A 60,948-nucleotide genomic window follows, 5' to 3' on the forward strand; every position below is an offset into this window, starting at 1 on the left:
CACTTCATAATCTATAAACAAATTCGACCATCTCGTACAAAATACTGAATGGTACTGTTAAGATTAGAATTTGGACCTAACTCAACTCTAAAAATTAGCTCAAGATAGGAGAATTGTCCAATCCTATATATGCAACTTTCATAGATTTTATTCAATCAATGTGAGACAACTAATACAACCATCTCACAACTATCTCACGCTCAAGAATAAACATTTAGAACGTGGAGTTTATGAATAACTCAACTATGAGCAGAATGCGTAGACCAACAATAGACAGTCCAAAAAATATATATATATAATAGTAGAACTTGAGCTCTGATACCATGTTAAGATTGGAACTTGAACGTAACTGAACCCCAAAAACTAGCTCAAGAGGGATAATTGTCCAAGCCCATGTAGTGACCCGTTCCAGGATCACCTACTAAGCAAGAACTTAAGCATGCACTTTACTTAATAACAATAATCAGAGATAACAGCGGAAATAGTCAACAAACTATAAATATACAATCCAATCGAAGTCAGAATAACTCAACTAAAAATACAAGTACAACCATATCGAATCAAAACAATACCGATAAACTAAACCAACCAGCTACTCAACGTCCTCCTCCTGCTCCTCCTGAGCTGTCCAACCTGAGGCCTGCCCCGTGGAATGGGGTGTCCAAGAATAAACAAAACCGAGGACGTGAGCGATAAGAACGCCCAGTACAAAAGTATGAGTATACAGACCTATATGAAATGCACATGCTATGATCATGATACCGGGGTAGTCAAGAAACAGGAATCACAAAAGGATCTCAACAATGCTCAGTCTAGAGGCGCCAAGTGGATAGTGCCGCGCGGTACACCTCTGGGTCACTGCATCCACTACAAGACAGACGTGGACCTAAAATGTCCCGGACCACCGAAGCCCTCCCGACCCGTCGGCCACTGTGTACTCTCGGTGTCCATGCGTCCACAAGACAGGGCTGAGCGGTCCCAAGATATAGCTTATCTCGAAAGAGATACAGCTCAACAGCAAAGGCTATCTCGAAGAAGATACGGCTCAACGTGAAATGCAACGTGCAGTAATAAACGTGACATAATAGCATGCATCATATGACATATATCAATGCACCACATAATCATGCAACACATATATGAATGTATACTCAACCAGGATATCTCGGATAGTACTTTCGTACCTCTATCACTGCAATCCTAATCCACTGGAACAACCAGACAACAGGTCTAATCCAAGCCTATTCATCAAAAGCATACCCAATGAACAATACTACCATGCTCGGCTAACAAAACCAGTACTCCCTAGTACTACCAAAGGTTTAGGGTTTACCTTCGTCCGTCGACAGCCCTTTGATGTCGATTGCCTCGAAACTCCGGCGCTGCTATGCTACCAATCCCGGCAGCTCTTGGCTATCGCTCGAACAACAACTAGCCCTAGAATCCTTCCAAAACTCTCAAAGAGAAGACTCAAGAAATTGGCAAGTCACAAATGAGAAATCCGAGCACTATTTATAGGCCATGTTCGGATCCTCCGAACATCACTTCGGAACGTCCGAACGCTACGTGTCCATTGGCTCTTGACAGCTCATGTTCGGATCCTCCGATCATACACTTCGGACCGTCCGAACTTGCACGTGTCCAGCTGCTCTTGACACCTCATGTTCGGATCCACCGAACCTACACTTCGGAACGTCCGAACTCCCACGTGTCGATCAACTCTTGACACCTCATGATCGGATCCACCGAACTCACTTCGGACCTTCCGAACTCTTCGGTGCTTCCGAACCATCTTCAGACCTTCCGATCATGATTAATCACCATTAATCCGTTAATTACCCAATTCGGAATTCGGGCTACTACATTCTCCCCCCCTTAAAAACGATTTCGTCCTCGAAATCAGGCTTAGAGAATGAACAAAACGAAATAACAGCATTGTTATTACATCTCAATTGTTGCTAAACACAACTGATATTTGGGTTACAACTGAAAAAAACATACATACATCCATAGTACAACTACAGTACTACTCAAAAGAGCTCTGGATGCTCTGAACGCATACGATTATCTAACCGGAGGAAAACCAGGAATCTCATCTGCAGCCTGATCCTGGTTCAGCGCAAAAACCTGACCTTGGGCACGAGGTCGAAGATTCGAACTACCCACTGCCTGACCTTGCCTCCTCTGCTGAACAGTCGTCTGGGATCCGGAACCAGATCCTGCTCCACCTCGCAGCTGAGGACAATTCTTCTTAATATGCCCCATCTCTCCGCACTGAAAACAAGCTCCTGCTGCTAATCGGCATTGCTCCGATGGATGGTTCTTCCCACAATGCGCACAAGCATCCTTCTTCTCACCAAAGCGAACAACACCGCTAGACCTTGATCCAGATCCAGAAGAAGAAGAACCAGATTTCTTGAAAGACTGAGGTCGAGGACTCAAAGTACTCGGAGATCTAGAAGACAGAATAGCCCTACCACGCTGGAGACTGATCTCTGCTTGACGACACCGGTTCACCAACCCATCATAGGAAGTAGGATTGTCACAGACTGTGACACGATCAAAAATCTCCTGGTTAAGCCCCTGGAGGAAATGGTCATACTTAGCCTCAGAACTGCCACTGATATGAGGAGCGAAGGGCAACAACTCGAAAAACTTCTGCTGATACTCATCAACAGACATACTACCCTGCTTCAGATTCAGGAGCTCAATCGTCTTCGCCTGGCGAAGGGCTGGAGGAAAATACAGCTGCATGAAAGCCGCACGGAAATCGGCCCAAGTCACCCTACCCTGGGACTGGACTATCGGCGCAGAAGTCGATCGCCACCACCTGCGAGCACGGCCCTCGAGAAGAAAACTAAGGGTCTCCATCTTCTGCTCATCGGTGCACTGGAATGCACGAAAACAACTCTCCATGCGCTCTATCCAATCCTCCGCATCATCGGGAGTCTCACCGCCAACTAAAGGCTTAGGCCCCATCTGCATGAAACGATGCATATCGAAACGCCTAGGACCATCCCGACGATGACGATGCTCACGATTACGATGACGCCTACTACCGTCCTGATCGCCCCAACGACCTACACTCCCCTGACTACTCTCGTCATCAAAATGGTCAGCCATTGCTACAACATAGAATGGGAAACTAGTAAAATGGTCAACGGAAATCCCAAAATAGAAAACTATATCCCAAAATCATACGCATGCTCTGATACCATAAATGTAGTGACCCGTTCCAGGATCACCTACTAAGCAAGAACTTAAGCATGCACTTTACTTAATAACAATAATCAGAGATAACAGCGGAAATAGTCAACAAACTATAAATATACAATCCAATCGAAGTCAGAATAACTCAACTAAAAATACAAGTACAACCATATCGAATCAAAACAATACCGATAAACTAAACCAACCAGCTACTCAACGTCCTCCTCCTGCTCCTCCTGAGCTGTCCAACCTGAGGCCTGCCCCGTGGAATGGGGTGTCCAAGAATAAACAAAACCGAGGACGTGAGCGATAAGAACGCCCAGTACAAAAGTATGAGTATACAGACCTATATGAAATGCACATGCTATGATCATGATACCGGGGTAGTCAAGAAACAGGAATCACAAAAGGATCTCAACAATGCTCAGTCTAGAGGCGCCAAGTGGATAGTGCCGCGCGGTACACCTCTGGGTCACTACAGCCCATATATCCAACTCTCAGATATTTTATCCAACCGATATAAGACAACTAACAGGTACTAGGGCCGTGCCTATTAGGAGGCAAACGACTCCAATGACTCAGGCCCATCTATTTTTGGGGCCCAAAATTTTTTTTAAAAAATTATTATATATAATACTAGTTATTAGATAGCCCAAAACCAAGTATTTATTAAATAGAACTTGCTTAGCATGTTATCGATTTATTCCCCAATCTTCCCCAATATTCATCTGTAGACAAGCCTTAATCGACTCCAGTCGTTGCGTCGTCTCTAGGTTTGATTGAAAGACCCGTGAGGAGCTGTAAGTCTATTTTCTTGTATTTGCTTTTTTCGGGCTTCTAATTTTTTATTGTAGTTTTTTACTTTCTTCAGGGCTTTATTTGGCATCTATAATCTACGCTTTTTAACTGAAATTTTGGTGGATGTAATGCTTATCCGGCTTTCAAATTCTCATATTGCTTATAAAATTTTGTTGACTGTCCCGGTCATAGTAACAAGTGTAGAGCGAAGTTTCTCAAAGATAAATCTCATCAAAATTTTTCTCCGATCAACCATGTCACGAGAAAGATTGAAAGGATTGACTATATTATCGATTGAGAAAGAAATTACTGAACAACTTCATTATGAACACACATTATGATTCGGAGGCCTCTTTTTAAAAGTTAAGACTCATGCCCAAATATTGTCAGGATCGACCCTGACAGGTACTACAGGTATCAGAGATAATCCCGACCTGAAAAGCGAAAAATAGAAATCCTACTAAAACAAGGACACATCCTAAGATTTGAGTTTATTGATATTGCAATAAACACTCTTGACCGTGCAATAATACAATTAGCTCATATATTTGTTCGTAGGGCTATCCAAACTAAATGGATTGGTTGTCTTTATATAGTATGTCTGTTAGAACAGTGTGTATGGCTATAATTTTTTTAAATAAAAAAATTATTGTTTATTAAATATGTTGCCAGAGAGGCAGATGAATTGAAGTATTTGGACATTGTACAAGATCCACGAAATAAGGAGTAACATTTGCTCCACACCAATGGGCATAACTCTCAAGTCCCATCAACCAATGCATCTAAGAATTTGGATTTAAAAAAAAAAAGTTTTTGTTCACTTAAATGAAACAAAACTTGTATTCTCAATTCTAGATATATTTTTGTTTTGTAAAAATATAAAAGAAAATCACAAAAATTGTTGTGAGACGCTCTCATGAATTAGTTTTGTGAAACATATTTCCTATTTGAGTAATTGGTGAAAATATTATTTTTTAATAAAAAGATGTGATGAAGAAGAGCTATATTTTTAGTAGATCTCTTTTGAGACCGGTCAACCATGTTCATATTTATAAAAAATATTACTTATTATTATAAATATGAACATGGTTGACCGGTCTCAAAAGAGATCTACTTAAAAATATAGCTCTTCTCCGGGTGAGATACTCCCTTTACTTTTTTTTTCTTACGCGTGTTTTTTTTTTATTATTATTATTACATTTCACACTACTTTAACCAAAAATGACTAATCATTAAACTAATTTCGTTTAATGTATATAACATGTGTTATATCATTATATTATTATTATTATTCTCAAAATTTAAAACTTAATATTTTATATTTAAAAATTACTTGATTTTTTTTTTGATAGTAATACTTTTACGTTTGAGGTTTGAGATTTTCATTTCTATTATTCTTATTTTTGTGGTAGAATCATATGCAATGTAAAAAATCAATATTTTAAAATTTAATTATTATAAGAAATTCTATTTTCTACTCATTTATAAACGCTATTTTTAAATGCTATACATGTATATATTATTTAGTGATAGGGAGTAAATCTCCCGGAGTAGGATAGAATTGCCCCATCTTTTTATCACCCATTGTTTGATCAATCCTTTCTATTGAGAATAGATATCTTGTGATACGGTCTCACAGATCTTTATTCGTAAGACAAGTTAATCTTACCTATTTTATAATAAAAACTAATAAATTTTCATTGACGACTCAAATATAAAATATGTATCACAAAATTGATCCGTGAGATCGTCTCATATAAATTTTGGTGTTATAATGAATAGCTATGCCTATATATATATATATATATATATATATATATATATATATATATATAATGTTAAATTATACATTGTGTTGTTTATGAGTTAATGTGCGGCAACTAACCCATCGTTGGGAGTATACCATTAATGGCCCCAAGGGACCATGCACAACTTACATGTAAAAGAGAACAAATCAAGAAACACACACACACGTGTGTGTGGATAATTATTTGAGTTCTGATTCATTCTTATCAAAATTTCAAATAAAGGGATAATTGTTTATGTCATTTAAAATAAACAATATTTTATTACCATGTTGAACAAGTATATACATTAATAATTCTCGACCAACACTTGACTTGGCAAAATGGGAAAAAAAAATGTATAAACCGAAGCAAAATGGGAAAAAAAAAATACAATTAAAAAGTGATATGTTTTGATTCCATCATTACCTTCGTCTCTAAAATCATCAAAAAATATTTCTCAATTATTCTTTATTTTTTTTTTTGAAAGCATTTCTCAATTATTCTTTAAAAACTATATTGGGAGAACAATTTTTTAAAAATATTTGTAAAAAACATTTTACAAAAATCTTACCCAGATTCATATTTTAAGTTTTTTTTCACTTATACGACACTAAAAATATTTTCAAAGTATTTGTTCAAACATAATCACAGTCTCTTCCATTATGGTCAAAAATACATATATATAAAGTTATTTATATCGAATATTTTACCAATTTTCATCCCCAAAACAATTAGACAAAGAGCGAGTCTCATGTGAGACCGTCTCACGGATCATGATCTGTGAGACGGGTTAACCCTACCCATATTCACAATAAAAAATAATACACTTAGCATAAAAAGTAATATTTTTTCATGGGTGACCCAAATAAGAGATTCGTCTCACAAATACGATACATGAGACCGTCTCATACAAGTTTTTGTCTTAGACAAACATTTGTGTGAGACGGTCTCATGGATCGTGTTTTGTGAGACAGATATCTTATTTGGGTCATCAATGAAAAATATTACTTTTTATGCTAAACGTATTACTTTTTATTGTGAATATTGGTTTGACCCGTCTCACAGATAAAGATTCGTGAGATTATCTCACAATATACTCAAACAATTATAATCATAACAAAAGTTGCAATCTTGTATTCAAATTAAAAGTTGGAGCTCAAGCTTTGTGAGTAGTAAAGTAAACTAGGTGTAGTCGAATCATTGAAGATTTTTGTTGGCTACAAAATTTGAGTAGATCATACAAATATTAAAGTGTGTGTAATAAAATGGAAAAGGGGACCATATTTAGTAGCATGTGAGTGTTTGTAGATGAGTTGTCCTTAGCTTTATTGTCGATTATTTTACACTGCGAAGAGATCGAAGAGGGACCATGGCCCTTCTAAATAGTAGTGGATATCAACAAAAATCTTCTTGTCTTAACTATCTCGAATGAAATTTTGTCGCCCTCGATTATCTAAGTTCCAAAGTAAAATTTCAAAAAAACATACTAAAATATAGAATTACCGACTCAATGGTACAAATATGATAGACTAGTGATACATATTTGTCATATGTTTACTGGGTAATTATCCTCTTTTATTTCTTATCCCACAAAATAAAATCAAATAAGATATCGTCAAAGAATAATCATTCATCGTCGTATCAAACGAACCAGATGGTGTTACCCAAGCTTCTTATAAATCAAGATAATTGCTTTAAAGTTAATCATAGGCTATTGCTTTCCCTGTTCAAACCCTTTCCTCTAAACTGGAAATCTTGCCATCTGCCTATCGTATGTTTCGGTGACTAAGAGGTGACCAAGGTGGGGGGATATGGCATACAGGATTTCTGCAGCAAAAATTAGATGCATTTTAGATAAATCTTCCAATTTCTCAATTTCAGTAAATTGTTCTATCCCAGTTCACCGACAAAGTTTGTGAAAAAAAGTTTCGACATTCAAAACGCGAAAAGATGTGTAAGTTGGAATGCAAACACGAAAAAATATGCAAGTTGGAATGCACTACACGAGCAAAACTGCCAAAATCTGTCATCGAGCTTATCAGTTTCACAGCGACTTTCGCGATTTCATCTCCAAAGCCTGCTGATAAAACCCTTTTTGTTGTCTTTCTTCATCCGGTTTTCAAGTGATGGGAAGTCGATTAAATTATAGGCGAGATCAAGAACAATGGGATTACGAGGAACCGTTTGAAAGACAGGCGGGAAAGTTTCAATGTGAGGTATTGACTTTGTGGTAGGATCACCAACAGCCGATTCATAGGAGTCCAATTTATCCATGAGCAGTTTCCCTACCTAAGGCAAACACAAAGATAAGCTTATAAGCACATAGTGCAATTTTACAAATAAAAGGAAAAATCTGCGAGTAATACCTTGTTATGATTTCCGGTTAATGATATATTCGAAATCTTTTTTGAAAGATTCTCTGGAACCTTCTCCTCCTCCATAACCCCATTTGCATGCTCTACACAACTGTTGGCTCGACAATCATCGTAAAGAACCTTCAAATCCTTGACGGTGACCTACAGATAATCAAGAAATGAGTCGAGTAGAAGGTCAAAAGGGGCATTTCTGTGAAGTGGAGCATTACCAACTCACAAGCTCTATACGAAGACAACTTATTTCAGAGACTATGGTGTGGTAAACTGGAATACCGCATGAACAATATGAATTAACCCTTCCCATGCAAGTGACAGCAGGATTAAAGCATTGGTGGCAGGAAATCTACTGGAAGCAAGCTTAAGGATGTTTCACGGTGAAGAATAAAACGCTTGGCATACCTGATCAATCTTTTTTGAACTCTGAAGCTTCTTAAGAGCGGTATCAGCCAGAGATCGAGCTCGGCAGTATAAAGCATATGCTTCTGCCCTCTTTCCAGCCGAGCTGTAGGATTTAGCTAAGTAAAAGCACCTGCAATAAATTGGTAAATAAGTCCTCCTTCAGGACATAAAGAAACAAAACGTAAATAAATGGAGTATGAGAAGAATAGTTCAAAGACTGGAGTCGAGCAGAATAGAAGCAAAATAGCAAAAGGGGAAAAACCAAATGAGACCAGGGGAAAACCTTTCAGCTCGGAATACAAAACTTTTGAGTTCACATTCCTCAGCGAAGTTAACTTCTTCGGCTCTCCTATCTCTTCCCGAACTAACCAAATCCGTAAGGTCGGCGGTATTCTAACAGAATCAGAAGCATTTACTATATCTTTGTCAAGAATAGGTCATACAGTGGAATACAATTATGCTTGTTAGCCTAAGTCTTAAGAACGACTGTGCAATGAATATCAAAATCAAAATTAGCAAGACAATAAAAAAGTCATTACCTGTAAAAGGAGATCGTACAACCGGACAAGCTCTTCAGGCTTTGTGACTTTTTCGCTTTTCTCATCCCTACTCTTACTGAGTTTATTTTTCGCCAATGTCACCAACAGCTGATTTCGTTCAATCGTTCGCTGTCCTAAAACAGCACCAATTGCTTTATCAAGGCCGCTAAGATCATCCCTCACGTTCTCGGTATTACCTGCAGTAGCCTATTGCATTCAAAATACACGAATCAGACTCCTCAAAGTGAATTGACAGTTAAAAAGCAAATCCCTGACAAAACCAAACCCCCGAGACAAACTGTCAGAAATAATCATCTCTTCCTTTTTCAAATAACTCTGTGATTTTTTGTACAAAGGTGTTACAAAAAAATCAAAGACTAAACAACCATAATTTCTCATAACCATAAGCGCTTCTTACCAAGTCGTTTCTTATGCAGCTCCTGGCTTCATTATAGGCAGCAAAGATTTTGTCAAATACGGCAAGCTTTTTCTCTCCAGGAAGTGAATCTGCTGTTGCACCATTGATATCTTTCTCCAACTCTTGGGCTGATCAAATTTGCAATACATAGACAGAGATTTAGACCATGTTTCACGCAAGAATATAGGGGTTTTTTAAGGGTAAAATCTGACCTTTAAGTATGGAAACACGAGTCTTTGCATTCGAAATAGGAAATCTGTGACCGAGCCAATGAAATTCTGTCATAGATGCAGCCTGCTGAGATCGAGCTTCAGCCATGACAGCCTGCCACAGGCAACCAAATAAACTAATAAACGCATACACATGTATGGCATTATCCATTCTTAGTAAAAGTCGTGTAACAAGAAAATTAAACTCAGGAAAAGAAACAACACTAACCTCCAGTTTGGATTTAAAAAGATCCAGAGCAGGCCCCTCCATTTCTCCTATCTGGACAAGTTCAGAAGTTTGAAAATTTGATTCCCCAATTTTGTGCATGCAATATCGTATACTAGGCTCAAGCTCCTCAACCCGCTCACGGCATAGAACTTGAGTCTCTACATCTCCATACTTGCCAAGTTCCTCATAAACCGCCCTATTAAAATTGATTAAGTTATGCGAACACAACGAGTATAAATCAGGACCACTGAAGTTTCTAGAAATAGTTTAAACCGATAGACAAAGAATATAAAAGAATAAGGAAGAAAGAACAGAATTACTATATAGTTGAGTAGTTTAAATCGAGTGACAAAGAATAAAGAAACGAGAAAGAACATAATTACTTGTAGAGTTGACTACCATATTTGCGCAAGTTGAAGGAAACTAACCCTACTGCTTGCCTGTTTTACATATCATGGGAAAGTTACATACTTTAAGACTAGAATTAGAATGTACCTGGCGCTTTTGAAACTCTTCAGTGCAATGTCCCAGTTCCGATCTTGTTCAAATAACAAATTCCCTTTCATATACGAAGCATAGGCCTAAAAATTAGGACCACAATCAGCTCTATCAGAAATCTCAGATTTTATAAGAGTTGATTCCCGGTCCCGGAATATGAGCAAAATTTGTGACTTAAGGCATTAATACAACAAATGAAGGAGAATTATCAAATATTTTGGAATCCCTCGAGATGCTGACAACAAAGATGCAGTGACACGCTGACATAACATGCTGCTAATTAGCTCTGTGAACATATCGTGCCCAATACATCATGATTTAATTGCCATAATGGCAATTATAATTATAATGTTACAAAAAGACAACTTGGATATGTTTTACCAAAAGACTGCATCTCAAATGAATCACTTGGTGCTTGTTGATGAATGAACATTCTCATATCCACTTTTATAGCTCAGATTGCTTCAATATAGCTACATCAGCAACTTCAACTTTTCAAGGAGAGACACAACACGGACAATACATTCTTTTTAGCTTTTTCAAAATTATATAAATACTGTTTCACCATTTTACAGCGGCTAAAAAGCAGGGATCTATTTTAAGTTCATGGATGAGAAAAAGGAAAGTTATCATAAGAGAAGGAATTTTACAGCACTAAAAAAGTAGCAGCGTGCTAGAAAAAGAATGAAATTTGTTGGTGGATGTAAAGTCAGTAAAATTTTTTCAGTTGTAGCACACCATATAGCAATACTTAAAGCCTTAGAAACTCATGGGTTCAAACCTCTGCTTCAAGAGAGGTCCTAGAATCTCCCTTGATGGAGCACAACTCTTGGAAAAGGGTAGCCCATTTCACTGCCTTCCTCAGTCTACCAATGAGGTAACACCTTTGACGTGCATTTGGACCATCCGGTAACGTTTTCTTTTCCATTGCATAGCTCCATGCTCTTTCAGCAGTATACAGAACCAAATGGAGAAACCTGCTTTGATTTCACGAGCATCAATCTATCTAATTGGCATATCCTTGTGGCAGTAGATATGACTAAACAATCAATACTTTTTGTGGGGGAAAAAATCTCATTCCTCACCCTTCATAAATTTCGAAACCTGTGAACTTTTAGCAAAATGGAAAAGCATCACAATTCACAGACCAGCATGCATATTTTGCACCTCAGGTAGATAACCAACGTTCTCTTGTAAGGAACAAAGAAGAAGAATTCCCAGCCTATATTCAGCCAAGTAAAGATACTGGCACAAACAAGAAGAAAACACATGCCCGTAATTACCTACCTGACATCAGTGACTATAGCTACCGTAATAGCTCTCTTTGTATATTTCCCACGGCCATGAGTGAATTTCAGTGACTTGTACAACCTTCTCAAACGTGCAGTGCAGTACCTCCTAAAAATTCAATTGGCATAACTATCACAATCAAAATGGGGCCAATTCCAGCACACAAAGATAAAATATTAAAACTTTCTTAACCTATTCCCAACAAAAGTCTCCTCACACATTCAAAATAAAAAAGCACGTACCACACGCATGCAGAATTACGCATAAATCAAACAATGCATATATCATGAATTATACCTGTATCGGGTATAATCACCAAAGCGTAATCCATGCTGCATTTGAGCCGATTTCAGTAGCTGCAATACTGCAAATCCCCGTAAAATTATAAAATTCTTCCACGCCGAAGCAAAAACAAATTAACTTAACAAAAGGTCAAAAATACCATTGATGGAGAATTTGGGGTTATTAGTTTGATCAGATGGGGATGAATTCTGATCGTCGATCTCCATAGAGGCCGCATCATTTCCTTTCGCCATTTAAATAATTCGTAAAGCGAGCTTGAGATCTGGATACCTTAGGCGTTTCTAAGAATGGGAATCGAATGGATTAGTACAAAAAGAAGACAAATAATACTCCAAAAGTTCTGGCTGCGGCGGGTGCTCGCCTCTCACGGCGGCGCCGAGGTTTTAGATGGTACTTCTAGTGGCCGGCCGGCCGTCTTTTCTTCGATTTTCGGATCTCTAGTTACATGTACATCAATTGGAGGGTTTTTAAATTTAATTTAAATGAAATAAAAAATAAATTAAACCCCGTTTCCTTGGGTTTTTTTACAATTTTTTATTTTCTTTTATATTGTGAATATCACTATTTTTTATATTGTTTAAATAAATAAAAACTCTATATTATCAATAATCATATAAAATAAATTAATGTTAAAATTTTAAATTTTAAAATATTAATATTATCAAAATTAGATATGAAAATTTTCAATTAAACAAGAATGACATGTGGTATTATTGAATAAATTCGAAAATTATATATATACATTCATGGCAAAAACTTATGTGAGACGGTCTCACAGGTCGTATTTTGTGAGACGGATATTTATTTGGATAATCCATGAAAAAGTATTATTTTTTATGCTAAAATATTACTTTTTATTGTGAATATGAGTAGGATTGACCCGTCATACAGATTGAGATCCGTGAGACGGTCTCACATGAGACCTACTCAAATTAGATATGAATAAATCGAGTTTTAAATAAATTCAATATTTTTATTAATTGTTTAAAATAAATTCCAACATTTTAATTTTTTTGAAAAATTAATTCCAACTTGAAAATAATTTCATGAAAAATCGAACAAACCAAATCGAATTAAAACAAATTATTTTAGCTTTTTTTTACTCATAACTCATTAAATATTAATAATTAATAAATATTAATAGTATAGTGAAATCGACTTATTAATTTGGTTTAGATTATTTGTATAAAAAATATGATTAAATACTTAAAAAAATCGATTAAATTGAATAAACATAAGCTTCGAATTTAATAAATTGACTAAAAAATCTTATTTTTTTATAGTTCTCCAAAAATAAAGGGTAAATTTGTCCGAGGGTAAATTTGTCAAGACACGTAAACCTGGTCTGGCAGAAAGAAGTTCGGCATTGGAAATAACAATACTTCTTCTTCTTCATAGTCTTCCACTTCACTTGCAAATAACTTCGGGGGAGAGGCCAACTTGGAGAGAAAACTGAATTTGGGGATTAGGGTTCTTAACATTGAGAGATTGAGAGAATGGATCAAGAAGAAATAGATAAAGTGGTTCTGGCTTATTTAGACAGAAGGGGCTTTAAGCAAGCAGGCCTCGCTTTTCAACAAGAGAAGCAGCAAAACACCAAAGGCGGCGAAAACTCCTCAAATGCACTAATCGATCCCGAGATTGCCAAGAAAATCCTTGCATTCTCTGAGTATGAGCAAAAGTTACCGCCTTTTTTACTCATTTAATCGAATTTCATTGATTTCATGTCTACTTTTTTTACTTCGAAATAAGGTAGGATTCAACTCTTTAAATTTGCTTCTTTTAGTTTTGAGGTTTGGTGTAATTACTGTAAAGAGCCTTTTTTTTCAACTCTTATACACGGTTGGAACCTTGATGATGGCATTAACGTTGGAAAGAAACACTAGAGGGCAGCATGTTTTCTTGGTGTGTGCTTAAGCTAATGCTATTTGTGTGTATCGTGATTGGGTTTGGTTATAAGTTTTAATGATGGGTTTTCAGAGTGGATGGTCCTGCACAGTACCAAGAAGGGTACAACAAACTTCGGTCTTGGGCTTATAGTTCATTGGATCAATATCAGGTAGTTATCAGTTGTTTTTGTAGATGGTTGTTAGTGCATTACCTGAAAGCATTTTGCTTTATTTGATGGTCAAGTTCTTTTAGTTTGTTGATGAAGTAATAATAACAAAACTCGATGGTTATTTCTGAGAATTGCTGCTCGCCTTCGGTGTCATTCTAAATCAATAGGACTTCAAAAGTTGATAGTTGAATTGATTTCCATGTGCTGGTGCGCTGTGGTGTTGTTTCATATTTTCCTAGTACTAGGTGCATTAATAATATGTTGTCCCTAAAATGCTTCAAAACAAAAGTGCGTCAAACTTTGCTTTATTTTTCTTATACATGTTTACCGTGCAGCATGAGTTGGTTCGCGTTTTGTATCCAGTATTTATTCACGGGTTTATGGATCTTGTGGCTAAAGGTCACATTTCAGAAGGTGTGTTCATTTATATTTCACAGTGTGCACAAAATGTTTACAGTGTAACCTCTTCAACCATTCCTTTCTTTTTCAGCCAGAGTTTTTTTTAATAGCTTTCGAGGAGACCATGAGATGATCCATGCGCGTGACCTCCAAAAATTAGAGGGTGTTCTTTCTCCTTCACATCTGGAGGTCCACCCATTTTCCTAGAATCATTTCTGAATTTCATTAATCGACGTATTCAAACACCTTCTTGTCTAAAAGATTACTTATTTGTGTAGGAAATGGAATTTGCACGTTCCCTAAGACAGAGCAAAGTGAGCATGAAGATATGTCAAGTAATTTGTTACCTCTCATAATAGATGCATATTATTCTTATCTATTATGAGCTACATTAGTTCGAAGTGTACAAAGCTGAGTAGTTTTTGTATGTCTCAGCTAAATTTTTGATGAAGTTGAAACGTTCGAACTGGAAAATTGTAAAATTTTCAATAATCCAGATGCTTTTAAAATGATAGTAAAGGAGACGGTGTTTTTAAAGTTTTATGCGATCAAACTACTCTGATCTGATATTAATTTGTAAGAGAAGTGGAAGAGTCTTACCCACATATGACGGAAGAACCAATTATGAATCGTAAGGGTGCTGATATTGATTTTGTGCTTAAACTAAATTTCTCGAGTTGTCCTATTGATAGATTTATAGTAATGAACGAACACTTTTTTTTTCAGAATTTTGAATGTTTTGGGAATGATATGAAGAAGAGAGTCAATTACTTCTCACCTGGATTATATATATCTTGTATTATATGACTGAAAATATTCTCATTTGTTAATTACAGTACTCATACAACCTACTTCTGCAATATTTGCATAAGTCTCAATCAATTACTATGCTTGGAATCATCAACGAGCACATCAACTTTCAAGGTATAATGGTGTAATCTTAATACAGCTCATTCATGAAATGGGACTCCATAATCACCAAAAAGGTTCTTGAGCTATACAATCGACTCACTAGCTGGGACTGAAGAGAGCACTCCTCTTTAATAGAAAAACAAGGCTGAGGCACCAATTCATGTCGACAAATGCCTGAATGCATGATTGATTTATATTTACCTCTATCATCCCTTTTTCTTCATTTCTCTGTCTGCCTGGGTAATTAACTTGAAGATTCAATGGGCAGTTTCTCCTGGGCAACCAAGCTCTATTGCTGATGATACTGAATTTGTTGCACTTTATGGAAGTGGCCAGGATGCAGCTGATTTGATAAATCAGAAAGAAATCCATTGGGGGGTTAGTCTATTTTACAGTTAAGACACACACACACACACGCGCGTTTATGTCCATGTACACTTCTTTTCTCCGTACGAATTTGACTGAGTTAATTTTAGGTGATTGCATCTTTGAATGTCGTATCACGACAAGAAAAAAATTCTCTGATATGTTCTCATAAGTAACTTCCGAAGTTAAGATAATGTAGTTGGTGTGACTCTTTTGGCAAGACTCTTTAAAAATAGATGAAATTGTAATCATATCTACTACTAGTATACTTTTGGTTGTACATGTAGGAGGAATCATGTCTATTTTGTCAATAAATGCAAGATCGTTTGTTGCTTTGTAGGATAATGTTGTTGTGTTTGGCTGGCTTAAACAGTTAAACACTAGCTAGTGGGCATAGAATGTAAAAAGACCATGCATTTTTTTTACAAGGATTGGAGTCTTAATTCTGGAAATTCGTGGTTGAACTGCAACTGTCACTATATGTCCTTTTTGTTATTCAAAATATGGTTGCATTACTGTCTTTATAATTGGGACAGATACAGTTCTAATGGGCTGGATCCTTGGAAAATGATTTTATTATTCTCCTTGTGAAGTATTGTTTGTTATATCATACAACTCCAAGTGGTTGGGCAATGTGATTGTCAATGAACTGGATTTAGTTTCAGTTCGATTTATGTCTTAATACAAATGTTCTTTCAATGTCTTTCCTTTATCAGATATTGATAAAAAAAAGTGTCAATCCTACCTTTCTTATACCGTTCAATTTGCACAGTTGCTTGAAGATTCTTTGGAAGAAAAGTTGGAGAAGAATGGTGTTTCCAATGCAGATTCGGAAAAGGCAGATGGAGAACTGAGGGAAGGGGAACTGGAGGAGAATAAGGTAGTCAATTTTTTGGTTCCACAAAGTTCACTTAATTATGATACAGAGATTCTTTTACTCTAGCTATTTAAAATACCCTTCTCCAATTCTAGAAAAAATCTGTTGACGGGGGAAAACAAGGCACTACACTTAAAAAGCTGAAAAAAGACAAGGCTGGCAGTGCAACAACAAAGGCTTCTCGTTCAGAGAGTACTGTAGTATCTGGAGCTCCACATGTCAAACCAGAGCTAGCCTTGCCAGTAATGTATTTTCTAGAGTACCCTTTCTGTTTTTTCATGGTGATTTATTGGTTATAGGAAGACAATGGAGTTTAATAGAAGCATTTAGTAATTTGTTAACTTCCTTTTTTCTACTAACTTGTTATGTTATTGCAGTGTGCATTATATGATTTAAAATTTGGGAGATTGTTACTTTTCTACAAAAAAACATGTTTTAAATATTTGATGTGTAAAATGTTTTGGCTAGGAAGACGATCTCTCTGCCAGAATAGGAGTTTAATCCCATTCACTTATCCAGGGACATGTACCTGGGTAAAATACTACCTCGTAAGAGTTAATCAACCAAATGTCGGTTGTCAGAAAGAATAAGTTAGATCCCAATGAGATTAACATTATGATTTTAAATTAACCATCCTTCTGTGCCTGCGTCCTGCTTAGGGAATGATATTGAATTATCAATTAGGTAAAGCTATTTCTGTTTTTGGTGTCGCAATTGTTGTTTATATTATTTTTTTATGTTTTTTCTTAGACCACCAGAGGTGGAACATTCTATTCTCGATGACTTAAGGAACCGTGTGCAGTTGAGTGGTGGGGCATTGCCTTCCATCAGCTTTTATACCTTTATCAACACACATGATGGGTATATTTGTTTCTTTTGAAAATTTATACTTAATTGATGAGATGTAACTTCATTATATAGTTATTTTCCGGGAAACTGTATTATGTGTCACACAGGTTGAATTGTGCTTCGATATCTAATGATGGGTCATTGGTAGCTGGTGGATTCTCAGACTCATCGTTAAAGGTTGTTTACTTTTCTGTGTTTGTAATGTATTCGCTATTGCTCTTGCTTTGGTAAGTGGTAACCCGTCACTATAATTTCCAGGTTTGGGACATGGCAAAGCTTGGGCAACAAAATGAGTATTGTAAGTTGATTTCCTTGTGTTTCCCTTCATTCTCAACCAAAAATATCTCGTGTCACACTTATTTTTTCTCTTGGATTTTTAATTCTGGTGTTTGTCATAAGTTGGTGAAAGATTTTATACGAAGTGTACAACCTATTGACTTAGTATTTAACTAGTATGCTATACCTGGATTAGTCTCACTTAAATGTTCAAAAATTTCTGCTGAAATAATTATGGAAACTTCTACAAAAATTAATGGTGCAGGAACCAATTATTTGGTTGATGAATCGTCGAAAGCAATGGTTCATATGCTTAGTAAAAGATAACGATTTATTGAGGGAAAAAGAGTCATGTCTTTATGGTCGTACTTGATTTTGGATTATAAAATGTTGATTGATGAATGAATATGCACAGTATCTTTTACCAAACGATCTTTCTGAATTGGAAAGCAAACAGGTGTACAAAATAATCTAACATCCATATTATGCATTTGAATTTGAAAGGCTTGTATCACTTTATGGTTACTTTGCCCAGTCTGATATCTCACCAGTCTAAGAAATGATGTTTTGTGATTTGCATCAGTGCACATGCTTATTAATGAACCAGGGGTTGTTAACTCGAGTAATATCAGCTTCTTTGCAGGGTGAAAATGAGTTGGCTTCCAATGGGCAGATACGTAGCAATAACACTGGGGAAAGACCATATACCTTATTTCGAGGACATTCTGGACCTGTTCATTCGGCCACGTTTAGTCCATTTGGAGATTTTATTCTATCGTCGTCATCAGATTCAACAAGTAAGATACCTTTTGCTAATGCTTATATCCCGTTTTTCTTCACCTGTAATGAAAAGTATGGTTTCAATTGCAGTTCGATTGTGGAGCATGAATTTTAATGCAAATCTTGTTTGCTACAAAGGTCACAATTATCCTGTGTGGGATGTTCAGGTAAAAATGTAAGGTTGAACATATGTTTATTGCATAACTTGGTTCATCAACAGCCTCAATTGATAGAAGCATATGAAAATACTTTATTGCCTTCTTTCACATATTGATCATTAGGAGGCCTTCGTATAGAGAATTAAAATTTCAGATATATTGTATATACAAAAACGAGGAGATGACTTGCATAGTGTGTGAACTTTGATCTGCCACAGTATGGGAAAGACTTCATCAAATTCAATGTATACTTTCATGTTCTATTTTATTCCTCCTGTTAACACATCCAAGTCATACTTCCACCGCTTCTCTCGTGCAGTTTAGTCCAGTAGGACACTATTTTGCTAGTGCTTCACATGATCGGACAGCAAGGATCTGGTCTGTGGACAGAATACAGCCTTTACGAATAATGGCAGGTCATTTATCTGATGTAGATGTGAGTTCCTATTCTCTAACATGCACACCCCTTCCCCCAAAATGCTACACTCCAATATGTATATCCATGTGTTTGGATTGGGTGTATGCGTGAAACACCATATGCACGAATTCACGTGTTTTGACATTGTTGTGGGAGTAAATGTCATCTTTTGTCATGGGACTGTAATTTACCCTCCTCTTTGTCGCGTTAATATGATTTTCGTGTAGTCACAAGATTTTGATTGTAAAAAACTTCTTTCCATCTTCTAGTGTGTGCGATGGCATGCAAATTGCAACTATATAGCAACTGGATCTAGTGACAAAACGGTGCGATTGTGGGACGTTCAGAGTGGAGAATGTGTTAGAGTTTTTATTGGTCACAGGAGTATGATTTTATCTTTAGCAATGTCATCCGACGGTCGTTACATGGCATCTGGTGATGAAGATGGCACAATAATGATGTGGGATCTTGCCAGTGGCCGCTGCATTTCCCCTTTGGTTGGTCACAACTCTTGCATATGGTCACTTTCTTTCAGGTTGAAAGTTATCTTCTGATTCCATTTTGTTTTTATGGTCTTGTCACAAATAAATGGCACACATTTTTTCACACCATTAAATGGTCGGATTTCGATAAATGTTATTTCAGCTGCGAAGGTTCACTTTTGGCATCTGGTTCTGCCGATTGCACAGTGAAAATATGGGATGTAGCCGCCAGTTCTAAACTGACCAAAAATGAAGAAAAGTAAGTTTGTCACGGGTTAATTTGAAGTAAATTTTTTTGGAGATGATTACCAATTATCCTCACTTGATCTCTTCCTAGCAGCAAAAGTGGAAGCACCAACAGGCTAAGATCACTGAAGACCTTGCCTACCAAATCTACCCCTGTCTATGCTTTGCAGGTAAAACATGCTACTCCACATCTTATCTCTTTAAATACATGGTCGTTTTTGAAAATCTGTCGATTAATTTATCGCTTGAAAACAGTTCTCTCGAAGGAATCTTTTATTTGCTGCCGGGGCTCTCTCAAAGCAGTCATGATATCATGCCATTATCTGATTCCGTTGGTTAGCGAGTTTTTCACCCTATGAAAAGTTTTGATTCTTGTTAATCTAGCCAACTTTTGGTATCTATTCGGACCATATAAGCATGATGCATGTGTAATTGTAGTTTCTGCACAATGTTTTTCTAACTTCCCGGTGTTACAAGATATATGTAATCTTTGAAGCATTGTAGGCTAATTCAGTTTCTTGAAGCATATGTTTTTATCATGTTTTACTTCAAAATTTAATGCGCAGTGCTTGCGTTGAGGTATGGATGGATAAAAGAGCCTGAAATCTTTTATCTTTTATTTATAATTTTTTTAATGTTTTCATAATTATTTTCTTAAAAGGTTTTCGTAGTTTTAGTATCTGATAAAGTTGATTTACTAGAAAATATATGTAATTCAAAAAACTCTAAAACATACAATATATACCTTTTTATTAATATTACTTATATAAATTATAAATTTAATATTTTCAAAATTATGCTTTTAGAATTCACTATAATTATTTTTACTCGTATGATATTTTATTTTAATTTAAAATACAAAAAAATTAATGGTTTTCCGATTATTTTAATTTGATCACATATAAGATTTGATAATAATTATTTCGGTTAAATATAAATTTTTAATATTTGACAAATTTGATTTAAATATAATGTCAAATTAATTTAATCTCAATTAATTTATTTTAGTAATATTATTTTATTTTATTTTTAAATTGTGAAATGTTTTTTTAATTGTATATATAATTTAATTGACACTATTACCACACAGAATAAAAATAATTTATATGTAATCAAATTTTTTGAATACTAAAATTATCTATTTAATCTAAAAAAACTTATGAAACATTTCAATATATGAAAACATTAAAAATTATGATTTGTACAAGTAAAATTGAGGGTAGTTATTTTCACATTTAAGGTTTGTTTTTTTTTTTTTGGTAATTGTGATATGTTTGAAGTAGGTATCAAATAATAATAAAATCTTAGTTTATACAACAAGATTATTTGAATTTGTGATACATATTGAATCATTGTACTTCCAAAATTTTAGTTACTAAAGAAAGTCCATTATAAAAAAAAAAGTAGGTCTCTTGTGAGATGGGTTACGAATCTTTATTTGTGAGACATGTCAACCTTACCGATATTCACAATAAAAAGTAATACTTTTTCATGGATGACCCAAATAAGAGATTATTCTCACAAAATACGACCCATGAGACCGCATCACGAAATACGACCCGTGAGACCGTCTCTCACAAGTTTTTACCATAGAAAAATAACATATTCTTTTTCTCAATTAACATATTTTGTATTTAATGTGTTTGAACTATTTCTTTTATATGTTATAATTTTTGTACTTGATAAAAGAAGAAACGAGTCGATAAATACAAAAATTCTAAAAAATAGCCATTACTATCAATTTGAATAATCTTCCATGACCTTTCTTTGTAAAAGATGTAAGAATTCTAAGTTGGACGCACCATTTTCTAGATGAGATATAATTAATCCAGAGGTGAGTATGTGTCAACTTCAAATTAAAAAATTACCAACTTTTATATATTAGTTTTGGATTCTTGCTTTTAAAATCAGAACCAGAAGTATTAATTTGGAATTAAAACCTAGGTGCACATTGCCAATAAACAAGTCTTTTTCACCATAAAATGCCTAACCTCTCATATTAATTGCAGTTGAAATAAGGTGGAGATCCAATGGGTATCAACTACCACCATGGTTCTTTAGACCTGCTTTTAGGTATGACACATGTTAAATATTGATATTTGTACATAGAGTAGGTCTCTTGTGAGACAGTTTCACGAATATTTATTTGTGATACGGGTCAATCCTATCGATATTCACAATAAAAGGTAATACTCTTAGCATAAAGAGTAATACTTTATCATGGATGACCCAAATAAGATATCTGTCTCACAAAATACGACCCGTGAGACCGTCTCATACAAGTTTTTGCCTTGTACGCAAGCCCATTCTAAAAGCTAGTTCAATGAAGAGGATTGTTCAAGTCTATATATACAACTCTCAAAGACTTGATCCAACCGATACAAGATATTTAACACTCATGCCAAAAAAATGAACAACTGCAGCATGAAATTTAAAAGACATCAGCAGCCCAACACGTAACGGTGGATTTTGATTCTGATATCATATATGTTAAGATTGGTACTTGGAACTAACTTAAACTTCAAAATTAGTTAAAGGGAAATGATTGTTAAAAATCCATATATACAACTTTAAAAAACTTAATTCTGCCGATGTGAGATATTTAACGATAAAATCTCTTGTTAGGATTAAACTAAAGCTCAAGTCGAAAGTATACCACATTATGTTTATAATGGTCGACTCTCAATGTGACAACTATTTTCACTTATTATCACTTTGGATTATCATTAATGAAGCCGGATATTTCAAAGAGAATAAAAGGAAAAAGAATCAAAATTTTGATTATACATGTTTGCTTCCATGGCTGCGCACGATAAGAGTGCATTAGCGTCTCGTCAGTGTTATGCCAGAAAAATGAAATTACAAAAAAAAGAACTAAGATAACGAACGAAGGGCGACAAAAAAATAATAAATAAAAATCAAAAATATAAATTTTCTTTCGTACCAAAACGTTTTCCGGAAGCACGATCACACCATTTTTTAAAATATCATTGTTAATTCAGACAATATAATAATATATAGATTTTGAAATATACACCAGATTACTTCACTTTAATCAAGTGTTAATATCAAGCTAAAATATTTCAAAAAAAAAAATTATGTTTCAAATCTATTCTCTAAACTATATCTTATTATCATATTTTATCAAACATCTTTATAATTTATTTTTAAAATAAAATCTTACAACTTATAAAAAGTTCTTTATAAAATAGTTTATATGATATAATTATACATAAGCTATTTAAAATAAAAGAAAAAAATATGAGTTTCTTGATCGACAAACTTATTTTGAGTTTTGATCCACTAAGTATTCAAAGTTTGGTTTAAGTGTAATAATTTTAGTTTTAATTTTTCGTTTTAATCCTATTTTGTCGGACTACATATGTAACAACAAAAAATGCAGATGCTCGTGTTATCAAAAAAATGTTGGAGTTGTAAGAAAAAATGTTGAAGTCGTACCGAATAAGCTGGCATGCATGTCAGACATCACATCAGCTCGAAAATTAAAAGTTAGTGGACCAAGACCAAATGTTCGACGAGTTAATAGACTAAAACCTAAAATATAACAAGTTTGTGAAACAAAAAAATGATTTTTCCTAAATTGGTTTGAAAAACTAAACCATTATATAGGAAATATTCATGCTAGCTATAGTAAAGCAAACCCTTGAAAATAGACTCATTTATTCCAACCTTAACTCCTTTGCCTCCTTATTAACGTTTTATCTCTTCCGTTGGCCATATCCTAAGATCCATTTATTGCAATACCTCACCAAGAAAACAAACAACTCAACCTCTTCGAAGAAGAGACGATCAAAGGCAAAAACAGTGGATTCCAGAAATGGGAAGAGGCCCTTTTCATCCGATGAACCGAAGGAGAAAGAGGAAGATGATCATATTGATCAAGGTGAATCATTATTCCCAGCATATTCTGCTAGATCCCGACAAGACATGTCTGTTATAGTCTCCGTTCTGTCCCAAGTTATCAGCTCCACCCGAGAAAACCAAGCTTCATCGGATTCCATCAGTGATAGCTCCGCAACGGTTTCGGCCAATCTTCAGTCAACTGCGCCAGCGCCAGTGAGCCAAAATCAATCCCAAGTCATTATAGGAAAAGGTATATATATCTATATGCTTAGCATGTTTCCTAAAAAATAATTTTTTTTAAGTTATGTATTGAAGAAATTTTTTTGTGTTTTTAGGTTTAGTTTGACTCACTGACTCCAATTTCCTTTCTATTTCAATTTGTTTTTTTTTTAAAAAAAATTTAAGCTAAGTATCTGAAAAATACAATCATTCATCACTTGACTAATTTTCAGTCACTCGAGAATCTTCCAAAACTTAGGGAGCCTCCTTTTTTCGTGATACATTGAGTATACGCTCAGGCTCAGCAAAGTAGGCTACATGCTCAGCAAAGTAGGCTACATGCTCGACTAAGAAAGTGTTGGCAGTAAGAATCAGACCGTGACTATTTGACTATGCACTCACCTACTCCACCAACTCAAACAATCTTCAGAAATTCTCTTTTAGTTCTATGGTATGGAGATATGTTTTTGTCTATGATCATAACATGATTTGGCTTTACAAGAGGATCCAGGCCAAAGGAGAAGGCACTACAGAGGAGTCCGGCAGCGGCCGTGGGGAAAATGGGCGGCCGAAATACGCGATCCCGAGAAAGCAGCCCGAGTCTGGCTAGGAACCTTCGACACAGCCGAGGATGCAGCTATTGCATACGACAACGCGGCACTCAGATTCAAGGGAAACAAAGCGATACTCAATTTCCCAGAAAGGGTTCAAGCCTCAGGATTCGGACACGTTACATCCGATTATCAACCTAACGATTATCTAAATGTTCATCACTATGCACAATTTATGCTAGGAAACTATATACCGTCATCAGAAATTTATAACAATATTGAAGGATCATTTGTTAATCGGAGTTCGTCGAATTTTACGGTACCGGTATTATCTTCTGTGGTAGCTTCTCATCCTCATCATCTAGATTCTCATCATCATCAGCTACTGCAGGAACAGGATTTTATGAGGTTTGGATTGAACTTGGGAACTTCTTCTTCTTCGAGTTCGAGTTCTCTTCGGAACACGGGAGAATATTTGACAGAAAAGAAATCAAGAAAGTAGAATTCTTCTTTCAGTGTGCATGTATAACTTCTTGAACTTATTGTTTAACTTTAGGTTATATGAGACGATATTAATATTAAGATATATATATACACACACACACTATGTCATGTATGTGTTTGTTTGCTTATATATTCAATTTGAAATATATTTTTCTTAAATATTCTACAAATTCAGTCACATAAAACCACTCATTCATGTTTCACAAAAAGAAACTAAAATTTATATATGTTTAATTGAGATATATAAAGTTTTTTTAGGCTTAATTTTATGTAGGTTATCTTAGTTGCAGATATGAAAAATTATTGCTATTTAATTTAGGACCAATTAAAGATTTTTTGTACGGTAATTAAGGTTGCATGTAGAGGGACCAATGTTTGGCCACTCTATATGTAGTAGAAAATATTGGATTCTAAAGAAAATTTATATATGTAATTGTTTTCATGCACTTAGGTAGTCTATATATATATATACACACAATAAATTAAGATATGAAATGCCAAAGATGATGATAAGAACTTTAGAAGTTACGATTGGATTTATGCTATATCTGAAGTATATTCATTCTGACTAATTTTCAATGGATTTATATCATCTATTGTGTTGAAAATACAGTACCAAGTGACGTGCACTTTTTACACGAGATGATCGCATGATCATCTCGTTTATTCTGACAACTTTTTAAATTTATCTCATATGATGTGATGTCCTACAAGATGATCATGTGATCATCTCGTGTAAAAAGCGCACATCATCAAGTACTATATTTTCAACATAGTAGAAGATCCAAATCCAACTTTCAATATAGCATATTCAATTGATCATTTGGTATGCTCTATATATTTTTATTTTGAATTCAGATGATTAATTGAACATATTTTATAATTAAAAAAACATAAATGAAGCATTATAATTTCAGGTGTAGCTATAGACTGACTCGAGAAAGATGTTTTTATAAAAATATTAAATAGAATGCATGGTTTACTTAACTGAGAAGCAAAATGCAGATGCCGTACCTTTGAATTTGTCATTTCCCAAGTTTTGGAAAAAAAAAATGGGAGTAAAAGTCTAAAAGATAAGCAGATTTTGAAGAGTGATCTTTGCTGCAAATGGCTTCTTTCTTTAATTTTTATTTATAATATATTGTTGCAAATATGAAAATCCAGAAAATAGAAACCAAGTCTTGATACCATTTTGGTCATCCAATTCGGCCAGCAATCCTTTATTGCAAACAAAATAAAATTCAGACATATTATGGAATATGGAATATGTTGAAAAATATTATAAGTTTGAGTGAGTTTCATGTGAGATCATCTCACGGATTATAATTTGTGAAACGGGTCAATCTTACCCATATTCACAATAAAAAGTAATACTCTTAACATAAAAAGTAATACTTTTTCATGGTTGACCCAAATAAGAGATTCGTCTCACAAATACGACCCGTGAGATCGTCTCACACAATATTTTGCCTATAAGTTTATACGAATATATATAAATATATATATAAATATATATATAAATATTTATATGAGTGGGTCTCATGTGAGACCGTCTCACGGATATTAATCTGTGAGACGAGTCAACCCTACCCATATTCACAATAAAAAGTAATACTCTTGGCATAAAAAGTAATACTTTTTCATTAATGACCCAAATAAGATAGCCGGATCTCACAAATACGACCCGTGAGACCGTCTCACGCAAGTTTTTGACCGACCTCGAGACTAGTTCGAGATAACTCGCGAGAAACTCGAATATATATTTAGAATTAGGTAATTTAAATAATGAAAATGACTCAATTTTATTTTTCAAGTATGAGCTCGATCATGAAGTTGTTTACTCTATTGAGTTTGTATTCGATTTCATCTCTAGAAGGGGAAAGATATACGTCGAGTACCAACATATCGCCTCCTTTCTTAATTATTCGATTTTGGCTGTAATATATATATATTTAAAACTCGTAGCTGCTATCTTTAAATACGCGCTGAATAAACCTCCAACTGATAATATTAGTCATGTAAATCAAACTCGACAAATCCGTATATATTTGAACAAAATGTCAAATATGAAAATAAAAAATGATTTGTATTATGTGGGAATCATTACATCCATGTCTTAATCAATTCTGGTGTAAATTTGACTTGACTTAGTAAACCATTAAAACAATCGACAATTCAACCTATTCCATATATCTTGTCCTCAAGTCATGCGCTCGAGGACAATCTTGTAGTAATAATTAAAAAAAAAAAAAAAGTAATGCAGTCGAATAAAGGTTTGTTAGTACGTACAAAGGTTGAGTCAGTGTAAATAAGTATCATGTAACACGAAAACATATATAAATTCGTGAAATCGTCTTATTCTATAAATAGTAGTACACAATCATAATTCGTAAATTACTACTTCAGACCAACATAATTTATAGGTACCCAAATTTGAAACAAAAAAAGAATAAGAAGAAGAAGAGTTTTCTATAATTCGGCAGAGAATTTATAATTGAAATATGATTAATAAGAAAATTCATTGCTTTAATTTTCCATCTTCTTCTTCTTCATGATGTTAGATGTATATATAATATATTTTGGAATTATTATAAACAAAGCTAAGTGTATAATATTATATTTAAAAACATAACGGATTCACCATTACAAAAACTGTCAATTATATTAATTACGAAATAAATAATCAAATTAGGTTTTTTTTTAAAAAAAAAACTAATAAAATCGGTATTTTACTTCAAGAAAATTATAATTTTAATTGAATAAATAATATTTAATCACATAAGTTTGATTTTTGCATGTAAAGGTCTTCAATTTGAAGTGAAACTTCTACATATCTAGCTATCTATATGTGAACAGTTTAAAACACATTGAAATTTAATAAATTATAATTATTAGGAAGAAATTATTGAGTTGCAATAATTGTATATGTTAGAAAAGTAATCAAAGCATAACGTTTTTATACTATAAATTTCGAAACACGGTGCTTGTATCATTTTAATGACATCGATAACTATAAATTTCGATAAAATGGTCAGAACTCGATCATACAATCTCATTTTAACCTATGTTTATGATATAAGCAAATCAGCACTTGACTGTTATTTTTATTTTTTTTTATCTTTTCCGCTTTGACTGATTCTCAAGTTTGCCCATTTGGTTATATATATATTTTGGGAAACAGAAAGAGGAGAAATTATTCGGTATTTGAAAATTTGAAAATAGGTTTTTGTTGAATTGACAAGATTCTTATTGACTTTTGCTTGTGGATAATTTTACATCTCAAGCATAGAATCTAGGATATACGTGATGCAAAGGATATGAAATCACATCTTATCCTTAGAACAATGTTCTAAGAATGCTTTTAGAAGTGGATATTTATTAATATACACGAGGTTTTTTTTTAAAGTGAACTCACATGTAAAAGATAACGTCTTGTTATTGCATCGAAACATATGAATGTTGACCATTTTGGTTAACATTGAACTTGGTAAAATGAAATGGTTGAATAATTGAAAAATGAGATTATTCAAGAATACACATTGAATACTGAAATTACGTATTGAATTTCTGGTAGTAGATCTATAATCAAAAAAGTGTTTGTGATTGTTGCAGAAGAAATGAAACAAAAGATATGATAGCGCTAGGACAGTTATTGTTATGAGTAGACTATTAAAAGACCAGAATGTGCCCTATGTTTTCGTTTGGTGAACCGTTTCCAGAAGTTCTTTTGCTCTATGCACCTGTGATTGGAGATAAAAGCTACCGTTCTTGGCATTCCGCTCAAACAAGTTATCATATCTCTGGAAACCAGATGTGGAAATCCGTGTTAATTATGTCCAAAGAAAAGAAAAGGATGCATTAAACTTTCTTGACCAAGTTTTAAGATCAAAACGAAAGGGAGAATTATACCTTCAAAATCTCTTCCCATGATGAATGCTCCGTGACACCGAGAATTTGCCTCGCCTCTGCATCACTCATCATTTTCCTATAACCTCTCTGTACTGCTTCTTGAGCAACTCCATTCTTTGAAGCATCTGTAGAAAGTTATATATCATCAATGGATATATGGACAAGGCAATCGATTCATAGACTTGTTAAGCATGAGTTTATTAATTCAAGATTTGGCTTCGAACATAATATAATGAGAGATAAGAGATCAGTGGAGCCGACCCAAACTAGTGCCAGAGTAAGGTTTGTATAGTAATGATGATAAATTGAAAATGTATCAGTTCGGTGGTCTCCAACATGGAAGGAAAAGGCATGTGCTTATCTCCAAAAGAAGGTAATCTGAGACTACGGGAATCGTCTGATCAGACAACTTTCAACTAGTTTGATAATTGATCTGTTACCCTCCATTCCAAGCAGGTGGGGCGTGAAAGTTGCTTTTTAGAACCCACAGGGCATGGTTTCCAATTAAATTATTTCAAAACACGATTCAGCATATGATATCAAATGGTACACATAGACTTCTCAACCAAACTTGCTCCAAAATTCATTCCACGTTTAATATCGAAAGGGAGCTAAAATGATGTATCTGTACTAAACTTATCAAACTTTTCCCCTGAAGGTAACTCCTTATTATGGACTCTCGTCAAGAGCCACCAGTAGACTATTTGATCAAGGCTCAGCCTTACCATATGCCAGTTCATACATCCGAAAATGCTGTAATAGATTAAGATATCGAAAGAAAACTTACTTGTGAGTGCCTGACGGTATGCTTGAACAAACGATCTAGCCAATATTCCAGAGCCTATCACGATCAAGTTTGCAATAAGCCTTGCAGCCTACCAAATAACATTAAAAATATAAGTCTGGGGTTAAACGGGAGATCCTCCTTTTATTATAATTTCTGTCAGCAGGGAGGATGCTCCGATAACTCAGGATTCAGTGCTTGAAATTGTTCGGTATTGACACCCTTCCCTTTTTAGAGGTACTCTCACATTACCCATATTTTCAAGAACTTACTTAAGGAGAACTCCAGTCACTAAAAACGGATGCAATAGCGAGCGAGCACACAAACCAAGGCAAAGCACAAGGGCACCAACACGGCGTATTTTTAAAAAAAATAGGGGAGTACCTCCTTAAAAAACAGATATTGAATTTTTTAAATTGCCCCCGACACGACTACCACATGTTAAATACTAAGCAAGATGAGTATAGAAGCGAATCTTTTTAGTAGAACTCCAGGTTTTAGTGGGGGGTGATGAGTTAAGGAAAAATATTCTGCTCCTGAGAAACATTCCACATCGAATGACGAACATATACTATGGGCTACTCTAGTACAGCATAGTCTCCTTCTAAACCTAAGTTGTTTTTACTTCCATGCGATGTGGAGACATGCTTATGGAAGCGTTTATTTCTTTTGGAGGATTTCCTGCAAAGGATCTGTTTAAACTGTAACTTTCGTATGGGAGAAGACTCGATTCCATATTCATTTTTACCCAAAATTTGAGGTACTTTTCAGTCAAATACCAAGGTACTGCAGCAAATGGAGAAAGAATCACTCAAGAACTACATCTTTTAATATCATTTAAAGGAAAAAATTGAGACAGTTAAATTCAAACTACAGATTGAAGCTTTACTGGAATTTGCATCAATTTTCCAATATGGTTCTTCAGGGGAAAAAATAAGAGCATACCATAGTTGGAGAGGATAGATTGAACCGCCAATCTTGAGAACAGGTAAAAATAAAGAGACTCCAAGTTGGGATAAGCTACAACTGATGAAGGATCAATCAGTAGGGTAACATATAAAATAATCGTATTGAAACAATGCAAAATTAGATTGAGGTTATAAACTGAAGAATCATTTTAGTCAATGATTCCATTATATTAAAGCTATAGAGTACAGACAATGGTGTCCCTCCCTCAGTCATCAAATTTCACAACATATTTTCTGTTCACAAACTTCCATTGAACATAAATACCTTATACCTCCAACTTTTTAGAACCCATTTTGAGAACCAAGTAAAGGATTTCATAGAACTAAAATTCAAATATTTTAAATACTTGGATATGAAATCTCCTCATCATCCAAACACACAGATCCAAATACACGCACCCTTAACAAAAACACATTCCTCTAACGCCCTATTGCAAGTCTATCAAATATATTAACCATAAATCTATATAAAACCTCGCTTTTATCCAACATTATCTTATCCTAAAATCTAAATTACACTGATAATAGCATCAAATAATCAAAGATAGATTTGGGAGCTAAGACGAAAACTCCAACTTCCTCAAAATTTATGCCCTCAGCTTGAAACTATAGCATGAATCAAGGTAGAAAAGCCCAGTCATCAGGTAAAATTCAACTAAGCTCCCATTACTGAACACCTGCACCCCCAACGGCACCTTTCAAGAAGAATGCCACATGAACACGATGGGCAAAATATCAAACAAAATTTAATGGCTGAGATAATCTGAATCCAAAATTATGCCCACAAACAAAAATTGTCTTAGAACACCGAAAACAAGGTAGGTTTAAGAATGAAATTACCTCCATATATTAACAGTATCGAATGCAATCCATACATAGAACCAACTCGATATGAAACATAAATACATCAACGAAAAGGAAAGATGCTATATCTCGTAATTCGTAGAACAAGCGATGTTATGAATCACAAGCCTAAAATCAAAGCAGAAAAGTATGAGATTTGATAAATTATAAGAAAATTAAAAAACAAACTTACAGAATTCCGATTTCGAAGTTGAAAAGGATGACAAGACTTCGAATTATCTTTCAACTAAATAAACAGTTTGCTTGAGAATCAAGCCACAACTACAAGCGTCAACTAGTAAAGGGGCATGCATAGGAAATATAATGTATTCGAAATTGATTTTTTGTAGAGTATTCAAAATTGGAAAAAACTAATAGGTCGTATTTTGTCATACGGATCTATTATTTGGGTCATCTATAAAAAAAGTAATATTTTTTATGCTAAAAATATTATTTTTTTATTGTAAATATCGATAGGGTTGACTCGTCTCACAGATAAAGATTTGTGAGACCGTCTCACAACAGACTACTCTTCGAAATATCATTTAAATTTTACTAATAAATTCATAAAATTTGTTATCATACAAACATTAAAGTTGAAAATACAACCCGAAATCAAAAATTTGAACGGATTTTTCTATCTGCCGTCTCCTCTCTAGCTCTGGTGATAACCTTGTTAGAACGCGGGTCATCCATGACCGGATGACCCGGGATATTACATGAATATATCAAATCAGTGTCAATTGTGAGATGAATTTTTCAGAAACCGGACAGGTGGATGCCCGGGACATTTTCTCCCCGGGTTATTAGAGGCCTGGACATTCATACAAACTATCGGGAGGCATTCTACTTGGGCTACCTCGAAAATATTACTTCACTTGAGTGCAGTAGTATGTGCTACTTTATGTTTGACAATCATTACTGTGAGAACTATATGTGTTTGGCGTGTGAGAGAAGTTATCAGAGGTATGATATGGGTTCTCACCTTATCCTAATTAGTAGATTAATACTGAAAACAATGTAATCGTATGATTTTCTCCTATAAATAGCATATATGTATTTCATTTGAGGGATTCTGAACTTTTGTGGATTTCGTATATTCGCTCACATATACATATTTTATTTTTTCTTCCTCTGTTGACTTAAGCATCAAAGTGGTCACACCGGACACTCCTCTTACGCCCTTCACAAGTTCATTGACTTGTTTTAAGGTTACACTTGAAGTAATATTAGAGAAATATATCTTCTCCACAAAATATACCCTCTTGCTCATCTTCTCAAACAAAACTCTTATCAAACCCGGTAGATTGCCTCGAACCAAGTCACCCAATTCACTGAGATCACATCAATCTCAATCTCTCAAAGTGTAAATATATATAATTGTTATTTCAAACTAAAAATTTTATTTACTTATGATAATTATTAATTCAAAGAAATCAATGAAAATAATAAATATAATTAAATATACAAATCTATATATATATGTATATGAAAAATTTACAAATATAAATGAAAATTTTGAAAAAATTCTATAAGAGTCTATAAATTTCTATTTGCAAATATATAAGTGTTTGAGCTAAAAATAATTAATTATGAAGCCTACATTAATCACAAACCCAATTAAATTATATAGGCCCGTTAAGTATGGCAGATTGATTTTTATCGATTCAAAACTGGTCACAGAGCGCCAAAAGAGAGAATAACGTGGGAGGATAGATGGAGATCGTGAGAAAATAGTGGGAAAGATCATGGGCTCATGGGGGAGTGGAAGAAACCACCTTTCACAGCGGAAGAAAAAGACACCGGCAAACACTGACAAAGGACACAGACAACACAACTCTACAGACAAATCTGCAAATACTCTCTGCAAAAATTTTCAGTCTTTTATGCACTAGTTTTTAAGCGTTCCAGCATATTTCTAGCAATTTACGTCTTCTCGTTTCAGATTTCAGCAACTCCTGTTATATTTTATGTCTTGTAAATTCCTACGGTTTATTGAAAATATAAACAATGTCAGGGGTTTATTTCTATCAATTTCCGATAGTTTTCTTCGTTTTTGTGTTATAGTTGTTTTAGGAGACTAGAACTGACGGTCGAATTTAGAATTCACGTCGCTTGTTTTTAGAAGTTAGATTTTATCATTTTCACACAAATCGGTGTATTTTTGCACCTGGCACACCCGCAACACCAAATATTGTGCAAACATATTTTTGGCACGCCCGGTGGGACCATCACTATGCCGCCAAAGAGAAACGAAAACGTCAATCAAGGGGATGGGGAGTCTCAACCAAGCCAGGAAGAGATTCACGCTCCACTGACAGAGCAGCCGGCTGCTACGGCGAGCCGACCAGGGAGTTGGATTTGCATCCAAGTAATGTTCCAGAGATGTATGCTCATATTTCAAACCGTTTGGTGGAAGAATTGACTGCGATGAAAATTGAGGAAATATCACAAGCACAATCCAAGGCTGTGTCTGATTGCTTGAAGACAGTATTAGGTAAACCAAACCAGTCAACCGACAAAGAGCAGAGCATAAAAGGAGAAAGAAGGGAGCAACCAAGTTCAAGGAAATAACCAAGTCCCTGAATTTGACCAGGGAGTTGGAAACTCAAGGGCTGGTGATCCTCGCCCGGAGTTTACTATCCAAAATCATCCAGAAAGAAGGTATACACCACCTCACAAGAGAGAAGAAACCCTAGGAAGAAGATCCCAGCCATATCCACGTGCTCATGGAGTGGGGAGTTCGAAACAACCGGTTACCCAAGTGTACAGTGTGACAAATCATCTATACCGCCAACCAGGAGCTTATGATGATATATCACACATGGATTATCAAGGAGTGGATGGGGGCTTCCCAGGAGGTAATATTGGTTTAAATGCAGGGTTTCAAGCTCGGGGGCAAATTACTACCATCACCAACTCCCAGCTCGGAATATGCACGGGATTGATCCAGAAATGGTGAGGGAGGCTGTTCAAGAGCTGTATGGGCCGGCCTTGAAACAGATTGGCCGCCCAGAGTTTCACAAACCCTATCCAGACTACATAGACGTGAATAACCCATATCCAAGGGGTTATAGAGTCCATGATTTCATTTTATTCTCCGGGGAAGATGGCCAGTCCAGCATGGAACACATAGCCAGATTCACCATCCAATGCGGGGAATTAGCCAACTTGGAGAACTTCAACAATCTAAAGTTGCGGCTATTCCCGAATTCCCTCACTGGAACTGCATTCGCTTGGTATGTCTCACTCCCCAGAAATTCAGTGATGAGTTGGCAAGAAATGGAAAGACAATTTCACATTCAATTCTATAGAACAGAGTCAGAAGTGTGCATTGCCGACTTATCTAGAGTCACTCAAAAGAAAGGAGAGTCTGTGGAATATTTTATCGACATGTTCAAAAAGATGAAAAATAGATGCAAGGTGCTCTTACCTGAGATAGAGTTCGTGAAAATGGCACAAAAAGGGCTGGATTTTGAATTAAGGAAGAAATTCCAGGGAATGGAGTTCAGGGATTTCTTCGAGCTAGCCGCCAAGGTGGCTGAATATGAAGAACTCTTGCGGGAAGAGTCATACAAGAAGAAAACTACTATGGGATCTTATTATCAGGAGGTGGAAGATGTGGCATTGGCAGAGATTCGGTCCGCTGGTTCTTGCACAGTTCCCCTATTAAAAACGAAGCCAGCAGAACCTGAAAAGAATAACAGCCCCCAAATCCCCAAAGACATGCAGTATACATTTGATGTGTCAAAGACGGAGGAAGTTTTCGATTTCTTGGTAAAGGAAAAATTCATCACATTCCCGCCTGATCACAAGATGCCACCTACAGAAGAGCTGAAGGGACGAGAGTATTGTAAATACCACAACTCCTATAATCATGCCACCAAATCTTGTTGGGCGTTCAAGAACATTTTACAAGATATAATTAACAAGGGAGTTGTGAAATTCCCCAACAAACAAGAGTCTATGGCGGTGGATGATGATCCTTTTCCCCCGGTGGCTTTGGTTAATGTGAATGTGACAGATTTGAGGGATCTTCTCAATGAGAAAAGAAGCCGATCCTTTGCAGTGAAAGACCGAGTAATCAAGAAATACTGGATTCCAAAGGGTCAATTGTTTGAAGCTCGTGGAAGACATAGTGCCGATCAAATACGAACAGTTCAACAGCGTTTCCCCAGAAATGTTGGTGAATCCGCGGCCTTTAGGCCGAGGAATCAACATTTTCTTGAAAGACCAGTGGGGGAAAAACAATGGTTTAGAGGGGAGTCATCTTGCAATCATCGCCAAAGGTATTCGGACAGGAGAAATGCATATGAATTTGAGTCACGAAGGGTGGAAACTAGAAAATTATCAGCCGAACAAGGCAGAGAACGACGTTCATACGAAATCTCAAAAGGAAAAATGATTGAGAGCAGTAGAGTAAAGCCGAGATACATCCTTCCAGCCAGAGGGGAGTTCAGTGAGTCTTGGAGAGTGGCCCAACACAAAAAGTTCCCTAGGCCACCGACTAGGACACAAAAGAGACGACTGTGGAGAGAAAGAGCTATTGCAAGAAGAGAGGAGTCCGCTAAGTTGAAAAATGAATCCACAATTGATGTTCCCATCTCCAGGGAGCCAGTGGGGAGTAAATCCAAGTTCGGAAGATCGGCTACTGAGGATAAGTTTGTTGAAGATGATGATGATTTGTTAAGCGAAGATGATGATCAAGCAAGAAAAACATTAATTTTCGCGTTGGAGAATTTCACATCACCGTGGACTGTGCCACTGGAGCAGTGATACTACCGGAGAGATTTAAAATGATGGAAGAAGAGAGTGGGGAGTTGATGCCCCAAGAATCAGTGCAAAAGAAAGAGCATGCAAATAAACTCCCTGAAGGGAGTTCAAGAGTGATTATCAAGGAAGATCACCCGAATAAGCCTAAACAAGTGATACCGGAAAAGCCTACACCGGCCATGACCAAGCACATAAGGCCGTTGTACATCAAAGCCTGCTTGAATGTGAAGCCAGTGTCCAGGGTGTTGATTGACAATAGTTCAGCTGTGAATGTTCTCCCAGTAAGAATGTTGAAAAGTTTGGGCAAAAATGAAGAAGACTTGATTCCTTCGGAAGTTTCGGTCGCTGCATTTACAGGGGAAACCACCAAAACCATTGGGGTACTCCCCGCTGATGTTACTGTGGGGAGTATGTCATCGTTATGTGCATTTTTCATGGTAAACTCTTCCGCCAACTTCCAAGCGTTGTTAGGCAGAGATTGGATCCATGCAAACCAGTGCATACCATCCTCAATGCACCAACTGTTGTTATTTTGGAAAAGAGATGATGTGGAGGTTGTAGAAGCTGATGAACGGCCGTTTCAAACAAATGCAAGTGCAGTTGAGGCTAGATATTACAATGGAGATTTTGGGCCCATCAAAATACGTAGCAATAACAAGAAAGAAAATCCACTATACATACAAACACCAACTCCAAGCTCGGTGTTGGAAAGAATCCTCAAACCTACTGTTATCGGGCCGTCTAGGCCGATAATTCAGCCGCTGATTGAGGAGATTGATGATTGATTTGAACCAAAAAGAAAAAGAGGTAGCTGCAACCTTTATATGGAAGGTACATGTGCAGCAAGTACTGGACAAACTAAAGGAAGAGGAAGCATGGGACACTTATGGAACTGAAGTTGTCCAAGAAGAAGAATACGAAGATGATGAGCTCCAAGTCGATGAGTTGTTGATGACGCCATCTCAAATGGAAGATGGTCAACATGAAGTTCAAGACCCATTGGAAGAGATTAACTTGGGGGAGCTCGAGAATCCAAAAGTGGTATATGTGAGTAAGCTACTGGAAGAGCAGTTGAAGCAAGACTTGATCAACATGTTGAAGGAATACAAAGATTGTTTTGCATGGAGTTATGATGACATGCCAGGGTTGGACCGAAAATTGGTCGAACATCGACTTCCACTCAAAGAAGGTTTCAAACCATTTCAACAGCCATCTCGTCGCATGTCAAAAGAAGTTGAATTGAAAGTGAAAGAGGAAGTTGAGAAATTGTTAAAGGCCAAGTTTATAAAACCAATCAGATATATCGAATGGCTTTCGAACATTGTGCCAGTCATGAAAAAGAATGGCAAGGTCAGAATATGCATCGACTTCCGAGATTTGAACTGTGCAACTCTCAAAGATGTATATGTGATGCCGATACCTGATATGTTGATTGATTCAGTGGCTAGACATGAGCTGTTATCTTTCATGGATGGGTTCTCTGGCTACAACCAGATCAAAATAGCAGAAAGTGACACTCACAAAACTGCATTCAGATGCCCGGGAGCTGTTGGTACGTTTGAATGGCTTGTTATGCCATTCGGGCTAAAGAACGCAGGGGCCACGTACCAAAGAGCTATGAACTCGATCTTTCATGACATGATAGGGCATCACATTGAAGTATATATAGATGATATCGTTGTGAAGTCTAAACAAGCTGCTGATCACATTGAACACTTGAGGAAGAGTTTTCAAAGAATGATGCAACATGAGTTGAAGTTAAATCCATTGAAATGTGCCTTTGGCGTGAAAGCAGAAAACTTTTTAGGATTTCTGGTACATCATAGGGGAGTTGAAGTAGATAAAAACAAAGCCAAAGCCATTATGAAAGCAAATCCGCCTAGAAACAAGAAAGAATTGCAACGCTTCCTTGGGCAAGTGAATTACTTGAGGCGTTTTATTTCTAACCTTGCAGGGAAGACAAAGGAGTTTTCACAACTGTTGAAGCTCAAAGACAGCGGGGAGTTCAAATGGGAAGAGTCGCATCAGAGGGCTTTTGATGTGATCAAGAGATATTTATCTAATCCACCTGTGCTTATACCTCCCAGGTATGGAATGCCCCTTAAATTATACATCTCTGCTGCTTATGAATCGATTGGATGCCTACTAGTTCAAAATAACCATGAAGGAAATGAACAAGCCATCTATTATTTGAGTAGATTCCTTACTCCAGTAGAGATGAAATACTCCGTGATTGAAAAGCTATGTTTAACACTGTATTATGCATGTACTAAGTTAAGACATTATTTGATTCAATCAAGAGTGTCTGTGGTGACTAAAACCGATTTGATTAAATACATGCTTAATAGACCCATCTACTAAGTTAAGACATTATTTGATTCAATCAAGAGTGTTTGTGGTGACTAAAACCGATTTGATTAAATACATGCTTAATAGACTCATCCTCTCTGGGAGAATTGGCAAATGGTCTTTAGCACTGGCCGAGTTTATATTGACATATTATCCCCAAAAATCAGTAAAAGGCCAAGCTATCGCCGATTTTTTAGCTGATCACCCTTCACTTGATGAGTTTATTGGAGAACATGTTGGGTTTCCAGTTTGTGGAGTGGGAGTTCAACCCTGGGAGTTGAAGTTCGATGGATCAAGTACAGAAACAGCAGCTGGAGCTGGTATCGTGATCACCTCCCCAAGAGGTGTGAAAACCGCTTTATCCTTTAATTTGGATTTCCCATGCACCAACAATCAAGCGAAATACGAAGCACTGGTCATTGGATTGGAAATTCTGAAAGATTTAGGGGCAAGAGAATTATTGATATCAGGGGATTCTCAGCTGATACTCAAACAGCTGTCAGGGGAGTTCAAATGCACAAGTTTGTCCTTAGCTCCTTACTATACAGCTGCATCCCAACTTCTAGATGATTTCGAGGAAGTGTCATTAGTACACGTCCCAAGACAAGAAAATTGGGAGGCAGACGAGTTGGCACAGGTTGGTTCGGGATTGAAGATGTCTCCGGAACTTACACACAGGCTGGTGTTGATTCAAAAGAAAAACCACCCTTCAATTCAGCAAAGAGGGATTCAGGTAGACACACTCAACTTGGGTATAAACTTAGCTGGTGACTGGAGGGATGACATGAAACAGGTGCTAGAATCAACCGGGCGAGATATTCCACATAGTTTAAAAATGAGAGCTCTTAATTACGTTCTAGTGGAGGGAGATTTGTACAGGAAAGGATTAGATGGTTTGCTCCTCAGATGCATAGGCTTTCCAGAGGCTTTGGAGATAATGAAGCAAGTTCATGAGGGAGTGTGTGGAACGCATCAATCTGGAATAAAGATGATATGGTTGATAAGGAGGTATGGTTACTATTGGCCATCCATCCTGAAAGATTGCATCAAATATGCTAAGGGATGCCAGCCTTGTCAGAAACATGGGAACATCCAAAGAATCCCGGCTGACGAGCTTCACAGCGTCATCAAACCATGGCCGTTCAAGGGCTGGGCCATGGATTTAATAGGGAAAATCTACCCCTCATCATCTAAAGGCCACTCATTATCCTTGTGGCCACAGATTTTTTCACCAAATCGGTAGAAGCAGTGCCTTTGAAGAAAGCGGAGCAAGGTGATGTCATTAACTTTGTGAAAGAAAATATCATTCATAGATTTGGAATTCCAGAGTCATTGACCATGGATCAGGGAACTATGTTCACAGGCTCAGATATGAGGGAGTTTGCAGAAGACTATGGAATTAAATTGATAAACTCATCCCCTCATTACCCACAGTCCAACGGGCAAGCCGAAGCGTCGAATAAAGTGTTGATAAATATTCTACAAAAGATGATGGAAGAGAATCCCAGAGATTGGCCAAGGCTATTATCAAAAACTTTGTGGACATACAGAACATCCAAGAGGACTGCCACTGGAGTGAGCCCTTTTTCCCTTACCTTTGGCCATGATGCAGTGCTCCCATTGGAGATTATGGTACCATCAATGCGAGTGGCAAAGCAAAATGAACTTTCCCTTGAGCATTATAATGAAGCAATGATCATGGAGTTGGAAGAACTCGATGAGCTGAGAATCCAAGCGTACAATGCTTTGCTGTTACAGAAACAGAAAGTGGCGAGAATCTACAACAAAAGAGTTAAAATGAAAAGTTTCCATGAAGGAGAAATAGTGTGGAAGGCCATACTGCCACTAGGAATAAAGGATATGGAGCTAGGCAAATGGTCTCCCAACTGGGAGGGACCATTCAAGGTACATAAGGTATTAGACGGAAATGCATATTGGCTATCGAGCTTAGATGGCCATCCACACAAAAGATGCATAAACGGCAAGTATCTCAAGCCGTATTTTCCAAGTGTGAGAGAAGAAGTAGAAAAAACGAACGAATGAGGCGAATTGAAGGACCAATATTCAGTAGGGAGTTGGCCTTCTTCAGCGGGGAGTTGGCCTTCAGGGCCACTCTTGTATATGTTTAGTTTTTTATTTCAAGTTGTCATGTGATGTAGGCCTTAGGGCCACTGAGGTAAATATCTGTTGTTTACGATTCAACAATAAGATTGATCAGAGAAAGTGGGACATCAAGCCACTTTCATTATTTTGAAGATACTTTGTTTCAGCTGGGAGTCGGCCTTATGGCCACTTATTATATACACATTCCATTGATATTTCTAATGTTCCTATGGTACGAGAAATCATGAGGAAGTAGACCATACCGCCATTATAAATTGGTTGTTTGCATGTGCAGTGACAGACCATGAAGTGAAGGCCACTTAGAATATGACAGGAAAGAAATATACTGAGCGGGGAGTTGAGCTCACCGGTGGGAAAAGCGAATAATAAAGGAAGAATAGAAGAGAACAAGGATGTTATGCAAACCCAAGAGGACCCAGAAGTTGACTTTGGAAGAAAAATAGGCTGACCAGCCATTTTTGCATGTTCTAGCTTCATGTTCATGTTGTACGACTTTATTTGAAGTAGGCCTTAGGGCCACTAATGTAAATATTTGTTGGTTATGATTCAAAAATGACAACGATCGATTAAAGTTGGCCAGCCACTTTTATCATACTGGATCCATTATGTTTAGATAGCCAATGAAGGGAGAGAATAATCTCGAGTGGGGAGTTTTAAGCCAACATATGGTTTTGATTGAAGCTATTGAAAATGAGTTGGGTTAAGTGAATTAAGAACGAATAGAAACTCCTTCCCAACATCCAATACACAACACCCCATACAAATCCACCTTCATACCACACCCATCACCCAACAACCACAACACCAAACCAACAATCAACAGATAAGAAGCGGAGCCACCGCATGCAAGAACAGTAAGTAAAGTATGCGGGAAAGGGGTCCGACTGAAGTGCAAATGCATATACGTGTATGCGGGAAAGGGATTCGACTGAAGTGCAATGCATAATGTTAGGAGCGAGGGAATCATCTTGAGTGGATGCAACACATAAGAGCATATAAGAGCACATAAGAGTTGAGAGTTACCTGTGTTTCAAAAAGCTCTAAATGACACCAAAGCTTAAATGTCGAACACAGTGGAGAACTGAGGCCAATCCATGGCCAACTCTCAGTCAGTGTTACCTGCTATCAATGAACTTACCAACACCAACATATATAGAAGCAGGAAACAAACGTGATAATGGTGATACACGCAAGGATATGCAATCGGGGAACATTCAACTAACAGGGCAAGGTAATAGAAAAATAGATAGCCATAAAGAAATGAGAGTCTTTACCGATCTTCGGCAATAACCATTGACCTTGGAGAAGTTCTGGACCTAATTGGTGGTTGGCTGGAAATCAACACACTTGCAGCAAAGATAATGACATCAGACTCCCCTGTCAGACACAAATATAGATGTGGGAAGGCCAACTAATGGTCTACGAAGCTCGCATACATTGCTTCCACGAGGTAAATGCATCAAAATAGCCAATGTCATATTTAATTCAGGGGTGCAAGAGATGAAGCCAAGGGAGTGGCCGAGACCGAAACAGGAATAAACTTGGAAATAATATGTTTACGAGGGCCTCAAAACACTGCACGCGCGCAAGAAATATTCAGGAAAACCAATTGCTACTCTGTATACGACACGACCAAACAATGGCCAATCTACCGCAACTACAACTTGGTACGTGGAGTCAACACTCTTTTCTCGAACACATCAAGATTAGTCGTACAAAGCAGGAAATAGAATTGCAAGTCAATCAAGACGACGAACGATACTCAAGGAATTGAGAAGCATTGAATAAAGTTCAAGAGAGAGAATTACCCATGGTAGTAGAAAGTGGTGAACTTCCAAAGGAGGTCGATTGTGCCAAAGGCTCCCCGAAGGCCGGTGTGACCACGGAACATCATGTGGAAAGAACAGAGGCAGCAGTAGAAACTCCGAAGCTAGCCGTGACCGCCATTAACTGGTGACCCAAGCCGAGAGGAGCGTTCGCCCTTGCGGAAGACGACGGCCCAACGCTCGTTGGAAAACCCATCGATGACCCACCGACGGCGAGGAAAGGATTAACGCCAGTGGCAAACATGGTGAACGCTATAGGTGAAGCGGCGGAGACATTGACTTGAGAAGGAGACGAACCTACAGCGCTGGAATCAGGGAGTGGCGACGGAGAAGAACCTCGAACCAATGACAAATCCTCGGCAACCGCGGCAGACCCGGCGAACTCGGTGGATGGCGAGACGGAATGGACGGCTGAAACAGAAGAGGCGTTCACACCGCTCGGTTCAGATGGACGCGCCGGAGAAGAACCTTGAGCCATCGTTAAATCTTCGGCAACAACAGCGTGGGGAAAACAATGGCAAAAGAAGGGTGAATGTGTTCAAAGAAAAATAATCCTCCGGCGGCAGCAGGGAGTAAGGAGCAACAGCGTCGAGCGGGAAGAAGAGACAGAAGCGAATATTGGGGATTTGAATCTGAGATGAAATTGGGCGTGAAGAAATCCAATGGAAAGAATTGGGCTCGCCCAATTCTACTAGCCCACTTTACAATAAATGCTTGCGGGACCTTTCCAAATGAGCAAATTAAATACGGCTAAGTACAAGCATTTTGGCCCAATGGGCCAATGCTTGCGGGGGGCAATTGTTTGGGCTAAAAATAATTAATTATGAAGCCCACATTAATCACAAACCCAATTAAATTATATAGGCCCGTTAAGTATGGCGGATTGATTTTTATCGATTCAAAACTGGTCACAGAGCGCCAAAAGAGAGAATAACGTGGGAGGATAGATGGAGATCGTGAGAAAATAGTGGGAAAGATCGTGGGCTCATGCGGGAGTGGAAGAAACCACCTTTCACAGCGGAAGAAAAAGACACCGGCAAACACTGACAAAGGACACAGACAACACAACTCTACAGACATATCTGCAAATACTCTCTGCAAAAATTTTCAGTCTTTCATGCACTAGTTTTTAAGCGTTCCAGCATATTTCTAGCAATTTACGTCTTCTCGTTTCAGATTTCAGCAACTCCTGTTATATTTTTATGTCTTGTAAATTTCTACGGTTTATTGAAAATATAAACAATGTCAGGGGTTTATTTCCATCAATTTCCTATAGTTTTCTTCGTTTTTGCGTTATAGTTGTTTTAGGAGACTAGAACTGACGGTCGAATTTAGAATTCACGTCGCTTGTTTTTAGAAGTTAGATTTTATCATTTTCACACAAATCGGTGTATTTTTTCACCTGGCACGCCCGTAACACCAAATATTGTGCAAACAATAAGATTAAAAAGATAATAAAGTTTATCAAATTTATGAAGTTTGTCATTTAAAAAATAGTTAAAAATTATTAAATATTAAGATTGAATTCATCACTCGATCAATATCAACTGGAGCTTTGAAGTTTGCGGAAAATGGGCAGAAAAACAAAGTTGGGCCGGGAACCTAGAAGTCAAAATTAGATCTTATTTTGGGCTCATATGTTCTGGGTTTATACCAAACACGGGCCCAAACTGTGTTGTTGCCTAGTCAAACACGACGTCGGTTATCTATTATGCCCATTTATACATAGTGATTAGTGGATGACTGATTTTAAGAAAAATATGATTTTTTAAATTTAGTTTAATAGTATGATTTTTCACTAAAATTATGAATACAATAAGTTATTTTTACCGATATAATATAGATAACTAATCTTTGTATTTTTTTTTAAAAAAACAAATAACTTATATTATACTGCATGCATTTTATTTAATACATCATTTTTTCGATTCATGTGGAGAGAGAGTGGAATCCTTTAAGTAGGTCTCTTGTAAGACGTTTTCACAAATCTTTATCTGTAAGACGGGTCAACTCTACCGATATTCACAATAAAAAGTAATACTCTTAACATAAAAAGTAATATTTTTTCATAGATGATCCAAATAAGAGATATGTCTCACTAAATACAACTCACGAGACCGTCTAACAGAAGTTTTTACTTTTTTTTAAACCACTGATAGACAATATTTTGAGATGATTTTTTTTTTTTGGTTTATAACATAATATTAATGTTTTTGTTGAAAGTCAACGTAGTAGAAATGACGAACTAAAAAAGCGCTATTATCGAAAAAAATGAGTGAAAGTTGTCAGAGCGGGCACCGCAGACGTCGACTTCTCAAAAAGTCTACAATATTACAGTTGTTTCACATTATATATTAAACTAATAAATATTGCTTATAAACCCTAGATATTACTCTATCTAATAAACAAGATAAATCGAATTAGAAAAATTCAATGTAATATATTCAACCAAAAAATTATTAATATTAAAAATCGAACTTGTGACTATTTGATTGCATGCTTATTTATTTGACAAAAACTTGTGTGAGATATGTATCACGGGTCGTATTTTGTGATATATATCTCTTATTTGGGTCATCCATGAAAAAATATTACTTTTTATGCTAAGAATATTACTTTTTATTATGAATATCGGTAAAGTTAACCGTCTCACAGATAAAAATTCTTGAGACCATTCCACAAAAAGACCTACTCTGTTTACTTTATCAACTCGAAATGAATGTGCTCATTTTTGGTCACATAAATATATATCTGCGCATATACACACAAATATACCACACCACTAAAAGGGTTTAGGGAATATATATCTATAGCTAAGAAATGGACGCCGCGCATGAAGCCCGCAACATGGAGGCTTTCCGGCAGGCTGTCGTCAATACTCTCGAACGGCGTCTATTTTACATCCCATCTTTCAAGATCTACCGCGGCGTTGCTGGCCTTTACGATTATGGGCCGCCGGGGTGCGCCGTCAAGTCCAACGTCCTCGCCTTCTGGCGTCAGGTGACTTTTTTTCTTAATTATCACTTTAAATTCCTGATTTTGTTTCTTTTGATGCTGGTTGGGTACTGAGATATGGCAATTTGAGTTGTGTTGTGTTAGATTGCTTGCTGAACAGGTTTGTAAGTTTGTGCAATTGATGAGTTTTAGTGAAGTGCTTAATATGTTGCATTCAAGGATTCTGGAATTGTATTGTGAAGCTGACAAATCTTCCATTCTGATTATTACAAGTTTTTTTAAAAAGATGATTTTCTGCTTTGCGTTTTGATTGCTGGTTTGTTATGTCCATGGATTGAGGATTAAAGGTTGACATTTTCTGTTATATTTTATAAATTGAGACTTAGGTAGTCCGGGGATAGAGTTTGAAATCAGTCATCTTTCTGAGCGGTGGACATTTTATTTGAAATAATGATAATCGAGCTGAGTTCTCATGTTCTCCGTGTTTGTTCAGATTCTCATGTCTGTGTTCTGTTATTTTGTAGCGATTCCTGCTGGTGTTCAGGCTTGATTGTCTCATTTACTTGGATGTGCAGTTTAAGTTGATACACTGGCTGACGTTTGAATTACGCTATTCTCTAAATCATTTTAAGTTGCAGATGTGTCCGGTTACTGAATTCTGTAAAAAAAGTTATGATTGCTTAGATTCTTTTGCTAGGATATTTGCAGGCCTTTAGACTTTTTGTAGTTGGCTATTGTTTGGGATAAGGTTGCGTTGCTGCTATACCTTTATCTTTTCCTTTAATGCCTTTTGCTTCTTTTTCTTGTGTGTTTTTTCTGTATTTTTTTATTCTGTCACATTTATGTCCTCGATTTTTTTGGTTGAAAATATTCCCATGTTGCAGCATTTTGTCCTTGAAGAGAACATGTTGGAAGTGGATTGCCCTTGTGTTACTCCTGAGGTTGTGCTAAAGGCCTCGGGCCACGTTGATAAGTTCACTGACCTTATGGTTAAAGATGAAAAAACCGGTACCTGTTACCGAGCTGATCATTTGCTCAAGGATTATTGCAAAGAAAAGCTTGAGAAGGAACCTAACCTTAGTGCTGAAAAGACAGAGGAACTGAAGCACGTGCTTGCTACTTTGGATGACCTCTCTGCTCTGGAGCTTGGTGCTAAGATTAAGGGTTATGGAATTACTGCTCCGGATACAAAAAACGCCCTCTCTGATCCCTATCCTTTCAATCTAATGTTTCAGACATCAATTGGGCCATCTGGCGTGAGCCCTGGGTGAGAACGTGCTTTTATCTTTTAAAACTTGGTTTGTTACTTCCATGATTGGTACATTTATTTCCTCTATGTAGATTTCTTCTTTCTTCAATTGGTTTTGAAGTGTTATTTTCTTCAGGTACATGCGCCCTGAGACTGCTCAAGGGATTTTTGTGAACTTTAAGGACTTGTATTATTACAATGGCAACAAGCTCCCCTTTGCTGCTGCACAGATTGGTCAAGCTTTTAGAAATGAGGTCCTATATCTTTATCATAATAATTGTATTGTGTATTGTATGCGTTTCTACGAAATATGTACATGTATGAGCTCCTGGAGTGCATGTTGTCATTCTCCTCCATGTACACATTGGATGTTTTTTTCAGGTTGCAGAATTATTTCTATAATTCATGACATGTGGGTGAACTTTGCAGATTTCTCCACGTCAAGGTCTTTTAAGGGTCCGAGAATTTACCCTTGCAGAGATTGAACATTTTGTGGACCCGGAGGACAAATCACATCCCAAGTTTTCTGAGGTCGCAAAGTTGGAATTTTTAATGTTCCCTAGGGAAGACCAGGTGTCTGGGAGGTCAGCACGGAGGATACCTATTGGAGAAGCAGTTTCCAAGGTTTGCCTAAGCGAGCGTTGATCATTTAGGTTCTTCCTGCCTACTAATACAAGATTTGTTTCTTAAACACTTTCTGATGATTCTGTCGTGTATAGGGGATCGTCAATAATCAAACGCTGGGTTATTTCATAGGAAGAGTGTACTTGTTTTTAACACAATTAGGAATCGATAAAGATCGCCTGCGGTTTCGACAACATCTTGCAAACGAGATGGCGCACTATGCTGCAGACTGTTGGGATGCTGAAATTGAGTGTTCTTACGGCTGGATAGAGTGTGTTGGTATTGCTGATAGATCAGCGTATGATTTGCGTGCTCACACGGTAATGGTCATTGTATATTTATATGGTGGTGTTTTGGTGCTAATAAGTTGATGATCCATGATGTAGAGATGATGAAATTTGTGTGAACTGGTCTTATTTTTTTGCAGGATAAAAGTGGTGTGGATCTGGTTGCACATGAAAAATTTCCAGAACCTAGAGAAGTGGAGGTGTTTGTTCTCTCCCTCCCTTGGTTTTTATACCGCCCCTGATTGTTGAAGTCAACATGAATGTATAGGCAACACCATTCATGTGAAAACGCCCACTCATGTGTGGAGTCATCCATAGTTCCACATGCATGGCTGGGCTTGTCAATAATTGGGAGCAGTGCTCAAAGTAGCATTAAATTCATCTGCTTCATCCATCCTCCCTCCCTTTAACTACAAGGATTAATTTATGACAGCTTTTATGATTTGCTGAGTTAAATTTTGTTTTGTTATTTGGACATCTTCAGAAGCTCGTAATAGTTCCGGCAAAGAAAGAACTTGGTCTTGCCTTTAAGGGTGGCCAAAAAATGGTGGTTGAAGCATTAGAGGTACCCATCTGTATGTATTACTTGAAAATTGATTATCTATTTCCTATTTTTACCTCTTGGGAAACATGGAACTGTTGGTTTCATCCTATTAAGACTTAATCATTGTGTGGTTTGATCTTTGGGAATTGAGCAATGGTTTAAGATTTGCAGAAGAGATACCTTCCTGGCTTGTGTCAAGCTACAATTATGAGTATGCATGTAATTAGATTTGAGCTCAAGTTGAAAAATGCCCGTATTCAAGTTCAAGCTTGATTGATGGTGAATTGTGGGGTTTGAATTCTAACTGTATTTCAAGTTATTCAATAATGACCAACTTGTTCAGTAACAATCGTGCTTGATGTCATGGTATGACAGATATTAAAATTTGCCTGGTCATTATAAATTTTGTCGTAAAATGATTTTGATTTGTCATAGAGTTAAGTTGAAAATGGTACTTTCAATGATATTGAAAAACACTTGTAATAATCCAAGCTCAAATATATTGAAGAATACTCGAGTCTGAGTAAAAAATATTAAAGCTTGACCTGATCTAGTTGAGCCTACTTGAGCTTGGTCAATATCAATCCAGAATTTAGGTTTGCTTGCTTATCCCAACAGTTGCTAGGAACCAAATTTTTATTTAGAAACGAGTTTGGCATAAAATCCAACCATTTCCTTTTCGAGGACTGAAATTTGTTAATTTCAACCTGTGAACAGGCAATGGATGAGAAGGAAGCTATGGAGATGAAACAGACGTTGGAGTCAAAGGGAGAAGCAGAATTTCGTGTTTGCACTCTTGATAAAGTTGTGACAATTAAGAGTACTATGGTATCGATCTCCAAAAAGAACATAAAGGAACATCAAAGGGTGTTCACACCCTCTGTGATTGAACCATCATTTGGTATTGGAAGGATCATATATTGTCTCTACGAACATTCATTCTACACACGATCTAGCAGGGACGGGGATGAACAAATGAATGTCTTCCGTTTCCCTCCATTGATAGCTCCAATCAAGTGCACAGTTTTTCCATTGGTTCAGAATCAACAATATGAAGATGTTGCCAAAGATATTGCCAAGTCCTTAACTGCAACCGGGATCTCGTATAAGATTGATATAACAGGTTTGCACCTTCAAAATACTGATAGTAAATATTTGATTAAATTTTGTAATCCAACAAATGCCCATCTCGTCACACCAATGGACGAGTCAATTATTTGTACCTTTTCTCCTCATCCTTTTGTATTGTCCTTCTCCAGGGTGGCTGGAGTTGGACTGTGACAGTTTGCAGGAAATCAGCTTTAATTCTTAGTGTTTTTATTAAATATAAGAATAATAGGTTAACATCTAGTCAGATTTTGCAGTGCTTTGATGCCTTGGTCCTAGATTTTCATCCTTAAATATAATTTTGTACTTCAGCTAGTTAAATTCATTGTGCCTTTGGATCTTTTTTACCATCCAATTTTCCACCATATGTCCTATAATAAATTATGGAATAACCTTTTCTCACATATTTACTGTGATGCAAAAGGAGCCTGGTTGCCATAATCTGTAACCTGCTAAAACTGATGTTCATGTTTTAGAAAAAAAATTGTTTTTTGGATTTTTGAGTTTTGAGGATCAAATAATTAGCCAGCATCGTAACTAAATAAATCGAGCTTCCTCTTAAAAGGGTCTTTGTCCCTGATTTCTTCAACTAACATTCATGAATGGCTGATGGATGTGTTATTTTTCGGTCTCGGACAATATATTTTTTCATGCAACACTTGTCACAATGAGGTAAATGGGAATATAGTAGGATATAAACAAAGGCCTCTTGGTCCCAACACAATTTCTCTTTTTTCTGTGGTTTCAAGTCCCATTATTCCGGATCAGGAAAAATTGCATTGCATAGTTCACTAGGTTTAATCTCAGCTTGTGTGGCGTTGTTTATTTTGACTTGAACTAGGATTTAATAATATATGTATGTATGTATGTGTGCATTTGAGTTTCTTCTATAATTTGCTTTTGTTGGAGCACCTCAGGGTTGGCAATCTTGAACAACAATCTGTAATTTAATTTACCTAATGTGGTTATCGTGCAAGTTAGAGTTTTTAATGCATGCAAACATATACAGGTACCTCGATTGGAAAGAGATACGCGAGAACGGATGAACTTGGTGTTCCCTTTGCAGTTACAGTGGACTCAACATCCTCGGTGACAGTTCGAGAAAGGGATAGCAAACAGCAGATTCGTGTGAATGTGGACGAGGTAGCATCTGTGATTAAGGAAGTGACTGATGGTGTGAGCACGTGGGCTGATGTACTATGGAAATACCCAACTCACTCGTCTTAGCCTCTTAGCCTCCATTGCTGAATCTGAGTTTTTCTCATATGTATTTGGGTTCTGTGCGTTGTTTGTTGGAAGCAAGTTTGTCCACCATCTGCTATATTTCTCTCTTCTCAAGTGTTTTGAACTTTTTGAACACGATAAATTATCTCAGAACAGATATTCATACTACGAAGAAAGCTTTTATGACTAATATTTATTTGTATTTTTGTTAGGTTTTTGAATGCATGAATGTTCCAGGTTTTTTCTGAAGAATAATGAATTTTGAGAAACGATGTAGTGAATCAATTCCATGTTTGATGTTTTTTCTGGACGGGATATGTCGCTCTTGCCTGGATATTTTCTGGACTCGGGGCTGGGCAACCTAGCGAGTTCTTGATGTGTTTTTGACTGAAGAAGTGGATATCCTTTTGCCACCTATAAGCGAAAGAGTGGCTGATATGGAATGGGTGTATGCGAATGTTGATATCCATTGGTAACCTGTCAATGCTTCTGACGCTCTTAAACATGAAGAATTGTGGTTACCTTAAATTTCTTGCACAAAGATCTTGTCTCTTTCATATGTTGGTTCTTATTTTGAATTTAACATCTTTGGATTATGCATCCAAAGGAATTCTGAACATTATGCAAATCGACACGGAATCAAGACACCAGACGCAATTACGAGAGCACATATAGTTACAACCAAGGGTGATCGAGGTAAGGAGAGCAAGAGGCAGTGGATCCGTGGAAAAACTTGAAGAAGGACCAAAAATGGGATATTGTACAACACCTACTGTTTTCAAGTTCCGAGTACAAAGGATGGCTACCCAAAAGCACGCAGGCTCATCATCATATTTGCCTTGTTTTGGTACTAGCATGGTATACACAAAGGTCTCGAAATTAATAATCTTTTTCAAGTGCTACAAAGAATGGAGACCTTCAGCTTGAGCATGGTTACTGATTTCCAGTAATGGGAGCGTCTCGACCTTTATTGAAGTCATCCCACCCTCTAGTCCACGCTGCCCGGGTGCCGCCCTAGTTTCAGGAGCAGCATGGTTGTTGAGATTGTTCATTACCTTCTCCCTCAAGGCCACGAAAACCTAAAGAAATAATACAATTAGAAAAAGAGAGCAAAATAAGAAGATGTGAACTCTATGCTTAATGTCTTACAGGATTTAAGTTTACTGTCTCTGGGGGTTTCTCCTGATCTGTCAACCATTTCCAAAGATCTGGATTTTCCTGCAGTTACAGGGACATTCGATCGTTTAAACACGAGACATTAACCAATATGTAAACAGAAAATTAACTTAATAATCCTAAACATTCGACAATTTAATGTACATTTGGAATTCATAGCAAAGAAAAAAGGCAATAAACCATTTGCTCGGCAACATGGGATGTATATTCGAAGTTTCAGACTAAGACTAAGAGCATGCATTTGTTGTAATCGTAAGGAACACGAAGCATGCATTCAGACAGCAAGAACCCAGCAAACAAATCAAATATTGGGTTAATGAGATCTTACCTACGTTGGCACTACCTTTACTTCATTTAATGTCACACATAAAATTTCAAAACAAAAAAGTGTATCTTATATATACATGGACAAATCTTGACCATCTATCCTATCATCGGAGCAATGTCCACATGAGTACGATGAAATAAACCCAAATATTGTCAGCATCTGCACAATCAAATGATAGAAGTCATGTCCTATGTCCTAGAGGGCACGTATCATTTATCAAAATCGCACACCCAATCTCTTTCACCTTCCATTACCACTGGATTCATCATCCTTGGAAGCAAATTTTTTGCAGTGAGCATATCAAAATTCACACTTACATTAAAGTTCATACTTCACTGGCTTCAATTACAGTTCTATAACCAAAAAATTGCATGGAAACAAGAAGACATAAGACAGCCAATTCAAGCTTATATAATTGTCTCGTGATTATAATTTTTTTGTTAGGACCGCAAGTAAAAAGTTACTGTGCAAACATATTTAACAGTCCCGCAAAAATCAAATTTACCATGTCAAGGAAAAGAACAAGGTTCTTAACTCCACTCTCATCCATGGAGTAGATGTGATCCTCCACCCATTTTCCCAAAATCAGATCAAGCTCCAGAAACCCCCTTTGCTTACTCCTATACAACAAGCTACAATTTTTTCCACGGAAAATAAATCACCAATATTTCATGTTAAATAAAATATAAAAATATTTTGGAGATTCGAAAAATCTGTCATCAATCTGTGATATTAATTTATCTTGATTATGTCCAACCTTACTATATAGCACAAGATATATCACTTTGTAAACTAAGTATTTTATAACTTCACGATTTTTTTTTATTTCTCAAATTAATTTTATATAATTAATAAAAATAAAGGCAAAAAATAAAAAATTTAAAATGTTGTAAATCAAATTCTTGTGAAATAAAAAGCCTAATTTTAACATTTGAATTACTTTAGCACATAACTTTGGTTGAATCTTGGCAAAAACTTGTGTGAGACGGTCTCACGGGTCGTATTTGTGAAACGGATCTCTTATTTAGGTCATCCATGAAAAAATATTATTTTTAATGCTAAGAGTATTACTTTTTATTGTGAATATAGGTAGAGTTGACCCGTCTCACATATTAAGATCCGTAAGACGATCTCACATGAGACCCACTCAAAGATCTTTTAGTTTATAATCTTTTTTCTAGGGATGTAAACGATCCAAACCAAGCCGAACATTATCAGGCTTGAGCTTGGCTCGTTTAAGAATAATTCAAGCTCAAACTCGAGCTCGAGCTTGATTCGAGCTTTTATAATCTGGCTTGAGTTTGGCTCGTTTAAGATTGATAGAGCTCGAGCTTTATTCGAGCTTTTATCATCAGGCTAGAATTCGACTTGTCTTGAAATTACTAAGCTTGTGAAAAGCTCGAGTTCGACTCGTTAAAAGCTCGTTTATCATGTTAATCAAGCCGGACTCGAGCTTGGTTTATTAATAGCTCGTTTATCATATTTAACAAGTCTGACTTGAGCTCGGCTCGTTTTCGAGCTCGTAAAACATACAATTGAGCTCGAATTTGAGCTTGATTCGAGCTTGTTAAAACTAAATATATCTATGAACTAATTTTATATTAGACATAAAAGTTTAACTTTTATTAGTACTAATATTTTTATTTGTCAACTCAACAAATGAATCAAGCTCGAGCTTACGAGCCACCTAAACGAGCCGAGTTCGAGCTCACGAGCCTATTAACGAACATGTTTGCGAGGTCACGAGCCAAATACGCTTAGGCTTGAGCTTGGTTTGATTAAGTTGTCGAGCTCAAAATCGAGCTTGAGCTTGGTTTGATATGATTAACAAACGAACTCAAACAAGCTTTTTATCGAGCCGAGCTCCGAATAGCTCGCGAACGGTTTGGTTTGTTTACATCCCTACTTTTTTCCTTTACAAATTAATCTTTGAACGTCTCATTAAAATGACTATCAAATAAGTTAAAAAAAACAACCTTTCAAATATCTAACAAAATTAAAATAATGATCAAAAAAAGGTTAAACATTTCAAAAAGACAAAAACTTGTGTGAAACGATCTCACGAGTCGTATTTTATGAGACAAATATCTTATTTAAGTCATCCATGAAAAATTATTAATTTTTATGCTAAGAATATTACTTTTTATTGTGAATATCGATAAAGTTAATCCGTGTCACAGATAAAAGATTCGTTAGATCGGCTCACAAGAGACCTATTCTTTCAAAAATAGTAAACAAATAAATTTTATATTTCCTCTTATATGTGTTTTTTATAAAGGATAAATCACAACTTGAACATGGTATAATCACATGGTTTTGCCCACATGGCTTTCCTAGTATTCAATCTCAGTTCTAAAAATAAAGTCGCGCACCACAAGGCATTAGTTCAAGCAGATAAATTAGAGGTTGATGAAATGCTAGCATAAAAGAAACATCCTCGTACTATATCCAACGATCCAATTTAAATTTAGATATATGAAATCTATATATTTTCATATATCCACATGTCCAAATCAATTTTGGATCTTTTGAACAAGGATACTACCCAAATTCAATCTAAATTAAAGTATCAAACCAGCAGCATTAATTCATCCATCATCCATTTATTGTTTATCATGTGAGAACGCAGCTTGACTGGGTGACTTGTCAGCCATTGCTTCTAGAAATTTATCTCACGCCTTTCGGCGAAAAATTTGCCAGTTACGAATTGGTCTGGAAGCAAGGCTAGCCACACAGCAGTATCAGCACCTTCATCAGGGCTAACATTACCTTCCCAGCCCGTCATTGCGGTCCTCACCCAACCCGGACAGTAGCTGTTGATGTATATTTTCTGGCCTTCTGGCCGATCTGAGAATACCCTGGCCATCAGTCTTGTATAAGCATTGATAGCTAATTTTGACAAAGAATAGTCTGTCAGAACTTGAGGCCATCCACCATCTCTCCAACTATCATCTTTTACTTGTTCTAAGAACTTCATGGTTGTCTGGTCGATCAATTCCTCGGATAGTAAGTCATCGCTTTGTAGTTTTTCTCTCAAATCAAGATTCCCAATTCTCTGCACAGTACAGCAAAATCTGATCATTTTGGTGAAATCTCGTGCAATAAAACTCAGCGGGTCAGAGGGTGTGGTGTTAGTGAATATTGTAAATCTTCAACTTCAAATCCTTGAGGAGACAAAAGTAAATGATGAAACAAGGATAAGTCTTTATTTGAATAATTCCAAACAAACAATGCTTCTTACTTGGTAAAAACGAAGTAGAAGACAAGAATAATATGGGACTGACACACGGAATAACAACAATGAGAGCGCTACTTACATTTCGCCTCCCATTCAATCTTCCTAATCTGGAACTCACATTAACAATACGAGCCCCTGAATCTGAAGGTCTCATCAGAGGAATTGTTGCCTTAATCATGTTTTTGGTCCCGAGGTAGTTGGTATCAATAACATTTTTAGCGAACTCCGCAAAACTGTTTGGGTTCGAATTTATTCCTGCATTGTTCACCTAGAATCTGTGTTTAGTCCATGAAAAATTCCACGACGACGTAGCACACAAAATGGTAGAAATCTAATGTCATTATAGCATTTGAATTTGAAAATCAAACAACAGATCATAGGTTTTCCCCCCAAATTAGTAGCAAAATGTACATCACAAAAGAAACTAAATTATTAATTTTAACCGAAAAATTCACAAGTATCAGTGAAAGGGAGAGGCTACTCTACCAGTATATCAATACCACCATACTTTTCTTTTATCCAATCAGTAAATGCTCCGATTGATGATAAATCCACTATGTCCAGTTGATGGAACACCACATTCAGACCTCTTTCTTGTAAAACCTTTGCTGCCTCTTCCCCGACACCCGCATCCCTTGATGTGAGAATAACTGTCAATCCATGAGAAGCAAGTTGATGTGCAATCTCAAATCCTATTCCCCTATTTGCACCGGTCACCACTGCAATTGTGTCAGAGGTCCACCACCTGAAGTCATATTCATAAGTAATGATATCTCTCTCTAATATCCATTCTACGAAAGGCATTCAATTTACTCTTTGACGCACACTTCAGATTTCATGTAAGAAACGGAGAAGCTGCATTTTTTGTTCGACAAATCATGTGCTTAAATACAACTATGCCACATGCATTCTGATACTACAACTTAAGACACACTACAACAGACTGTTGGCTGTCATAATATATAGAAAGCATTATTCCACACGGACGGTATGATACCGCAAAAGCCATGTGAATAGCCTCGTATTATACTATTATTCTATTGTCATCAAAACAGTGTTAAAGGGCAATATATAAGTGGTGTTTGGTAAGATTATCTCAAAAATCTAACAATCTCGTAAACATTGTAAGAAATTTTTGGAGACTATAAGGTAGTATACCTTATTAAAAACGAGCTCTTAATTTGAGCCGATAAACTAAGTTAAAACAAGATGTAAAATGGTCACACTGTCGGGTTTTGAACTTTACGTATAAGACAAGAAACTCAAATGTCCGAAAAAAGGTCGCTAATACATCTTAAAAGCTCGCGAATTACAATGATTTTATAAAGGTGTGTTAAAGAAGCTTATGATCTTAGCTAAACGCCACATTCAGAATACTTCGATCACTCAAACATTTACCCTGACGTGTAGGTGCACAAGTAATTAATTGATAAACATTACAGAAGTTCCTTTAGCTATACATTTGGTGCTACCCTTCCGTTTTTTCGCATTATTTTAGGACTGCCAATTAAATTGATCAGAATGGCACAATCTGCCTTGTTTTGAACAACACAACGAGGTGGATTCAAGGGACACTACAACATTTTCAGAGGGCACAACGAGGTTAATTCCGCTCTGTACTAAGAGTCGAGGTTCGACGCAATTCAACTCCATCGAAGCACTATAGAGCTCCACCCACCACTCAAAAATCAACTCAAACTCAACAATAATCAACTCAAACAAATTTCATCCAGAAATTATAAATAAAAAAAAACCCATAAAGCAACAAGATTTTTCCAACACTGAGTCGATTGTCACTGTGTAGTTTACCTTAGGTGATCCGAATAAGGAACTGTTCGTAGGAGAGAGATCTCTTGGCGGCGTTTCTCTCTTCTCTCTTTAGCCCTCTCCTTTTTCTCCTGTTTACCCATTATCTCCAGTTGGCAAAAATGGATTCTTCAGCTGTGACTTTCCTCTTCGTTCGGTGCTGTGAAGCAGCCAACGCCCGACAGAATCGAAAGACCGCGATTACTGCTGTGTGCACATCATTTGATCTCAAGTTCTTGGTTTAATTATAATGTTTTACAAATAAAATAAGACATGTAATAAAAAAATTTAAAAAAAAAGTTAAAAATTTATAATAAAGTGGGTCTGAGACACCAACAATAATCTTTATGCTACAAATGAGTTGTTTTCGTTAGAGTACTATTTTCTCGTATTTTAGGAGCAGTGAAATTCTTAAAAAAATTATTTTGATGTTTAAAATATTTTTTGAACGACGTATGATTTAAACAATTGATAGAGTGTTTTAGAATAATTTATCTTGACGCATATAATGTTGGATCTAACTATTCCAGATTTTAAGCAGATAGATATATCACCTATTGTAAATCTCTACGAACGATTTTTCTCCTTCTTCAATCGTCTAATTAGGCCCACGATCATAAACTATATTACTCATATAAATCGTACTCGAAATGTAAACGAAATTTTCGTCGAGACGAAATTTGCTTCGAGAGTTGATCATATGAATTTCAGAAATATGGAAGGATAGTGGCGGATGGGCGACGACGATGTGGTGGAAGGTGATCAGACGAATTCTTTAGAGAAAGGTGGTAGACTTTTGTGAGGGGAGGGAAAAAATTTGTGGACAAAAACTTGTGTGTAAAATTTATGTATATATTCAACTATTTTTTGAATGAAATTCAACTATTCATTAATACACATATATATATAAGTTTCTTTTTTATCTAATCAAAACTCTCATTTTATTAGGATATTGTTTTTCATTATTAAAAAACTTTCATATATTTATTTTTCACTCTTGAAAATATCATGCATAATTAAATTATTATCCACTTTTGATAATACAATATATATATATACACTTATACACACACATATATTTACTTATATTTTAAATTAATAACTTTATTTAAATACTCAATTAATTAATATATTATAGATTCTTTTAGAGTGTTTCATAATAATTTTTATTTAGTAGTCAATATTACTAATTTATTATTTACTTAATATATTCTAAATTTACTAATAATAATTGTGAACCGACTATAACTCATATTGAAGTGTTTAATTCTATTTCCTAATTGTTAATCTATTTCATCTCTAATTTTTTTAAATTTTCAAAAGTTTCAGACTTGTATATAACTAAATATGCATAATCATATCTAGAGAAGTCATTAGTAAAGATAGTGAAGTAAGATTGCTCATATCTCGTTCAAACACTTAGCGGGTCACGCACATTTGTATGAATCAAATCAAATATATCATGTATATGTTCCATTTTCCCTAAAAATTGAGCTTTGGTCATCTTTTCTTTCAAATATTAGTCACATGTTTCAAGAGATTTTATGTCTGACATGTCATCTCTCATTTACTTGTGCATTTTTCTTTGAGAAATTTGTCATAGCCTAGCATGCCACAAGTATGCATTATTTTGACTATCTTGTTTTTTTTTTCTTTTTTTTCTTTGTTGAAATCGTATTTGCTTGGACATCGTTAATTGTAATGTTTTTTATTTTCAAGTTACAGAAATTGTTTTATAATTCACTTATTCCAATTAAACTTTCATTCTTGTAAATATTGTAAATATTTTTAGCAAATAAACAAGAAAATTCATCTTTATCAAGCAAACAATCATTCTTTTTGCTCCTCCTCCATAGGCCATTCTACCGCTTTTTTGTTTAACATAATCCTTGAGATGTTCTTTCGAATATGTCATGTGGCTTGAGCTTCCACTGACTACTATCAAAGTAACAGTGACCTGCAATGTTATTCTTTTAATGATGCATAAATAACATGGCAATGTGTTGGAACTTTTCAAGTTCGCAATCTTGATTTTGATGTTAACAAAACTTGTTATTGTGTTTCTAACATATTTACTCAACTGTGAAGTTGCAAACACAAGAAGCTAGCTGAAACTGAATTTTGCACAAACTGAATTTCTGGCGAGCTTTGGTATTTTGATGATATCTCTCAACTGGATTATCCAAATGACAATCCGCCAACTACACTGATTAGAAAACTCAATTTGGAACAAATCGTATTTCACATCAGTTGGGCAAAATCGGAAGTTATCATGGTCTAACTGATCGCTCAATTACCGAACTGATCACACGAAAACAGCAATCAGTTGTGTTTGAGCAGCTGCCGTATTTTGATCATATCTCTCAGCTCGGTTATCGAAACGAAACGATTCAGTATGCGTTGGAAAGCTAAGACAAAGATCTACAAATCATTCTTATAAGTCAAAGTCTGAATCGAAGATTATGATGCTGATAAATGACGATGAAGCTACTGGTTCGGCACAAACTGAAATCAGCTAGGCTGATTTCAGCACACCAGCTGAAACTGAACCAGCTGAAGACCAGTTGAACCAGTCCAACTGAACCAGTTGAACTGAACCAGACCAACTGTACCAGTCCGACTGAATGACCAGTTGAGTTGACCAGAGATGACCAGTTGACCAGAGTTGACCAGTCGGTAAAATGCCCAGCAAGCTGAATTTGACCGTTGCAATCTCGGAAACAGTACAGAAACTTTTCAAACGGTCATATTCTTGTGTCTAACGTATATATCAGTGTTGGAGCCTATAAATACAACACCTTGAAGATCAAACAAGAGCTTTGGAAGTGGATTCAAAGCATGGGCAGTTAACATGAAGAAATCAGCTAGTTGAGAGCAGAAGCCCTTGTGTGAGGATACACTTGAGATATACACTGTAAATGATAAATTCCTCACACACAATCACTCACACATATACAAGAGAGTTGAAGTTCAAAGATTAGTTGAGTGAGTCTTGCACAAAAACGTAAAACTTGTGTATGTAGTCTTTGCATATGAGACATTAAACAATATGCTGATTGTGAGGTGCTGCCTACAATCGTGAGTGCTAGGAGTTCAGTTTAGGCAGTGGGTAAGTCCTAGCTGAATGGGTTTGTACAAGGTGTTGTATAAATCAAAGTCTTCTAGTGGATCCTTCCCAAGGGGAAGAAGGGGTGACGTAGGAGTGTTTGAAATCTCCGAACATCCATAAACAAATTCGTGTCTATTTATTTATTACATTTATTTATCATTTCCATAGTTTTAAAGATGCATTGTTGAAGCATTTTTTTGTGTTCTTCAAATACCAAAATATTGCATACCAAGTGTTTGATAAAATGATTCAACCGAAAATCTTTTTACTCATTCAACTTGCATATATCTTAAATGGTTTACAAAAGATTTAATCGGTTTCTACGAAGGATTATTTCGAGTATCTTCCGCTTGGTTTTTAACCAAACTCGATTTAATTCATCGATGTTGAATATTTCAAGAACCGAGCTATTTTAGCTCAACGATTACCCCCCTAATCGATCCTAACACAATGAATTTTTACTTTTGGTATCCAAATTTTCTTCATTGCAGGTCATTGGTCGGAGGTGCTGCGATAGGTGTTGTGTATCACTCCGGGCAACATCCGATTTACTTCTTCGTACATGTGGTATTTCCTAAACTTGAAACATTAGGGCTTGATATGGCCAACTTTGAAACAATAGAATGATGTTTCTTCGCTTCGGCTTTTGAGCAACATCTTGCCCTTTTGATGGAGATATCTTAGTCGTAGGGGTTACTGACGGTGATTTC

The 60,948-nt window shown here is 36.3% G+C and overlaps 7 protein-coding genes across 8 annotated transcripts; 3 read left to right on the forward strand and 4 right to left on the reverse strand.

The window, feature by feature from the left end:
• Nucleotides 1-7,758: 7,758 nt before the first annotated feature.
• Nucleotides 7,759-12,516, reverse strand: LOC140819441 (uncharacterized). Its single transcript, XM_073179533.1, has 13 exons — nucleotides 12,195-12,516; nucleotides 12,050-12,116; nucleotides 11,750-11,860; nucleotides 11,244-11,439; nucleotides 10,460-10,545; nucleotides 9,965-10,160; nucleotides 9,739-9,850; nucleotides 9,527-9,654; nucleotides 9,109-9,315; nucleotides 8,853-8,962; nucleotides 8,570-8,699; nucleotides 8,162-8,311; nucleotides 7,759-8,084 (listed from the first exon to the last, which is right to left on the reverse strand). The coding sequence occupies exons 1-13, from the start codon at nucleotides 12,286-12,288 to the stop codon at nucleotides 7,860-7,862; spliced, it is 1,812 nt and encodes a 603-aa protein (XP_073035634.1). The 5' UTR covers nucleotides 12,289-12,516; the 3' UTR covers nucleotides 7,759-7,859.
• A 935-nt stretch (nucleotides 12,517-13,451) lies between these two features.
• LOC140819539 (transcription initiation factor TFIID subunit 5) lies at nucleotides 13,452-20,418 on the forward strand. The gene is made up of 20 exons (XM_073179675.1): nucleotides 13,452-13,724; nucleotides 14,036-14,114; nucleotides 14,450-14,528; nucleotides 14,605-14,702; nucleotides 14,792-14,848; nucleotides 15,350-15,437; nucleotides 15,694-15,803; nucleotides 16,564-16,671; nucleotides 16,764-16,915; nucleotides 17,419-17,529; nucleotides 17,625-17,694; nucleotides 17,776-17,815; nucleotides 18,426-18,590; nucleotides 18,664-18,740; nucleotides 19,051-19,167; nucleotides 19,419-19,684; nucleotides 19,795-19,890; nucleotides 19,972-20,047; nucleotides 20,133-20,182; nucleotides 20,233-20,418. The coding sequence occupies exons 1-20, from the start codon at nucleotides 13,552-13,554 to the stop codon at nucleotides 20,234-20,236; spliced, it is 2,016 nt and encodes a 671-aa protein (XP_073035776.1). The 5' UTR covers nucleotides 13,452-13,551; the 3' UTR covers nucleotides 20,237-20,418.
• A 3,098-nt stretch (nucleotides 20,419-23,516) lies between these two features.
• On the forward strand, nucleotides 23,517-25,091 carry LOC140819275 (uncharacterized). Its single transcript, XM_073179283.1, has 2 exons — nucleotides 23,517-23,991; nucleotides 24,463-25,091. Exons 1-2 carry the CDS (start codon nucleotides 23,517-23,519, stop codon nucleotides 25,011-25,013), a joined length of 1,026 nt encoding a protein of 341 aa, XP_073035384.1. The 3' UTR covers nucleotides 25,014-25,091.
• A 3,463-nt stretch (nucleotides 25,092-28,554) lies between these two features.
• Nucleotides 28,555-31,751, reverse strand: LOC140820283 (mitochondrial import inner membrane translocase subunit PAM16 like 1-like). Of its 2 annotated transcripts, none has more exons than XM_073180623.1 (5): nucleotides 31,517-31,657; nucleotides 30,654-30,728; nucleotides 29,712-29,799; nucleotides 28,925-29,049; nucleotides 28,555-28,815 (listed from the first exon to the last, which is right to left on the reverse strand). In XM_073180623.1, exons 1-5 carry the CDS (start codon nucleotides 31,520-31,522, stop codon nucleotides 28,705-28,707), a joined length of 405 nt encoding a protein of 134 aa, XP_073036724.1. In that variant the 5' UTR covers nucleotides 31,523-31,657; the 3' UTR covers nucleotides 28,555-28,704. The 2 variants fall into 2 exon arrangements, with proteins under 2 accessions (XP_073036724.1, XP_073036725.1); XM_073180624.1 differs by lacking the exon at nucleotides 31,517-31,657 and adding an exon at nucleotides 31,713-31,751 and having other exon boundaries at nucleotides 28,557-28,815; nucleotides 30,654-30,734.
• A 13,602-nt stretch (nucleotides 31,752-45,353) lies between these two features.
• Nucleotides 45,354-50,771, forward strand: LOC140820302 (glycine--tRNA ligase, mitochondrial 1-like). The gene is made up of 9 exons (XM_073180646.1): nucleotides 45,354-45,591; nucleotides 46,431-46,813; nucleotides 46,932-47,049; nucleotides 47,225-47,419; nucleotides 47,515-47,739; nucleotides 47,847-47,906; nucleotides 48,191-48,271; nucleotides 48,968-49,373; nucleotides 50,367-50,771. Exons 1-9 carry the CDS (start codon nucleotides 45,412-45,414, stop codon nucleotides 50,582-50,584), a joined length of 1,866 nt encoding a protein of 621 aa, XP_073036747.1. The 5' UTR covers nucleotides 45,354-45,411; the 3' UTR covers nucleotides 50,585-50,771.
• Nucleotides 50,772-50,916: 145 nt separating this feature from the next.
• Nucleotides 50,917-52,756, reverse strand: LOC140820303 (succinate dehydrogenase assembly factor 2, mitochondrial-like). The gene is made up of 3 exons (XM_073180647.1): nucleotides 52,591-52,756; nucleotides 51,731-51,799; nucleotides 50,917-51,660 (listed from the first exon to the last, which is right to left on the reverse strand). Exons 1-3 carry the CDS (start codon nucleotides 52,633-52,635, stop codon nucleotides 51,481-51,483), a joined length of 294 nt encoding a protein of 97 aa, XP_073036748.1. The 5' UTR covers nucleotides 52,636-52,756; the 3' UTR covers nucleotides 50,917-51,480.
• Nucleotides 52,757-54,349: 1,593 nt separating this feature from the next.
• LOC140819812 (uncharacterized) lies at nucleotides 54,350-57,363 on the reverse strand. Its single transcript, XM_073180045.1, has 4 exons — nucleotides 57,133-57,363; nucleotides 55,810-56,068; nucleotides 55,403-55,591; nucleotides 54,350-55,140 (listed from the first exon to the last, which is right to left on the reverse strand). Exons 1-4 carry the CDS (start codon nucleotides 57,231-57,233, stop codon nucleotides 54,745-54,747), a joined length of 945 nt encoding a protein of 314 aa, XP_073036146.1. The 5' UTR covers nucleotides 57,234-57,363; the 3' UTR covers nucleotides 54,350-54,744.
• Between the last annotated feature and the right edge of the window lie 3,585 nt (nucleotides 57,364-60,948).

This window comes from Primulina eburnea, chromosome 18, assembly GCF_022965805.1.
Source record: "Primulina eburnea isolate SZY01 chromosome 18, ASM2296580v1, whole genome shotgun sequence".
Taxonomy (NCBI): Eukaryota; Viridiplantae; Streptophyta; class Magnoliopsida; order Lamiales; family Gesneriaceae; genus Primulina; species Primulina eburnea.

What these genes read in the sequence shown, in the direction of transcription:
- LOC140820303 (XM_073180647.1), bottom strand. Translation starts at nt 52,635, where the DNA reads ATGGATGAGAGTGGAGTTAAGAACCTTGTTCTTTTCCTTGACATG. An exon ending in TTGTTCTTTTCCTTGACATG is followed by an intron (nt 51,800 to 52,590) that starts GTAAATTTGATT and finishes CTGTAACTGCAG; the next exon opens with GAAAATCCAGATCTTTGGAA. An exon ending in AGACAGTAAACTTAAATCCT is followed by an intron (nt 51,661 to 51,730) that starts GTAAGACATTAA and finishes TTATTTCTTTAG; the next exon opens with GTTTTCGTGGCCTTGAGGGA.
- LOC140820283 (XM_073180623.1), bottom strand. An exon ending in ATCTATCCTCTCCAACTATG is followed by an intron (nt 29,800 to 30,653) that starts GTATGCTCTTAT and finishes GTTATTTGGTAG; the next exon opens with GCTGCAAGGCTTATTGCAAA. An exon ending in ATACCGTCAGGCACTCACAA is followed by an intron (nt 29,050 to 29,711) that starts GTAAGTTTTCTT and finishes AACTTTCTACAG; the next exon opens with ATGCTTCAAAGAATGGAGTT.
- LOC140819275 (XM_073179283.1), top strand. Translation starts at nt 23,517, where the DNA reads ATGCTAGCTATAGTAAAGCAAACCCTTGAAAATAGACTCATTTATTCC. An exon ending in CCAAGTCATTATAGGAAAAG is followed by an intron (nt 23,992 to 24,462) that starts GTATATATATCT and finishes TGGCTTTACAAG; the next exon opens with AGGATCCAGGCCAAAGGAGA.
- LOC140819812 (XM_073180045.1), bottom strand. Translation starts at nt 57,233, where the DNA reads ATGGGTAAACAGGAGAAAAAGGAGAGGGCTAAAGAGAGAAGAGAGAAA. An exon ending in CCTTATTCGGATCACCTAAG is followed by an intron (nt 56,069 to 57,132) that starts GTAAACTACACA and finishes ATATGACTTCAG; the next exon opens with GTGGTGGACCTCTGACACAA. An exon ending in ATGGTGGTATTGATATACTG is followed by an intron (nt 55,592 to 55,809) that starts GTAGAGTAGCCT and finishes CACAGATTCTAG; the next exon opens with GTGAACAATGCAGGAATAAA.
- LOC140819441 (XM_073179533.1), bottom strand. Translation starts at nt 12,288, where the DNA reads ATGGCGAAAGGAAATGATGCGGCCTCTATGGAGATCGACGATCAGAAT. An exon ending in GCTATAGTCACTGATGTCAG is followed by an intron (nt 11,440 to 11,749) that starts GTAGGTAATTAC and finishes AAATCAAAGCAG; the next exon opens with GTTTCTCCATTTGGTTCTGT. An exon ending in TTTGTATTCCGAGCTGAAAG is followed by an intron (nt 8,700 to 8,852) that starts GTTTTCCCCTGG and finishes AATTTATTGCAG; the next exon opens with GTGCTTTTACTTAGCTAAAT.
- LOC140820302 (XM_073180646.1), top strand. Translation starts at nt 45,412, where the DNA reads ATGGACGCCGCGCATGAAGCCCGCAACATGGAGGCTTTCCGGCAGGCT. An exon ending in GTCAAGCTTTTAGAAATGAG is followed by an intron (nt 47,050 to 47,224) that starts GTCCTATATCTT and finishes TGAACTTTGCAG; the next exon opens with ATTTCTCCACGTCAAGGTCT. An exon ending in CAGAACCTAGAGAAGTGGAG is followed by an intron (nt 47,907 to 48,190) that starts GTGTTTGTTCTC and finishes GGACATCTTCAG; the next exon opens with AAGCTCGTAATAGTTCCGGC.
- LOC140819539 (XM_073179675.1), top strand. Translation starts at nt 13,552, where the DNA reads ATGGATCAAGAAGAAATAGATAAAGTGGTTCTGGCTTATTTAGACAGA. An exon ending in ATCCTGTGTGGGATGTTCAG is followed by an intron (nt 18,741 to 19,050) that starts GTAAAAATGTAA and finishes TCTCTCGTGCAG; the next exon opens with TTTAGTCCAGTAGGACACTA. An exon ending in GTCATTTATCTGATGTAGAT is followed by an intron (nt 19,168 to 19,418) that starts GTGAGTTCCTAT and finishes TCCATCTTCTAG; the next exon opens with TGTGTGCGATGGCATGCAAA.